Source organism: Hibiscus syriacus, unplaced genomic scaffold (assembly GCF_006381635.1).
Source record: "Hibiscus syriacus cultivar Baekdansim isolate YM2019G1 unplaced genomic scaffold, ASM638163v2 tig00110198_pilon, whole genome shotgun sequence".
NCBI classification, from domain to species: Eukaryota; Viridiplantae; Streptophyta; class Magnoliopsida; order Malvales; family Malvaceae; genus Hibiscus; species Hibiscus syriacus.
The window spans coordinates 1,661,040-1,721,987 of NW_024062623.1; the positions used below are offsets into that span (position 1 = coordinate 1,661,040).

General features: G+C 32.5%; 4 protein-coding genes and 1 pseudogene across 4 annotated transcripts; 3 read left to right on the forward strand and 2 right to left on the reverse strand.

Moving 5' to 3' along the window:
- The first annotated feature begins 3,104 nt into the window (after positions 1–3,104).
- LOC120218613 lies at positions 3,105–5,552 on the forward strand (annotated as a pseudogene).
- A 3,684-nt stretch (positions 5,553–9,236) lies between these two features.
- LOC120218648 lies at positions 9,237–10,693 on the reverse strand. The gene is made up of 3 exons (XM_039215576.1): positions 10,587–10,693; positions 10,408–10,504; positions 9,237–9,489 (listed from the first exon to the last, which is right to left on the reverse strand). The coding sequence occupies exons 1-3, from the start codon at positions 10,686–10,688 to the stop codon at positions 9,248–9,250; spliced, it is 441 nt and encodes a 146-aa protein (XP_039071507.1). The 5' UTR covers positions 10,689–10,693; the 3' UTR covers positions 9,237–9,247.
- Positions 10,694–34,471: 23,778 nt separating this feature from the next.
- On the forward strand, positions 34,472–36,695 carry LOC120218616 (cytochrome P450 81C13-like). The gene is made up of 3 exons (XM_039215550.1): positions 34,472–35,461; positions 35,576–36,214; positions 36,364–36,695. The coding sequence occupies exons 1-2, from the start codon at positions 34,586–34,588 to the stop codon at positions 36,197–36,199; spliced, it is 1,500 nt and encodes a 499-aa protein (XP_039071481.1). The 5' UTR covers positions 34,472–34,585; the 3' UTR covers positions 36,200–36,214; positions 36,364–36,695.
- A 3,154-nt stretch (positions 36,696–39,849) lies between these two features.
- On the forward strand, positions 39,850–41,295 carry LOC120218421. The gene is made up of 4 exons (XM_039215357.1): positions 39,850–39,883; positions 40,426–40,632; positions 40,867–41,139; positions 41,228–41,295. The coding sequence occupies exons 1-4, from the start codon at positions 39,850–39,852 to the stop codon at positions 41,293–41,295; spliced, it is 582 nt and encodes a 193-aa protein (XP_039071288.1).
- Positions 41,296–42,826: 1,531 nt separating this feature from the next.
- LOC120218617 (cyclin-D3-1-like) lies at positions 42,827–44,471 on the reverse strand. The gene is made up of 4 exons (XM_039215551.1): positions 43,892–44,471; positions 43,607–43,808; positions 43,387–43,517; positions 42,827–43,305 (listed from the first exon to the last, which is right to left on the reverse strand). The coding sequence occupies exons 1-4, from the start codon at positions 44,354–44,356 to the stop codon at positions 43,042–43,044; spliced, it is 1,062 nt and encodes a 353-aa protein (XP_039071482.1). The 5' UTR covers positions 44,357–44,471; the 3' UTR covers positions 42,827–43,041.
- Positions 44,472–60,948: the final 16,477 nt, after the last annotated feature.

Genomic DNA, 60,948 nt, shown 5'->3' on the forward strand with positions numbered 1-60,948 from the left:
CAATACACATGTCCTACAGATACAACTGCTCAAACTCAGAATTTTAAGAAGAAAACAACATTCTCTTTAACCATTAAGATCACTCAATAGATTCGTTATAAAAAATCTTACATATTATATATATAAAAGTAACTCATGATATATTAAAACAATGTATTATAAAAATATTATAATACTATATACATATTTAAAAGAAGTTTATGTCATATTGTACGAACTAAGCGACCTCAGTGATTAAATGATTGTTATTATCCCTTAAAGTCTGGGATTAGAACACCACATATACAAGAGTGTACGAATTTAATGTCAAATTATTGAGAGTATTTGAATAGATACTACCTTGTATTCACCCCATATTAATAAAAAAAAAGTTTTTCATATTATTGAATTATAATTTTTAATATCCATTAATTGATGGAATAGTAAAATAGATGCATATTATTCCATCTTGTAAAACTATATTAAAGCCTCGTGGACATGAATTATATGACTTAGGGGCCGTTTGTTTACTGCTGAATGGAACCATTCAGCGCTGAATGCTGAACCGTTCAACATTCAGCGTGTTTGATTCTCACCTCTGAATGAAGACTATGCTGAATGAAACAGCAAAACACTGCTGAATGATTCAACATTAAAGTACATTCTGAATCATTAAGCACCCGGTATTTTACCATAATACCTATTTTTTCACATGTTGTCTTATTAAACAATCATATCTTATAATATAATAAATCAATATGAAGGTAAAAATGAAAATATTCATAATTCAGATTGTACATTCAGAACCATTATCAAACAACATGTCACATTCATAGCTAATTCATACAGAGCCTTTGAATCATTTAGGTCATTGAATAATTGAGCGTTTAATCATTTTATTTTATCAAACAGCCCCTTAAATTACAAAAAATTCAGTATACATGAGTGGGGTCCATCTCCAGCTAAGTGCCACTAAACTAAGGTAATATAGTGTAAGATAAGATAAAGTGGGAGTAACAAACGTTTGGAGTGTGCTGTGATTAAGCATTTGCAATAATTCCATCATCAGATTAAGACCCTTTCTTTCTATTCATCTTTCTGATTAATTATGAGTCCATATCTTTCTTTCTTTCTTTTTTTGATTATGATTATTGTTTTACAGAAAGCAGCCGATATAGACGCAGTGCAATAACAAGTTAATTAGTTAATGAAAGTTGTTTTCACAGTATATGGACCATAAATGTTAGCCACGGATAGCACTTGCAGAAATGTAAAGTGGGGGCTTAGCCATTGAGTGCAGCAACCTCTTTCGTTCCATTTCAGAGCCTATTTTTACGAGGAATTTCATATGGTGGTCTGCTCAGCAACTCAAATCAACGTTAATGGCAACATTTTCCTAATAAGCAACAGAAAATCTCCTGTTTTCTGGCCATTAGTAGAATTAAAGAAACTTCCATTTTAGAAGAGAATAATAACTTTTATGTAAGAAATATAATACAAAGGATGAACTATATTGATAATCCATTTTATTTTCGGTTTGTCTTATTTTAGTTATTGGTTCTAAAAAATATTTTTTTGGCCATTTTACTCTATTGATTTACTATATTTCGATCATTGGATCGTTAACTTGCGATATTTTGATTACACGAAACGTTAGTAAAAATGATTAAATTTTAATTATCCCTTAATATTAGATAAAATACTAATTTGACCTTAAATTTCAGATAAAATGGTAATTTAACCCCTAAATCCAATCAAAGTCTCCACACTCGATCATCGCTCATCATCGTTACCGATCACCCAAGAAAAAAATTCATAATTTTGAAATGAAATAAATTTTAAATGATATGATTTGAAAAACTCGATTTGTGAATATGAAAAGACATGATTTGGAAACAAGCTGAACCCTAACTCGTTTAAACCTAAAACGATGAGTTTTAATTGAGTTTATATGCTTTTGTTCTATCAACTATCAACCCACTTAGTTGAACCTAAGCAACTATATATATAAGAAGCAGAAACTCAACACAGTTACAGTGACTCAATGCAATAAATGATAGAAAAACAAACTTGTAATATGATATATTGATATCACATATTCACCAATAAAAAAAAGAAAAAAAAATTACACCAACTCTATGCAGACCATCTATTTTACCTGTATTGATCAAGCAAAAAATAAAATCTTGTTATTTTATTTGTTTAAAAGGAAATCAAGATCCATTTAAAAAATATTTGAAAAAATTATACGTAACCATGCCAATCTTTTCGGTATATTTTTTTTATAAAATTTATATTATAATTATATTAAAATTAAAATATAAAAAATAATAATACATAATTTACCAAAATTTATATAAATTATTTATTATCATTATAATATAAATATATTATGATATATATCTAGATTTTTGAATATATATTTTTTCATTTTTAAATAAATATAATGATAAATTTTTATCATCGTTTATTTTTAAATGAATTTGAAGGGTTCTAGACTAGATTTGTGAAGTTAAGAAATTTTTCCGGTGAGATGAATATCATATTCAAATTCAGAAGGTAGAGAAAGAGTGAATTGGAGATTTTGAGGTCCAATGGTCGTTGGCAAAAACAATTGACGATGATCGGTGATAAAAACTGACGGTGATCAGTAAAAGTGACGAGCGGCGACCAATAAGTAGGACTTTGATTAGATTCGAGGTCAAATTAATATTTTATATAAAATTTAGAGGTTAAATTAATATTTTATCTAAAATTTAGGGTCAAATATATACTGTATAAATTTTAGGGTCAACTTAAATTTATCATCTTCACTAACTTGCCGCGTAGATCGAAAATAAAAGTGAACAAAACATAATTTTTTTCAAAATCAATAACTAAAATGAGATAGACTGAAAACAAAAGGGACAAACTTTATAGTTTACCCTAGTATAAAGTATGCTCATCATTATCCACTCGAGTAGTGTTCATCAGGTAATGTATATGCGTGCGTGTGTGTAACTCTGAACATTTATCATTGAAACAAGAAATGACTGAAATCATCACATAGTAGACCCCCACTGATGACCTAAGCAATCTTCACTCCAAGAGAATCTATTTCTTAACCCACACCTTTGCTTCTCCTCCCATTCTCATTCATCCGAAAACACAAGCGATGAAGCCATTGAAGATCAAAGTTGCAGAAATCTCTGTAGCTCTGATTTTGTTTTACGCATGCATCGTAGCAGAAGGGAAGATCAAAAAATCCAAGAGAATTTACATAATTCACATGGACAAGTCCAGCATGCCACACAATTTCACTCATCACTCCCAATGGTACGATTCATCTCTAAAATCCGTCTCCGAATCAGCATCCATGCTCTACACATACGAGAATGTCATCCATGGCTACTCGACGAGGCTGACACCGGTGGAAGCTGAGTTGCTTCTTAAACAACATGGAATCCTCTTTGTTCTACCCGAAGTTCGATATGAACTTCACACAACTCGAACACCGGAGTTTCTTGGATTAACACAGTACAGCGCTCGGATCCCCACATCTGCTTCAATGAGTGATGTGATCGTTGGGGTATTGGATACAGGTGTTTGGCCCGAGCTGAAAAGCTTCGATGATTCCGCGCTTGGACCAGTGCCGTCATGGTGGAAAGGCGGGTGTCAGGTGGGAAAAAACTTCAGTTCATCTGCAATAGGAAACTAATCGGTGCCAGGTTTTTTTCACAAGGGTATGAAGCTTCCTTTGGAGCTATTGATGAAACAATGGAATCGAAGTCTCCGAGAGATGATGAAGGACATGGAACTCACACGGCTACTACTGCTGCCGGCTCGGTTGTGCCTGATGCTAGCTTGCTAGGATATGCTAACGGGACTGCACGTGGGATGGCATCACATGCCCGACTGGCTATCTATAAGGCATGCTGGCTTGGTGGCTGTTTTAGCTCTGATATTACAGCAGCCATGGACAGAGCTGTTGCCGATGGAGTCAATATTCTGTCAATGTCGATCGGTGGTGGACCATCGGAGTACTATCTTGACAGTGTCGCTATTGGAGCATTCTCAGCAGTTGCACAAGGGGTTTTTGTATCTTGTTCAGCAGGAAATGGTGGACCTGTACCAGGCAGCTTGTCGAATGTTGCACCATGGATTGCGACCATAGGTGCCGGAACATTAGACCGGGAGTTTCCTACCCTTATTACTCTTGGAAATGGCGAGAAATACACCGGCGTGACACTTTATAATGGAAAACTAGTATCTAATTCCACTGTGCCACTAGTTTATGGCGCTAATGTGAGCAATTCAAGCGTTGGAGGTTTTTGCCTGGATGGAATTTTGATTCCGGAAAAGGTTTCGGGGAAAATTGTGGTATGCGATCGAGGGGGAAATGCGAGGGCGGAAAAAGGAGTGGTGGTTAAGGCTGCTGGTGGTGTAGGAATGGTTTTGGCGAACATTAATCCTTTCGGCGAAGAGCTAATCGCGGATGCGCATCTCTTACCTTCAGCAGCTGTTGGTGAGAAATCCGGAGATTCTATCAAGAAATATATATCTTCTGATCATAATCCAACAGCCACAATTGGTGCTGCAACCACAGAGTTAGGTGTTCAACCATCCCCCTTGGTTGCAGCATTCAGTTCGAGAGGTCCGAATCTGATCACTCCAGCTATACTTAAACCGGACCCGGAGTCGATATCCTTGCAGGGTGGACTGGTGAGGTTGGTCCAACCGGGTTAGAGATCGACAAAAGGCATGTAAACTTCAATATCATTTCGGGAACATCGATGTCATGCCCCCATGTTAGTGGTTTAGCTGCAATTGTCAAAGCTGCTCATCCCGAATGGAGTCCAGCAGCCATTAAATCCGCCCTCATGACCACTGCTTACACATCTTACAAAAATGGTGAAAAGATTAAAGATGTTGCCACAGGAGAGCCAGCAACACCGTTTGATTACGGTGCCGGCCATGTCGATCCAGTTGCAGCCCTCGACCCTGGCCTCGTCTATGATGCCACCACCGATGACTATCTCGGTTTTCTTTGTGCCGTGAACTACACACGAGAACAAATTAAGGGCACTACTCACATAGACTTTACTTGTGACACAAGCAAAAAGTACACCGTGGGAGATTTCAACTATCCATCCTTCTCCGTTCCCCTTGAAACTGCCTCGGGAACAAAGGGAGGCACCGGCGTCTCAAGCACCGTAAAGTATACAAGGATCCTTACGAATGTCGGTGCTCCTGCAACATACAAGGTTTCTTTGTATTCACAGACACAAGCAGTGAAAATCTCGGTCCAACCAGCAACACTAAGTTTCAGTGCACAATACGAGAAGAAGAGCTATACCGTGACATTCGGAGCTAGTTCTATGCCATCTGGTTCGACCAGCTTCGCACGTCTCGAATGGTCCGATGGAAAACACATTGTTGGTAGTCCAATAGCTTTCAGCTGGACATAATTGTATTAAAAAGTGCTTGGATTTAAAAGAAAAATCAAGAACAATGCTGGGAATAACTGTACAGTGAGCTACCTGTATAAGGAATTGTCATATGAAATCTGACTAGATTCGAAGATTCCTGTCTTTCATGTTTGTGTTTATGAAGTTCCCCTCCAGAGTTGCCTCCGGCAAACAAAGGGTATAATTTGAGGAATGGCTCCTAATTTTTTTATTAACTTATAATTACGTCCTTGTAGTGAACCATGACAAATGCTTGACATTTCTATGAAGTTCCAGCTTCGATCAATAAATTCTGCTATTCCTATGCCTATGAACTTGACCGTCCTTTCTTTCCTGCAGTTTTAAATAAATCGGTCTCCGCCTCTCTCGCTTTTAATTTCTCCTTCCTTTTTTCCTAATTCAGATCTTGATAGATTTCGTTTATCGGCGCCTTCTGTTGCTATAATATTTTACCAATTGACTATAGTAATCGATTATGATAAATTGGTAACTCATCCCTATAATCATCAACTGCAATAACCAAAAAGGACTATAAGTGAAGATAAAAAGGAACAATAATAGTGCTGAATACTTAATCGTCTTGCTATTTCCAGTATCGTCGAATTTATTCGTTGCATCCTTCCCTGCTGATTCCAACAACACCTCTTCTCCCCGTGGATCGTTTAGGATATGATCGGTCAGTTTGTGTGAAAAAGAAAGTAGGGTTACTCTGCCGCGGATAACAAGCTGATGATCGTTCGTGGATTTATGTTGAGCGACTTTTGGGAGGGTGAAAACTGTGGGTTCGGCCATTGTTGTGAGAAAAGACTTGACACAATACAGGTGAAGAGTGAAAGACCTACAAAAGGATTCCTTACTTGTCTATCTTAATAGTTGGTAGTGGGTTAAGTGAGTTGAAGGGGACCGAGACTAGAAGGTAGAAATTTAACAAAAGATGAGAACCTGGAAAGATAGGTTGGTAAGCCACTCACTCTCCTGACGTTCCCTGGAACAGGGTTACAAAACAAGCGCAAGTAAGCTTTTAAACTTTGTAATTTCTCACCTCAATCTCTTGTAACTAGAGATGAGACGAAATAGTTCGCGAGTTATTCAAGATCGATTCGGTTAAAGCTCGGTTGACTCTCGAATCGAATAGACTTGAGCTCGAACTCGACTTGAATTCTTAACGAGTCGAAGTGAGCTACTTAATAGCCGACCCGAAAAGCTCACGAGCACATCGAAAAAAATAAAATATTAAAATTTTAGATTTTTTAAACTAAATTATTATTAATATTAACATTTATATGTTATTCTTTTTAATATATATATATATATATATATATATATATAATGTAAAACTTTCATGCACTTAAGATTTAAGTTTGAGCTCGAATTTAAGTTTCAATTGAGCTAAGTCTGAGAATATTTCGAGTTCAAGTATTTTCGAGCTCGAGCTAAGCTCCAATTTTTTTTATTTCGATTCGAACTTACAAAATTTAAGCTCAGGAACTTTCGATTCGAAGCAAACTTTAATTTTTAATTTTAAGTTCGAGTCGAGTTTGATAATTTTTTATTTGAACATTAAAATGGGTAAGAAAGTGTAAGAGAATTTAAATTGATATAGACAACTTATAACGATTTGATATAAAAATCACATTAAAAATGTGTATGTAGTGACATTTTCTGAAAATTTTAGTAAAAGTTCAAAGTTTTATCATGTTGGTTAATTTTAATAAAAGGGTAAAGTGTATAAATAGTTCGGTGTTGATTTGTTGATTCTTTTTACTATTAAAAATTATAAAATGATCATTTGATTATAGAGCGTTGTTTTGTTGAGTCTCTCGGTTATTAAAATTACAAAATGGTCACTCGATTATTCATATTTTCCGAACTCGTTATTTTCCGTTAAAAAAAATTAGCGATCGTCTGTGCTGGACGTTAACTTGCTGACTGAGATAATGATAAAATTATATTTGAATGATGTCTATTGTGATCGTTGTTTCTTTCAAACACTCACGTGACGACATAATGTTTCAAACACTAGCTTGACGATACAATGTAAATAGAGACTTGATCTATAAAACACAACTCAAACAGTTATGGGATAAGATTTTATCATATTTCAGTGAGCATGTTAACGTCCGGCTCAGACGACTACCAATTTTTTACCAGAAAAGGACGAGCTTGGAACATATGAATAGTCTGATTACTATATTGTAACTTTTAATAGTTAATGGGCTCAATAAAACAATATCTTATAGTCGAGATATTATTTTATAGTTTTCAATAGTCGGAAGACTTATTAAAGTAGCACCATATAGTTGGATGATCATTTGTATATTTTATCCTTAATAAAGTAGCGTCATATATGTATGGGATAAGATCTTGTTATACAATGTAAAACTTTTTTAATTTTACACATATTTAAGACCGTTAAATGAGTGAATTTAGAGAGTCGTAAATCAAGTAAGAAAGCGAAGCTGTTAAGTGTGCGTCTTGCATAATCTAATAGCGGTTAGTGTTGGAAAGGATTTGTACTTCTAATTTATTCTCGTAATAATTATGTTTGTTTTATTAATATTGATATCAATTATTTTATCTTTTTTGTGATTTTTAAATATTTAAAATAATAAATACATTTATAAATTACAAAATATTGAAAATATAAAAATATAAATAAATATATTAAAATTTGTAAATTTATAAGAACTATTAAAAATTGTAAAAACCAAAAAATTAACGTCAACTTAATAAATTTGTTATTTTTTAGTTTGACATTGTTTTCAAAAAGTGATGTAGAAAATTACTTTTGGAAAATACTTTTAAGAAGTGGATAATTATTTTAACATGATATTATAAATTAAAAAAAATATACATTTAAATGATCTTTTAAAAAATTGAGGGTAAAATATGTTTTTTTTTAATTTGAGGATAAAAAAATCATGAGACCAAATATATATGAAGATAAAACTTATGATATTTATGCATAGTAAAACTCCATAAAGGCCAACATCATCAGATTATATAAGGAGTTTTATAAACCCACAAACACTGCAAAGCAACACATAGTTTAGCTTATGTCCACCAAGTGAACAAGTCTTTCTAAAGCAAACATGTTTATTCAAACTGGTTCAACCATTTTTTCCGATATTACATTTCTGCAAAGGCCTCCATCTCCGACCCGCTCCGTTCGCTCCTATGGAGTAAACAGTCTTTTTTGCTTTGCGAATCAGTTTACGACATATTGGACACATCTTGTTATCTTCCTCCATGACCCTGCAGATTTTATCTGTCAGTGAAAAGGTTTTACAAGAGTATGTAGTGGAGAAGAAGGTTTTCTTTTTCTTTAAGTTTGTACCTTTTAGCACACTCAAAGCATGTGGCAGAGTGTCCACATGGAATGAAGAAGCAGTTGCGTTCATCATCATAGCATATAATGCATAATTTCGCATCGTTTAAGTCCACCGAAGAGTTTCTCGATGATCCAGTTCCATCATCATTGTCTTCCTCTGCACTCGATTCGTTGGTATGCTAAGCTGGCTTCTTCGGCAAAATAGGGACGGTCGGCGTTCCTCAGTCGAACTCGGTATCGCACGACTCTTGGGATTTCACCAACAGCAACATGATAATGATGAAAATTCCTACAGATGACAGAACTATTAGCCCATCATAGCAGTTTAAAACTTAATCCGCAGGTCTTTAATATGTATACGGTACCTAAAAGAGCAATGTACGAGATATCTCGGTTATCGAAAGACAGCTCGACGTAACGTCCATCAATATCACTCTGAAAAAAGTTAGAATCTGAGTCGATATCTAACCGATAAAGTTAAACTGAATTATTAAAAGTGTTTAGACTTTACATTATCAGCTGTTGAAACTACAACATAATGTGTGTTGGGAAACTGAAGATCGAGATAGCATGATCCATTTAGTGCTGAACACACACTTGTGGCTTTTGATACATCATAAACCATGGCTGTAACAGTTAAGTTAAATGTCATCGTTATGCTTCTGGGGTTCGAGTTAGTCACACCTACATAGTAATGGCCATCTTCATCAATGGTGTACTCAGCTTCTTTACCTGAAATAAAAACTATTGAATAAACAACAGATAGTTTCCCTGAAAGAAAAAAAAAGGTAAAGGGATGGATTTTACCAGTCATTTGTTCATTCAAGAAAAGGGCATAGAAGGGAAACGTCAGTTCGGGCAGCAATGAGTCTTCTCCTATTCTTTCTACAAAAACACGAACTAATTCTGTAAGTTCTTCCAATCCACATTCCAGAGGGACTAAACCGGATAGAAGATTGTTGGTGGGAACGAATAAGATGCCTAGTTCGTTCACAGTTTCTCTTTTGATTTAGGTAGAGTCGAAGTTAGTATAACCATCAATGGGTCCAATTAAAAAATAAAGGTTCAAAAATTTTAATACTCATTTTTTTAACAAAATGGGTAGCAACAATTTTTATTTTTTCTTTTACCCTTAATATATTAAACTACATTTAATAATTTCTCCACCCCTAGGTGTAAAAACGACTGTTTAACTCGTGAATTTTTGTGAGAGATAGGAGGAAAAAAATAACGTGAGAGAAAAAATTCTTCTAAATTGAAGATCAAAGAGTTTGAGAGAGAGATCTTCTTTCAGATTTTCTGATTGGTTTTTATGTGTTAATCTTTCGCCGTTGGTGCAGTAGCGGATCCAGAAATTTATAAATAAGGTCTAAAATTTTAATTTTATTTTCTTAAAAATAATGGGGGTGCAAAAAAAATTTCTTCTATTTTTATTTAACATATTATACTAAATTTTATTTTTTTCCTAAATAATGAGGATGCACTTGATCCTTATGTACTTAGCTCTGTCAACGTTAAAAATCGAAGAGTATGACTTTGAAAATCGATCTGTGATTTTAGAGTTAGTGTGGTATCTCTAAAAGTTTTTTATTGACGAGGATTTGATAGGTTTTCGAAGGTATAATAAAGTTAAGATTAAGACAACTTTACCTTTAATCAAAAGGATTTCGATTTTGTCTGATCTACTGGTTTGAGTGGCCCATCTCATGCAGATCTTAGAACCCTTGTTTAACCACAAAGAGTATCCCTGAAATCCAATTTCAAATCTTATCTACACAGGCTTCAACCTCACGAAAACTCAAACCAGACATCTAATGTTACATACATACCTTCCGGTCATATGATCCAACAATCAAATAGCTTGAAGAGCTCCAATTTGCTTCCTTGTTCCGGCTCCTCTGAAAACCCATAAACAAGAGTCCTTGTACCATTTTCATCTCTTACTTTAACCTGTTCTGCAAAAACAGCACTGGCCTGCATCAATCGAGAAGAGTTCGGTCCAAGCATCAGATGGTGATCCCCATAGCACTCTAATCGGAGGATCACCGTCGCTGCAAAACCAGAAAAAAACAAAACAACTGAAGGGTCAATGGAACATAAAATTATTCACAAGGAAAAAACAGAGTGAAAGGATGACATGCCACATAACCAAAAGGACAGAGGAGGTAGGAATCGTGACCAAGTGCCCCGCCACCGAGGGAGTTGATCAGGGTGGGTGAAGGGTATCATGTCATGCCTGAACATGCTGGATGGGATTTGGAAAACAGAGAGAAATGCAGTGAAGATGGATGGAAAGGTAGGAGAAGATAGTGGCTTTTATGGATGCGAAGAAGTAACGGTTACGTTTGTGATTGGCGGGAGAATTAGTGACGAGTATTGTTGAACGTGACAAAGCTAAAAGCTGCTCTTTTTTCAATGTCGGCGGTTTCACGCACCCATTTACCATTGGCGTCGCCAGCAGCCGAAGGAATTCCGGGGTGAAACCAGTATAAACGAGGAAGGCATGAAGATAGCAGAATCACTCAAAAATTGGGGATTACAAAGTAATATTGATATGAAATATTTTCACTTACTTAACAATAAATGGTAAAAAACCTCTAAAGACGACGTACTCAAATTCAAAACATCTAGAGGTAAGGATTATCAATTTAATTGTTAAAGTCATTTGATTCATATTAAAAAAATAGTTTTGATAAATATATATGAGGTATGATCTCCTTACATAGTATAAATCTTTTTAATTTTACACAATTTTTAGTTTTATACGGATTTAACATTGCTAATGTGTGTAAATAAATTGTTGAAATTAACAGTAGAAAATAAAAAAAAATATTCACTAAAAAAGACAATTTAATCTCAACATTTTATTTTCACTTATCTAATAATCTTAAATCTATATAAAACTAAAAAGTTTTACATTATGTAAGTATATATAAACTCTATTAATACATATTTATTTTTTCAAAAATTATGAGAATAAAAACTTGAAATTATTAATTTCAATTATCTGTTATAATGGCAAAACTTAAATTTTATTATTTTCTATTATCTATTATAATGGCATGAATTATATACTAGTATGTTGCTAGCTTAGCGGTGCTTGATTCATCATTCTTTATTTAAAGTCTCTAAGAAAAAATATATATATATATGAGCGCGCGCGCAGCTCTTGGAGAATATATGTTATTTACTTTATATTTTATTTATTGATATCAAATATCTGAATTACATGCAATTTTTAGATCTTTAAAGAAAGAGGATATACTTCTAGAGTCTCGAAAGATATTTTTGTGGATAGTTTTGTTGTGCGACATCTTAATTTAAGATTAAAAAATGATGATTTTAGGATGCAACAAAAAATATGATAAAAATTATAATATTTTAGGTTGAGCGCAACATAAAATATTATATTTTTACTAATATTTTTTATTAAACCTAACGAAAATATAATATTTATGTTACACTCAACTTAAAATATAATAATTTTTATTACATTTTTAATTGTAACCTAAAATTATCAATTTTTAACCTTAAATTAAGCTGTCACTCTTTAAATTTCCTCAGCACTTGTTTATTTTTTACTTTATTATTTTATTTGACATGGACGTTGAATGTTGACTCACATGTAACTTTCACTTCTTTAAGAGACAAAAAAGACATTTCTCGATTTTTGGAGGACACGTGTTATACATCTCATGCTTTATTTGAAGTTGATATTAAATGTTTGACTTACATGAAGATTTCAGATATTTAAGGAAATAAGATCCACACTTCAATTCTAAGAGATACGTGTTACCTTTTTCAGAGGCGGACCCAGGAGCTTTGGGGTTGCAAGAGCCCCAGGCGTGGTATTTGAATTAGGGGTGACATTTGTGGAGGGGTTGCTTGGGATACCTCGGGCACTATGGAGGTCCACCCCTAGAAGAAGGGTTGCCTGGGATACCCCGGATTCCATGGAGGTCCGCCCCTGACCTTTTTCATATTTGTTCGAAATTATCATTGGTGCTTGACTCACATTCGATCTTCAAGTTTTTAAGGAAATAAGATACACTTATCATTTTCAGGGTGACACGTACTGTCTACTCCATACTTATTTGAAGTTAACATTAAGTGATTATCTCACATGCAACCTTCAAATCTTTAAGAAAAGAAGAAGATATGCTCCTTGATTTTTGAGGGAATTTGTGTAATCTATTCCACACTTATTTAAAGCTAGTGTTGAGTTCTTGACTCACAAGTTGTTGGAGAGCACGTGTTGTGCATTCCATTTTTTATTACATTATTTGAAGTTGGCATTGAATGTTTGACTCACATGCGACTTTCAGATCTTTAAGGAAAGAAGATACACTCTTCAATTATTGGGGATACGTCTTGCTTATTTCATATTTGTTCAAAAGTTATCATTGAGTGCTTGATTCGCACACGACCTTTAGGTTTTTAAGGAAAGTAGATACACTTCTCGATTTTCGGAGTGACATGTTTTGTCTATTCCATATTTATTTGAAATAACATTAAGTGCTTGTCTCATATGGGACCTTCAAATCATTAAGAAAAGAAGATATGTTCCTCGATTTTTGAGGGAATACATATTGTATGTTCCACACTTATTTGAAGTTACTATTGAGTGTTTGACTTACGTGAAACCTTCACGTCTTTAAGGGGAAAAAGACATTTTTCGATTCATGGAGAGCACGTGTTATGCATTCCATACTTTATTACTTTATTTGAAGTTGGCATTGAATGTGTGACTCACCTGCGACTTTCAGGTCTTTCAAGAAAAAAGATACACTCATCTATTCTCGGAGGATACAAGTTGTCTATTTCATGCTTATTTTAATCTAGTATTGAGTGCTTGATTCGCACATGACCTTCACGTTTTTAAGGAAATAATATACACTTCTCGATTTTCATAGCGACACGTGTTGTCTATTCCATATTTATTTAAAATTAACATTAAATGCTTATCTCATATACGACCTTTAGGTCTTTAAGAAAAGATTCTTTGATTTTTTAGGTAATACATATTGTCTATTTCACACTTATTCGAAGTTAGTATTGAGTGCTTGACTCACGGGTAACCTTCACATCTTTAAGAAAAAAAAGACATTTCTCGATTCACGGAGAGCACGTGTCGTGCATTCTATACTTTATTACTTTATTTGAAGTTGGCATTGAATGTGCGGCTCACATGCGACTTTCAAGAAAAAAAAGATATAATCCTAAATTCGCATGTGACCCTCATATTTTTAAGGAAAGAATATATAATTTTTTATTTTTGAGACGATACATGTTGTATGTTTCATACTTATTTGAAGTTAGCTTTAAGTGCCTGACTCATATGAGATCTACATGTCTTTAAGGAAAGAAGATACACTCCTTGATTTTCACAGAGATAAGTGTTATCTATTCCACACTTATTCGAAGCCAGTATTGAGTGCTTGACTTAGTGCAACCTTCAGGTCCCTAAAGAAAGACGATATGTAACACCCTCAACTTGATCTAGAAGAAAACCGAATTGAAGATAAAAAATCAGATTCACACAATCATATATTGGCAATGCTTTGACATACAATCATCTATATTGCATACAAATGGGTTATCATCAATCATCAATCATTTTCAAGATAATATCTTGATTTCGAACCAAATTGAAATTTTTCAAAAGTATTGAAATTAAAGTATAATTATTCAAAAGTTAAAGGATTAACTTAAAATCATTTAAATTCAACTTATTAGTACTAGTTAACCAATTTAATCACTAATCAAGCTAATGTATTCCTGAAAGCTCATGGAGGTCATTTTAATAATTGTTAAACATCATTGAAGATTAAAAAATATTTATAATGTACACTTTATAAATATAACTATTCAAATTTAAAATCTCTAAAGAAAATAATCACTCCTTAATCAATACACTGCTTGTTTCGCAAGGCTTCATTCATGATTCTATGTGTAATCAAATTGTTGACGTTAAATGTCGGACTTACAACACAACTTTCACGTTTTTAAGGAAAAAATATTTGTTGAGTTAATCGATCGACGGAATCAGCCAAGAGGGGGTGAATTGGCAATTAAAATTTTGGTGGAAGCTTTTGCAGAAAATTGAAAGAAATTGCACAGCGATTTAGAGTGGTTCGACTTTCTCAACCAAAGTCTACGTCCACTACCTTAGCTATCCACACTAAGGATTTTCCAACAAATTCACTAATTTGTTCTTTCTTTTGAGGCCAAAGAGATAACCTTACAACTCTCTCAAGAATATACCACAATTCTTGAGAACACTCTTTTCTCAAAGAGAAGATTACAAATTTGCAAACTTACAAGAAAACCTCACAAGGTAAGATGTTTGCACAATTCTAGAACAAAGAAAAGAACACTCAAAGATGAATACAATTGAGCACAAAAAGTGTTCTTGAAAGCAAAATAAATATTGAATGAAAATAGGCTTGAAATGCTCAAACTTGAGGTTTGATGCTTTCTCTTTGATTCTCTCTTGATTCTAGTTGCTTGATGTTTCTTATTTTTGATCAATGGCTACTAAGCTTGTTTAAATACACCTTGAATCACTTCTGAACGTTGGGGATCATTAATGAAGATAATATAGTCGTTTAAGTGTGAAAACAATTAATTTTTCTGGGTGGAGGGTCTCATGCATCGATGCATGATCAAGGATGCATCGGTGCATCCGTGTAAAATTCAAATATTTTGACCGTTGGGACACTTAGTGCATCGGTGCACTAAGGATGCATCGATGCATAAAATGCATTCGATGTTTGAAAAATAGCCTGGTGCATCGATGCATGGAGAATGCATCGGTGCATGAAATGCATTCGATGTTCAATTAAATCATAGGTGCATCGATGCATGGACTGATGCATCGGTGCATGCCTTTGAAAAATTGATTTAAGGCTTGATTTTGGTTCAAAATACTTTGTGAAAATTGTTTCAAAAATAGTTTAAGTACAAATCACAATTTTACACATTTAGTAAGGATTAAAATTGATCTTGAAAAACTTGGAGTAATAATTTGATATTCGATTAATTGAATCGAATATAATTTGTAAAATCATTTGTAAAATCTTAAAATTCATTTAACTTAATTTGTTATATCGAAATATCAAAAATGTTTTCAACAATCTCCCCCTTTTTGATATAACAAAACATTTTAGTAATTTTAAGATTTAAAATCAAGTTTTGAAATTACTCCCCCTTACTATAACACTTATCCCCTTTAAAAACGTTTCAACACACTTTTCTCCCCCTTTTTGTTAAATCAAAAAGACTCGTAAAAGATTTTAAACAAGGTTTTGAAATCATGTAGCCAATCGAATAAAGTTTAAGCTGCTAAGATCACAATCAAAAGAGAGATTAGCCATTAGTTTCATAAATCAATATTCATATAACATGCAATGGATAATTGGTCATATATGTCTAATGATGCAAAAAATAAGAAAATTTAACCAAACCAAATATATATATATATATATATTAAGTTCAAGCATTCATAAAATAAGTCCAAACATTCATCAACCAACAAAGTTAAAGTATCCAAAAACAAGCAAACCAGAAATATCAAAATCAATCCCAAGTTTTAAATTTAAGAAAGCATGACAAGAAATACAAATCTACTCCATCGGAGGATCGGGAGGAGGAGGATAATGAGCTCAAACTTCAAGAGTAAGAGCATCCATACGATCACGCATCTCCCTCTGAAACTCAGTAATCTGAGACTCCATGGAAGCAAATCGTAGATCAAACGCCTCTAAAAAGGATTGGAAATAAGGTGGTGTTTGATCTTCTTGCCGAGCGGGTTCCGGTGCATTAGTTGGATCGTCAATATCTTGAAATATCCCTTGAAGCTCGGGATCGTCATCCGCAGCCGGAGGAGGAACACGAGAAGAGCTAGGAGCAGCTCGTGAAGAACTAGCTCCCGAGGTTTGCTTACCGGGTCGAAAAGACCATAATCCGGTGTTCTCATCCAATTTCCAATCCGATTTCTTTAAGGATGTGATATTGATTGGGTTTTGGAGCGGGATAGGATTGTCGAGGGAGACATCTAGGCCGAGTTTGATAAACAAATTGCTTAGTAGACAACCATAAGGTAGGGTTTCTACATGCTTTGAGGGAATGATGTTTATGATATCGACAAGCGCGCTAAAGACAATATGTGGAAAATTGATTTTCTTTTTGTTCTTTATACAGTGCATCCACCATAAGTCTCTAGTACGTAGTGTGGAGTACCGACCTGCGGATGGTCTAAACCACCAAGAGATCATTAAGTGAAGAAATCGATCGTGATAAGACCTAAAGGTACTGACACTAGCATTAGGGAGATATGGATATTCCACATCTTCCTTCTCATTAAATAAACCCTCGTCATCTAAACCAAAATGAGAAGCGATAAATTCAGAAGTAATAGTGATATATTGTCCTAAAAGATAGGATCTAATCGCTATAGTACCGCACTGAGTTGTGTTCTGAATACAAACCGTATTGGAATAAAAAATGCGAACAAGTTGGTGAAAGACGATGGGTTGAAGAGAAAAGAGTTTATCAAACTTCCATCGGCGAAAAATTGAGAGGTATTCAAATTCAAGTTTTATCATAGCTTGTAGAGAAGGAATACGCTCTTCCCTAATACGATAGGATTGGAAGGAGTTCATGTACCTAGAGTACAATTCATCCCTACGGTTTTCAGGCATGTTAAAACAAGTACTAATGAGGGATGAAGGAATATTGGATGGATTTTGGGGTCTAGGAGCGGGAGGACGGTTTTGGTGAGACCGACTCGAGGATGACCTAGGACGTTTGGGATTAGACATGGTTAGGGAAATCGGAAAAGAAATATCACCTGCAATTTAAAAAAAAATGTATGCACAAAAATCAATCCCAAAACTCAAATGAGTCCTCAATAATTCAAGGTTCTCTAACATAATCCTAATGGGCAAAGTTTTGAAAAACTATTTTAAAATAATATCATAATATGTATAGTTTTCATGAAAACAACACAATTAAATCAAAACTATCACTTAATTTTCGAGAAAAAAAAAATTTAAATTCGAAATTTAAAAATACTTTTGAAAAATTATATGTTTTTGATGAAATTCGTTGTAGAAACTAGTTTAGAATCATCATATAACCAATGCCCGATAATTATTTCAAACTAGAACTAATCTAAACTAGTCCTAAGTTCAAAAATTAATAAAATAGAGTTTTTGTAAAAAATACCTTGAAAAATTCGGATTGAGGGGAATGAGGAGTTGTTTTGCGCGATTTAATGATTGTAGCAGGTTTGTAGGATGAAAATCTTGAAGAATCCGATGATTTCCCGAAGATTTTGAGCAAAAATAGAGATTTGAGGGAGAGAGGGGTCGAATGGCTGGTTTGGAGAGTTTTGGGTTATAGAAAAACGAAGAAGATGAAGCAATTTAACCTAAAACCCGACGGATGCATCGGTGCATGGTCTTATGCATCGATGCATATTCAAGGAATGCATCGGTGCATCATGCGGATGCATCGATGCACATTCAAAGGGATGCATCGATGCATTGTTAAGTGCATCGGTGCATTAAACACAAAAATGTCAAAAATCCGTTTTAAAAAACGCTTAAAAATGCTAAATTAATAGGCTCTAGTGGTATTGGCAACTCATATATCAAAAATTAATTATGTTCAATCAATTAAATTAATCTTTAAACATTTTTTTTTTGAACATAAAATTAATTTTCACTAAGAATCATAAACTCCCCCTAACTAATAGCAAGAATGCAATCAAAGATTATTATTATAAGCATTTTTCAATATTTATTAAAAGTGCTAAAATTATTTTAAACACTAAGTGAAGATAGGTCAGTTAAACCTAATTCTCTCCTAAGTGTCCAAAATCTTTCCTTATCTAAGGGTTTTGTAAAAATATCCGCTAATTGGTGCAAAGTATCAACAAATTCTAGAACTACATCTTCCTTAGTGACATGGTCTCTAATGAAGTGATGTCTTATTTCAATGTGCTTAGTTCTAGAGTGTTGGATGGGATTTTTAGTGAGACAAATAGCACTAGTATTATCACACTTGATAGGAATGGTACCTACTTCAATTCCATAATCAAAAAGTTGTTGTTTCATCCATAAAACTTGTGCACAACAACTACCGGTTGAAATGTATTCCGCTTCAGTGGTAGATAATGCAACACAATTTTGTTTCTTTGAAAACCAAGAAATCAGCATATTTCCAAGGAATTGACAACTACCGGAGGTGCTTTTTCTATCTAATTTGCATCCTCCATAATCCGCATCAGAAAAGGCATGCAAGCTAAAGCTAGAGTCTCTAGGATACCAAAGTCCTATACTAGGAGTGTCCTTAAGGTATCTAAAGATTCTCTTAACGGCTAGTAAATGTGATTCTTTAGGACATGATTGAAACCTAGCACACAAGCAAACACTAAACATAATATTCGGTCTACTTGCAGTTAGATAAAGCAATGAGCCAATCATGGATCTATATAATTTAACATCTACACATTTACCTCCTTCATCTAAGTCAAGCTTTGTTGAAGAGCTCATTGGAGTATCATGAGGTTTGCCATTTTCCATTCTAAACTTCTTGAGCATATCTTTGATGTACTTAGCTTGATTGATGAAGATGCCATCTTTTCTTTGCTTGATTTGGAGTCCCAAGAAATATGAGAGCTCCCCCATCATGCTCATCTCGAACTCACTTTGCATTAGCTTAGAAAATTCTTGGCAAAGAGCATCATTAGTAGAACCAAATATTATATCATCAACATAAATTTGAACTATTAATAAATATTTACCTTTATGCTTTAAAAACAATGTAGTGTCAACCTTCCCTTTTGAAAAACCTTTTTCAATTAAAAAATTTGACAATCTTTCATACCAAGCTCTAGGAGCTTGTTTTAAACTATAAAGAGCTTTTGTCAATTTAAAAATATGATCCAAAAATTTTGAATCTTCAAAACCTGGAGGTTGTTCCACATACACTTCTTCTTTTATAAAACCATTTAAAAATGCACTTTTAACATCCATTTGATATAATTTAAATTCATGAAAACATGCAAATGCTAATAACATTCTAATTGCTTCAATCTTAGCTACGGGAGCATATGTTTCATCATAGTCTATGCCCTCTTCTTGAGTATACCCTTGAGCAACAAGTCTAGCCTTGTTTCTCACTATATTATCACTCTCATCAAGCTTATTCCTAAACACACATCTAGTACCTACAGTAGATTTATTACTAGGCCTTTCAACTAATGTCCATACTTTACTTCTCTCAAATTGATTTAATTCTTCTTGCATAGCCATAATCCAATGTTCATCATTTAATGCTTCTTTAATATTCTTAGGCTCTATGCATGAAATGAATGCAACATGATTACAAATATTTCTAAAATAAGATCGAGTTGTTACCCCTTTGGATGGATCACCTATAATCTCACCACCCTTGACATAGTTGTACTCTCTTGGATAAGATACTTCCCTTTCTTCAATGGTTGGATTCTCAAGAGGATCATGAGTTTCCTCATTTTTTGTTTCTTCCTTTGATGATGATTCTCCAACTTCATGTCTAACGTCATTTGTATTTATAACACCTACATCATCATTCACACAAGAATCCTTCCTCGGAAGGGGATTATCATCGAAAACAACATGTATAGACTCTTCTACAACTAAAGTTCTTTTATTAAATACTCGATAAGCTTTAGAATTTAAGGAATAACCTAGAAAAATTCCTTCATCGCTTTTAGCATCAAATTTGCCAAGGTTTTCTTTACCGTTGTTTAAAACAAAACATTTACATCCAAAAGGATGAAAATAACTAATGTTAGGCTTTTTATTTTTGAAAATTTCATATGGAGTTTTCTTTAAAATTGGCCTAATCATTACTCGATTTATAACATAACAAGCGGTATTTGTGGCTTCCGCCCAAAAATATTTTGGCAAATTATTTTCACAAAGCATGGTTCTAGCCATTTCTTCTAAAGTTCGATTTTTCCTCTCAACAACTCTATTTTGTTGAGGGGTTCTAGGTGTTGAAAAATTGTGGCTAATACCATTAGAATTACAAAAATCAATAAATCCAAGATTTTCAAATTCAGTATCATGATCACTCCTAACACTAGTTATAGAGTAACTTTTTTCATTTTGGATTATTTTTGAAAATGTGATGAACTGTTCTAATGCTTCATCTTTAGTACTTAAAAATAGAACCCAAGTATATCTAGAATAGTCATCTACCAAGACAAATGCATATTGTTTTCCACCCAAGCTAGTAGTCCTAGTTGGCCCAAAAAGATCTACATGGATCAATTGTAATACTCTACTAGTTGATACGTCATTAATGGATTTAAAAGAAACTCGCTTTTATTTTCCTTTAGCACAAGCATCACAGATTTTATCATTATCAAATTTAAGCTTAGGCAACCCTCGAACTAAATCACCTTGAATTAGGCGTTGCAAAACACTCATACTAGCATGTCCTAGTCTCCTATGCCATAACCAACTATCATGTTCATCCTTAGCAACTAGGCACAAATTAGTCATATCAATAGAATCTAAATGCACCATGTATATGTTTCCTATTCTATGACCAACAAGCATAATTTGATTAGATGCAATGTCAATGACTTTACAACCATTAATATCAAACATGACATTGAATCCCTTATCACAAAATTGACTAATACTTAATAGATTATGCTTTAATCCATTCACATATAAAACATTTTTATATGGAAGAGGTATTACCAATAGTACCAATACCTTCAATGTGACACTTCTCCTCCATTTTTGGCGTTAAGCTTAATGAACCGGCTTTTGTCTCCGGTCATGTGTCTTGAGCATCCACTATCAAGGTACCAAGAGTTTGAATTTGTTTCCCGTGCCTTGTAGCAATGCTCTTTTTCCTACAAACATAGATTAATTTCTAATTTTTGGTACCCAAATTCTTTTGGGTCCATATTCATTAGTTTCCAAAATTCTAGTCCCCTTAGGTATCCATTTGTGTAGGATATCCTTATCTTTAGTAGTAATGAGTTCTTTAGGAACCCATATACTTCTAACGATTTTTCCATTAGAGGCTCTTTGGGGATCTCTATGATTGTAGTTTTTAAAACTTTTTCTAACAAAGTTGAATTTCGAATTTTCTCCAATTTCAAAACGTTTGATTCCAACTTTATCAAAAGAAGTTTTAAGATCATCAATTTTCTTTTGATGATCATCATTGACATTTGAAAGTAAATTTTGCAAATCTAAATTTTTCTTTTCAAACTCTTCTAGTTTGATTTGCAAATCTTTGATTTTACTTTCAAGATCGTTGTTGGTTTTGGATATGAGTTTATTTTCATTTTTCAATTTTGAAACATCATTTTTATATTTTAAAAACAATTTCTCATAATCCGAAGCCAACCCATTATATTCCTCTAATAGCTCATCATAAGATAAATCATCAAAATCAGATGAGTTAGAGGTTACCTTAGAATCTTCCCCGAATGCCATCAAGCACAAGTTTGCTACTTCTTGTTCCTCTTCATCGGAACCTTCTTCATCACTCCATGTAGCCACATGAGCCGTGTGCTTATTCTTTGATTGACCCTTCCTCTTCAATTGTGGGCAATCATATTTGACATGCCCTGGCTTTTTTCATTCATAGCAAATGATTGGGTCTTTCTCTTTTGGTTCATTTTTGAGGCCTTCATTTCGTTTGAATTTTCTTCCTCGGTAAGGTCTCATCATTTTTCTGAACCGTTTGGCAAACAATGTCATTTCCTCGTCATCGTCATCTTCATCCGAATCACTCTCATCTTTTGTGGATTTGAGAGCAACTCCAATGTTTTTCTTCTTCTCCTTTTCCTTTGGTGTCTCTTCAATCTTATCAAGGTCCACCTCATCTTCAAGCATCATTTCATGGGTGAGGAGTGAACCGATTAGCTCTTTAAGAGTTAAGGATGTTAGGTCCTTAGACTCGATGATTGTCGTCTTCTTTGATTGCCATGATTTTGGGAGAGAGTAGACTAACTTCCTCACAAGCTTTTCATTTAAAATGATCTCTCCATATGATTTGAGACCATTGACAATCGTTGAAAATCTATCCGTCATAGCTTTGATATCTTCATTTGGTTTCATCTTGAAATTTTCATAGCTATGCGTTAGAATACTAATTTTAGATTTCTTTACCTCATCTGTACCTTCATGAGTGACTTGAAGTTTGTCCCATATTTCTTTGGCAGTTGTACAAGAAGAAACTCTTCCATATTCTTCTGGTCCAAGAGCACAAAAAATGATATGGATGGCTTTGGAGTTGAGCTGAAACATTTTTTGTCTCTCCTTCACTCCACAATCTTGGATGAGTGAGAGGCTTGATGTATCATTCTACTACGACATTCCATGTTCCCATATCACTTGCTTGAATGAAATACATCATTCTATTCTTCCAATAGGCATAGTTAGCCCCATTGAAGAAAGGAGGCTTGTTGACGGGCATCGAATCGAGACCGGAGTCGAAGTTTGAAGCGGAGGCCATTGATGACTTTGATTATCGATATAACTCTTCCCGAATCGACTCAAGAGGCGATTAAACCTTCAAATGAGTTAGGCTCTGATACCAATTGTTGAGTTAATCGATCGACGGAATCAGCCAAGAGGGGGTGAATTGGCAATTAAAATTTTGGTGGAAGCTTTTGCAGAAAATTGAAAGAAATTGCACAGCGATTTAGAGTGGTTCGACTTTCTCAACCAAAGTCTACGTCCACTACCTTAGCTATCCACACTAAGGATTTTCCAACAAATTCACTAATTTGTTCTTTCTTTTGAGGCCAAAGAGATAACCTTACAACTCTCTCAAGAATATACCCCAATTCTTGAGAACACTCTTTTCTCAAAGAGAAGATTACAAATTTGCAAACTTACAAGAAAACCTCACAAGGTAAGATGTTTGCACAATTCTAGAACAAAGAAAAGAACACTCAAAGATGAATACAATTGAGCACAAAAAGTGTTCTTGAAAGCAAAATAAATATTGAATGAAAATAGGCTTGAAATGCTCAAACTTGAGGTTTGATGCTTTCTCTTTGATTCTCTCTTGATTTTAGTTGCTTGATGTTTCTTATTTTTGATCAATGGCTACTAAGCTTGTTTAAATACACCTTGAATCACTTCTGAACGTTGGGGATCATTAATGAAGATAATATAGTCGTTTAAGTGTGAAAACAATTAATTTTTCTGGGTGGAGCGTCTCATGCATCGATGCATGATCAAGGATGCATCGGTGCATCCGTGTAAAATTCAAATATTTTGACCGTTGGGACACTTAGTGCATCGGTGCACTAAGAATGCATCGATGCATAAAATGCATTCGATGTTTGAAAAATAGCCTGGTGCATTGATGCATGGAGAATGCATCGGTGCATGAAATGCATTCGATGTTCAATTAAATCATAGGTGCATCGATGCATGGACTGATGCATCGGTGCATGCCTTTGAAAAATTGATTTAAGGCTTGATTTTGGTTCAAAATACTTTGTGAAAATTGTTTCAAAAATAGTTTAAGTACAAATCACAATTTTACACATTTAGTAAGGATTAAAATTGATCTTGAAAAACTTGGAGTAATAATTTTATATTCGATTAATTGAATCGAATATAATTTGTAAAATCATTTGTAAAATCTTAAAATTCATTTAACTTAATTTGTTATATCGAAATATCAAAAATGTTTTCAACAATATTTCTTAATTCTCGGAGTAACGTGTTGTATATCTCATATTTTATTACTTTATTTGAAGTTAATATTGAATATGTGACTCACATGCAACTTTTAGATCTTTAAGGAAAGAAGATACACTCTTCAATTTCTGAAGGAGCTGTTTTCAATTCCATATTTGTTCGAAGTTATCATTGAGTGCTTAACTCACATACGACCTTCAGGTTTTTAAGAAAAGAAAATACACTCCTCGATTTTCGAGACAACACATGTTATTCCATACTTATTTGAAGCTAGCATTTAGTGCTTGTCTCACATGCGATCTTTCAGGTCTTTAAGGAAAGAAGATACACTCCTTGATTTTTGACAGGATACACATTATCGATTTTACAATTATTCGAAGCTAGTATTGAGTGCTTGACTCGCGTGCGTCCTTCACATCTTTAAGGAAACAATACGTTTCTCGATTCTTGGAGAGCACGTGTTGTGCATTCCATATTTTATTACTTTATTTGAAGCTGACAATGAATGTGTAACTTACATACGACTTTCAGGCCTTCAAGGAAATAATATATACTCTTCAATTCTCGAATGATACATGTTGTCTATTTCACACTTATTTGAAGTTGCCATTGGATGCTTGACTCACATGCGACCTTCAGGTCTTTAAGGAAAGAATATACACTCCTCGATTTTTGAGAGGATACACGTTATCAATTTTATAATTATTCGGAACTAGTATTGAGTGCTTGACTCACGTGCGTCCTTCACGTCTTTAAGGAAAACAATACATTTCTCGATTCTTGGAGAGCACGTGTTGTGCATTCCATATTTTATTACTTTATTTGAACCTGACACTGAATGGGTAATGCACATACGACTTTCAAGTCTTTAAGGAAAGAAGATATACTCTTCAATTCTCGAATGATACATGTTGTCTATTCCACACTTATTTGAAGCTACCATTGATACTTGACTCACATGCGACCTTCAGGTCTTTAAGGAAAGAAGATACACTCCTCGATTTTTGAGAGGATACACGTTATCGATTTTACAATTATTCGGAGTTAGTATTGAGTGCTTGACTCACATGTGTCCTTCACGTCTTTAAGGAAAACAATACGTTTCTATATTCTTGGAGAGCACGTTTTGTGCATTCCATATTTTATTACTTTATTTGAAGCTGACACTGAATGTGTAACTCACATGCGACTTTCAGACCTTTAAGGAAAGAAGATATACTCTTCAATTCTCGAATGATGCATGTTGTCTTTTTCACACTTATTTGAAGTTGCCATTGGATGCTTGACTCCTCTGTTCTCTTCTCTGGCATTAAAAGGTCTGCTACCTCCACATATATATCTCCTCCATTCCCTTTTATTACTATTTCATCATAGTTGATCACATATATCCTTGAAGCATCGAGGAGATTCTGGAACGGTATGTCAATCTTCCAGAGCATGAACGAGGAAGGTAATGAAAGCTGTTTTTTTTATTTTAATTTGTTTATATTTGTATGGTGTTCGTTTCTGCTTCATTGACATGGCCTCGTTGGCTTTTTACCTTGCACCGGCTGGTTCAGACTGCGTAATCAAGAGGTAAAGAACACATTCCACCTACAAACATTTAAATCCCAGTCTTCGGAATTTGCTTAAGATCGATGTGTTTATATATATATATACATATTTTCAGTTGCTAGTAAAGACAGTTGGGAAGCTAAGAGATGAAGCTGCCTGGTAATTCAGATTCCTTTGGCTACCTCTGGTTTTCTCATTGTATCTCCATGTTTAACGTTCTTGCCCTTTGTGGTGCTATAAAGCAGCACAGTGAGCAGCGATTCCAAACTCGAGGTGTTTGGCAATGTTTAGCTTTGAGTTTCGTTGTCTTTATATTAAGCAGTCATCTTCTTTCAATTAAAAATATGTTTAGGAATTGCAACAGGAGATTGTTGAATGCAAGTCCCGGTTGCAGATATGCTGAAAAGACTACGGTATACTCTTCGATTATGGCACCTATTTGATGGAATCAATACTTAAACTAAACATGAAACTTATTGCAGCATCTTCGAAGGTGAACCTACAAGAATCACAACATTGAGTCAGGCTGAGTTCCACGAGCAGATCTTAGAGGAAACACTGAAACAAGTGCGATTGCACAAGGTGAGTATATATGTATGAGTAATTCTTTAGCAAACGATGCATGAGTTATTCTGAAATTTATAATGATTCGTACAGCAAGTTTTACAGGAAAAATACACTAGTTTTGGAGCCCCAGAGGCTGCAGATGTAAGTGGTTTCGTTACAGAAAGTACTTCAGATTGGATACCCAAAAAAGATCCACAAGTTCAGATCTTGAACTTTTTGGATTCAAATGGTCTTCTTCTTCCTCAATGGTGCTGATGGCGAAAACATGTTCAGATTTTAATTATCATAAGATGGTTAGTTTTGCTTAATTTGATCTTCAATTCAGTATTTGCAGAGATGAATGTCAGTCTGTTGCTGAAAATATCTTACTACCGCAATCTACGACTCAGCTTGATGGAGAAGAAACATTACATGTTGGCCATAATATGCAACGTCCCGAGTTCGAACAAGTCATTGATGTCAACTTGTCCCCTTGGACTGAACTTTATCCTACAGGTATTTGTGGACCTGCAGGGTTTCTTTGAGATTTGATGCTAGTGATCATATGAAATGAAAAGTGACCCTAATGTAAATTTTTGAATTTGGTGAACAAAAGTGTATAAATAAAAAAAATAAGTGATCAATCCTGTATTTTACTCTTCTTTTAATTGTCTTTTTTTAAAACTTTAATCCTAACAAATTAATATATCTATGAGTTAATTGCTTCATATGTACCCAAACTATAATCTTTATTTTAAATTGATTCTTAAACTTTTGAATATTCTAATTTCATTCTTAAACTATGGCTCTCATTCTACATTAGTCCTTAAACTTTTGAACATTCTAATTTCACCCCTAAACTATTACTCTCTTTCTAAATTTGTCCCCAAACTTTTGAATATTTCAATTTCATCCCCAAATTTATCCAAATATGCAATTAGTTTCAACCATAATTTAACCTAAATTTTGTTTTTTCCTTCAAACATATTATAATATAATTTGGTCTAACGATTTTCTTAACAAGAGATGTGATTAGCATATACGTAAAACTTGGGATGAAATTAGAATGTAAAAAAGTTTCGGAACTAATTTAGAATGAGCGTCATATTTTGAGGATATATGATTCAATTAACTCTATATCTGTTGACTATTATATATGCACTGTAGTAAGATACACCGGCACTTTAAAAAACAATCATATGTGGAGAGCTTGGAATATTAACACGTGGCAGTTTCAAATTTCACCATGTGTAATGTGGTTATATTTTTATTATCTAAAAATATTTTAATTGGTTATATTTATTTATTTATCTAAAAACATTTTATATAACAAATATTTCATATTTTTAATTTTTGTTTTACAGTTTCATATGTTTTTGAACTTGATAATTAAAAAGAATAGATTAAAATAATAAAATTATGTATCAACTGACACGCCACGCCGTTATATATTGATATTAATCTAAATATATCAGAACACTCGGAACCATCAAAACATATCTAAATTTTAACTGAAAAAATTTAAACTATTTGACATTAATTTAAAATTAATATGACTGAAACATGTACTAAATGAAATTCAAATTCAAATTCAAATCTCCATCTCCAAAACTAAAGAAATGATGTTCATAGTTTAGTTCCTTGGTATTATCCTTTCTACTGTTATAATTATATAATTGGGATGATGCGGTTATAGAAGATAGGGACATATATAAAATTTTATATTAAGGGGCAAATTTTTAAATTTTTATGTGGGATTGGATTTATAAAATTACAAGAGAGAAAATAGCTTTTAAGTAGTGTTATAATATTAAAACGATTTTCGACAAATAAATAAACACAATCGAAAAGAAAAACAAATAATGATAAGATTTACGTTAAAAATCCTTTTTGAGAAAATTCACGGGTAGAAGAATATAATTTCACTAATAACAATACAATAAGATATTGGGAAAAGAAAAAAATTGATATCTAACATTTACCAGTATCTATTTATAGGGATAAATACTTGATTACAGAGGAAATTAAATAAAGTAAAAAATTACTTTAATAAAATTATTTATTTTTAATCAAACTAGGTTTATTAATTTTCTAATTAAATTATGTCACTTTAAATTTGAGTAAAACTTTAACAAAAAATATATATATTTATTTAAAATATATAATAACTTTAAATTTTTAAGAATAACGACTTTCCTTCACCTCCCAAAATCCATCTCCGGTGGGAGAGTTCATTTTTCATATACTTGTCGGTTGAGTATATCAATGTTGTGAATTTAGAGTGGCCATCTATTGCCGCGAAAACTTTGGCCAAGTTTTTCAAACAAAACTCTGTGATCTTATCAAAATCAATCTACCTGTTAAGGAACTAATGGAGCAAGTTAGGTCTATATCTGCCATGTTAATACTTCTTAAACAAGTATAGCTTTCCACACACTTTGAAAACTGGTACGTATTGGGATTTGGGAAGAAGTGTTAGCTGCATGAATGTAATTGTTTAATTATTGTATGGTTCAATTCGATTTGAAAAGTTTAAAGTTAAATTTAAATGGATAAAACGTTCGCGAGCTTAAAATTATTAAGTTCAACTCGAACTTAAAATAAAAACTTAAGCTCGAGTTAAACTCAAAAAAAAAAAACTTGAACTCAAAATATTCTTAGATTTAGCTCGCGTGAAGCTTGAAGCCGAGCTCAAACATGAACTTAAATACATTAAAATCTTATATTAATTTTCAAAATTACTTAGGAGTTTTTTGAGTCTAATATTAAGTAGTTCACTTTTAACTCGTTAAAAATTTGAAGAGAGTATATTTGAATTAAGTGTTGATTGAATTTCATATAACTTCAAATCTGACTCGACTAATTTGCTGCCCTAGTTAGTTGTTTGAGTTTGCACATGTCAGAGACCATTAACCTGCACTTTAAGCAAATATGTGTCATACGGATGACAGATAATTTGTATATATAATCTTTGGCTCTTGCTTTGCTTGGACATGAAATATTGAAACGAGCTTGGGAAAAGTAACCTGACTAGTCTAATGGCGGTAATGAGTTCAATCCAGTTCAGATTTCAGGCACTCAAAGGCTTTTTTGAGCCATCTGAACTCTGAGATGAAACAGACGAATATAACCCAGATAAAGTTAGAGGACAAGAGCCAAAATATATATATTCTATAGTACCTTTCTTTGCTTCTCCTCTTTCTTACGTTTTAAAAGCAAAACCACTTAGCTTTTCTCCTTTCTGGACTCATTTATATGTAAACTTTTTCATTGATTCATTGAGGTCTAAGTAAGTGGAACATCTCTTTGTTTCTTCGTTCCCCACCAAGAAGAAAAGCCAAAATTTTCTCTTCGGGTGCAAAAGCATGCACTTCCAAACGTATCTGCAAGTACGGATGTTGCAGAAACTAATGGTAATAATGTTGTTGCTCTCTCTGTTAGTCTTTGGAGATCAAACGGGAGAGTCGACGCTCGTTGGCATCAGTCATTCGCCTGGCGTTAAAGAACAGGAACGTGGGAAGAAGAAGAATCAACAGCATCGACGTTTGGGACATTCCTTTGATGTGTTCTTTTCGAGCAAGAGGAAAGTTCCACACTCCTCAGATCCATTACACAACCGTTGAATGCTTATTGTGATAACTCTTTGCTGTTTCTTTAAGGTTCTGCTAGTTTTTTTTTAGTGTTCTTGTGCGGGGATTGGGATCCTCATCATCAGCATGAATTGCGATTGCATCATGGGTGTTTTCAAAGTTTTTCTGCAATTTGAGAACTTTATGAATTATCATCCATATCTTGGTATGTGTGAATGAAATATATCAAGTAATGGATAAAAACTTGGTCCGGAATTATTTGACTATTTCCGTTGCTTAGATTCCATTTTTACACAATAAATTGTCCTTTTCATGACTTCATAATACAGAGACCGTGACGTTGCTTTTTAGTAGGTTATACTTTTTAGGGTTTATAGGTTTGGTGGCATCAGAGAATAATCTCTGTAATCCCATTGAAATTCTTATCCCATTGAAATTGTCATCGTCTGATTGTTTTATAGTTCCTAGTATAGTTCATTGTATCATGAATGCACTGCAGCGTCAATTAAATTGCAGAATAGCTAGATGAGTTCTACACGTGAGCCAGAAATTGAATTCATTTTGAACTGTTTTATCCTATATTCACTGAAAGCAAGTACGGACGCAGAGATAATAAGATGAGAATCAGAGGGGGGAAGCTTTTGAGATTCCCCAATTGCAGCAATCATTTCAGCAAATCCTACAACTTTACAGATATATAACATAATTTTTAAAGCCAGCTTCTTCATGTCTGCTGAAAGCAATGCACATTTTATTATGAAAACTAATAAACACGGTTTGTAAGTGTCTTCTTTTTAATTTGTTTTTTGCTTAAACGGGGGTTTAGAGGGATGTTGTATGTGAGCATTACCATCATTTCGTATCACAATCAAGAAGACCCAAACAGGTGTCCAAACTTTGACCGATCGCCTAAGCTACAACAGTTCCATCCATCATTAATTAAAAGGACTACCTCAACTTGTTTCCCATAATCTATTTGAGATTTATCAATGTTAACATGTTTAGCATATCAAACTCATTAGCCACCTCAATAATAAAAATATATTAATTTTCTTCGTGATTTCAGATTAATGTAATGATGTCTATATGACATGTATATGTTTCAATTATTAAATAAATTTTGAACAGATATTATTTATAATCAATTATTTTGATAAAAAGATATTTATTGTACCAAGGAGCGAATTTACAAAATAATGTAGTCATTATCCCCTTGACGTCAGTAAAATTATTAATTGTCGATAGACCAACCAAAATCACCCAAAAAATTAAAGAGCTTATTTGCAAAATAATAATAATAATGTTAAACTTTTTTTAGATAAATTTATTTTAAAAAAATATTAGAAATTTTTATTGTGTGACGGGTTAAGATGTGCCTAAAATATGGTAGAAATAAACGCAACCTAAATTGTTACAAAAAAATATAAAATTTTCGGTTAAGTGCAACCTAAAATGTTACTTTCTTCGTAACATTTTCGGTTGATAATAAAAAATGTTATATTTTTCAAAACATTTTAAGTTACAATTAAAAATGTTATTAAGAAAATAATATTTTAAGTTACGTACGACCTAAAGTGTTATATTTTTGTGACATTTTAATATTTTAAGTTGCAATTAAAAATGTTATTAAGAAAGTAATATTTTAAGTTACGTTCGACCTAAAGTGTGATATTTTTGTGACATTTTAGATTATATTTATTTTTATTATTTTTTATCCTTGAATTAAGGTGCCTTGTGTTAAATTTTCTCTATGTTTTGGTCTACTGTTAGGTATTTATTTCATTAATAAATATATGTGAATTTAGATAAAATAAATAAATAAAAACCATTTAATTGTCAAAGACCAATTAATGCCGATAATGTAAAAGAGAACACCGCGTATCAGACCTCTGGAGGAAACCGAACGGTCTCAAATGGCAACTTATACAGCGAGGCAATTGGCTAAATGGTCCAATCAACCATGAACCTATTTAATACTATGGCGAGTGGAGTTTGTTTTCGCATCATTCTGTCTTGGACAGAGACGTTGCAGTTACTGTGAAAAGCCAACTTGAAGAAGAGGAAAGTGACGACATAACATTTTATGAGTTTATAATATTTTAGGTTTTATAACGATATGTTCTTTTATAATATTTTAGATTATGCTTATATCTATTGTTTTTTAACTACATCCTAATTCGTCGTACAACACAACTCCCCCAGAACACGGGTTTGGTCAAAACCCAATAAGAGGATAATAAAAGAGTGGTCAATAAATCAAAAATTGGCCTAAGAAACCTTAAGAAATTGAAATTATTTTTGATTCTTCTCACTATCTTATCTATAATTTCTATCTAATTAGAAAATTTTAAATGATTTAGAGTGATTATAAGGTGATATATGTTCATAATCTTTCTTAATCATTGATAACGTACATACACCATACAAATACAATTGTTCAAATTTAAGACTTCAAATTGAAATAACACTCCTTTTAACTATTAAAGTCACTTAATAAATTCAATTTCTATCTAATTAAATGAACCCATACTACCTTTATTTTTCACATTTTATTTTTGTATGAATTAAATGAACTCATCAAGTGACCTAGTTGTAAAAAATAATGTTGTTTTCCTTAGAAGTCTTAGGTTCAAGTAAATGTGTCTGTATAATATGTAAAATGTCAAAAAAAAAATTAAAAAAATCTAAGCAAATATTACTTTATAATCACCACTAAATTATTAAAAAAAAATCCAAACCATCGCCCCTTATCTATCCATCCTTAACTCTTTAATCTCCGTGTATTAAATCTTCACTTTTTTTTTCTACCATCCTTTATTTTTTTTAAAGATGAATACTTTGTATTAATAAATATACAAGGTACAACCACCCCATGAACTTCATTAAAAAAACCTCCCTAAACCTATTTGGAGGAAAAGGAGTGAAACATGAGGTGGAACGAACAAGAAGCTCCTGAGAAAGCAAACACTGCCTGAGACACATGCTACTACAAAAACACATCTAAACTGTTGCTATACACACAGCTACAAACAGAGATGGGAACCAACGGAAAAGACCACAAAGTGAAGAGCAACAAAACAACTTAGCACAAACCTCCTGCGGAGAAGCACCAAAACTTCGAACTAAAACCTGAAAATCAATGGGACAACACATGTCACGAATAGAAAGACCCACGCTCCAAAAAGCTATCCCAAACATCTCCATAACGAAACACAATCAATCCAAACCCCCTTTACCAATCAGACGAACCTAAGAAAATCTCCAAGATCAAATCTTCATTTTCCCCCATCATTCATTGTTTATCAAACTCCATAAAATATCAAATTAACCATTACAATGAGATTCGTTATATCTTTTCAAACATTATAGCAGATTCTTCCGATAACCAAAGTCTTAAGAATAAGAGGAGACTTCAATCAAAATTTAATAGAAATCGTGATTCTAAGCTTAAGACTAACGCTAATATTACTATAAAACCCTTCAATCAAGAGTGAGAAGGGAGTTTTTCTTCTCGAGTTATCTCACACGCTCTTCAGATCTTTTAGACCAGACTACGTTGATTGTATATAGCAACACCTCCATGACCACCAGTTGTGACTCTTCATTTAAATTAAAAGGAGTGAACCATCTATAACCATTATAATTCAAATGTTATCATCAATAATATTTAAAATCAACACAAACTTTTAAATTATTTTCAAATACATTTTTATCCTTACCGTCAAAAAAATTATATTTGTTATTCTTTCAAAAATCGTATATTATAATATAAGGTAAGATACCTATTTAGCATCATCTATAATTATATTTTTATTTTGATCACTTAATTATTTTTATTTTTGATAAAATTGTATCCAACATCATGTTTTATTTACAATAATTGCTGCAAATGATGACCAAGCACTTGAAAAAGATTTTTTTATATGGTGTTTAAATAATTTAAATCTTTTCATCTTTATAAATTAAAAGATATTATATACTTGAGATTTATATTCTTATGCCTTTAAACAACAAAACCAATTAAATTAAACTCAATCCACAAACACTCACAAACAATTGAAATCATTAAATTTGTGAAAAGAAAGTCATTGACTTCATCATCAGAGGTGAAGAAAAAATGTGTGGTATAGAAAGCTTAGATATTGATAAGAGGACACAATAAAGGCTAGAGTACTTGATGGAGCTATGAGTTTGCACCATGGCTGAACATAAATACATATGATCATAACCCATAAGCATCAACCTTGGTGAATGAGAGTTCCAGTAAAAATTTGCATACTTCGTTTGTCCAATACATTCAATGCAACAATTTGAAGCTATAAATTTTCAGGGCCTCGGTCAGCGTTTCTGCAGTGTCTGTAATCTAAACGTTCTTCATATGATTTTCTGTTTGTTTCCATGGAAAACCTGTACCAGTACCTTGGAATCATCATCTTCATTCTTCTCACAATCAAGCTTTTGCCTCGCAACAAAACGCAAAATTTGCCTCCGAGTCCCTTTCCTCTGCCAATTATTGGCCACCTTCACCTCATCAAAAACCCACTTTACCAATCAATGGCCACGTTATTATCCAAATATGGCCCTGTTTTATATCTCAGAATCGGTTGTAGGAATGTCCTTGTTCTTTCTTCTCCTTCTGTTGTTGAAGAATGCTTGACAAATAGCGATATATTTGCAAACCGGCCTCGGACTATGGCTGGGGATCTTTTAACCTATAACTACACTACTTTCGTATGGGCTCCTTACAGTCCTCTTTGGCGGAACCTTCGCCGTCTCAGCGTAGTCGAAATTTTCTCCTCAAACAGTGTTAAAAAGTTTTCTTCCACACGCGAAGATGAAGTTGCCAACTTTGTTCGTCGCTTGTTTGAAGTGTCGGCACGAAACGACACGCAGAAGCTGGACATGAAGTACCTGTTTTGTCTCTTGACAACGAATGTCATGTCGCAGATGGTGGCCGGAAAGCGTGGTGTCGAGGATCCTAGGGACACGGAGGCCGAGAAGAAGTTCTTCAGGGAATTTAAGGATATATTTTTTCCAAGCTTGGGAACCAACATATGTGATTTCTTCCCAGTTTTGAGATGGATTGGTTTCCTGGGGATTGAAAAGAATTTGAAAAAATTGCATAGGATCAGAGATGAATACATTCAGAATTTAGTAGACGGAATTAGATTAAAGAAAACTAAGAAGAATTCTTCGTTGATTGAAAAGCTTCTGTCTCTTCAAGAGGAAGACCCTAACTTCTGCTCCGATGAAATCATCAAGGGCATGATTTTGGTAAGTAATAACTTGCTTGTGTTAATGGTTTTACACTGAACTTTTTTTTTATAAATTTGGTCGCGTTTGAAACCATTATCTAATTTTGTCATTGGCATACAACATCTGTATCAGATGATGTTCATTGCAGGAACTGAAACAACTGCGGTTACAATGGAATGGGCAATGTCACTCCTTTTGAATCATCCCGAGGCTTTGCATAAGGCTAGAACCGAGATCGATGGCCAAGTCGGACACGACCGCCTGCTGAATGACTCGGATCTTTCGAAGCTTCCTTATCTTCGTTGCATCGTAAACGAGACACTCCGGCTATATCCCCCGGCACCAATGTTGCTGCCTCATTGCTCATCTGAAGATTGCGTGGTTGACGGATACGAGATACCTAAAGGCACACTGCTGTTGGTCCATTCTTGGGCCATCCATAGGGATCCTGGTCTATGGGAGGACCCAACCGAGTTCAAGCCTGAAAGATTTGACGAGGGAACTTTGGATGACAAAAAAGGATTGAAATATCTTCCATTTGGACTTGGAAAGAGAGCTTGTCCAGGCAATACCATGGGTTTAAGGTTAGTTTTATTGGCACTTGGTGCAGCTATACAGTGCTTTGAATGGGAAAAGGTAGGATCGGGCAAGGTTGATATGACCCCAGGCAAAGGACTAACTATCTCCAAGGCTAAGCCATTGGAGGCTTTGTGCCGTCCACGGCCTGATTTGGTTAAACTGCTCTCCCAGTTTTAACCTTCCATTTGAAGCCAATCTTTTTGCTGAAAATAAATTTACATCAGAAACATGGATGCATCAAGAGGACAGCTGGGGCATTTCCCTTAAAATCTTTGAAACATCGATATTTTCTTTGTATTTTCTATAAATAATTTATTTTAACATATCTGGTACGAAGAAACTTTGAATTATAGATAAAATTAGGCTCGAGTTTTTACTCCCAATATATTGGTGGCGTGATTCCACATTAGCCTTAAACCGTTCTGATAATTTCATTTTGATACTTGGATTGATGCTTGTATCATAAAGTTATTGTACGTCCCAGAAATGGCATCAACCTCTAGGCGACATCTCCAAGATAATGTTCAAAGCAGAGACAGAAAACGACAGCTTTTTGTAATGAAGTGGACAATCAGGAAAAACTGTATTTGCTTACCGTAACTTTTAGGGTGTGTTTGATTTATGTAATGTAATATCATCAGTGGAAATATAAGATTATCAGTGTGAATGTAAAATTATCAGGGAATAGAATTATTGGAAATGTTGTATTTTGTGTTTGGTTGGTTTAGTAGGAATGTAAGATTACCGTATTTGGTTAAAGGAATAAAAGATTATTATAATGTATATTTGACAAAATTATCTTTATTATATATTTGTTTTTTAACAAGTTGAAAAATATTTATATATATTTTTTAAAAATTTTAAATTCATAAAATTTATATTTTTTTACAAAATTAAAAATATAAAAAGATTTAACGAAAGTGTAAAGTTTTATTTTAACCCCTGAATTTCATATAAAATTTTAATTATAGATTTTTTTTGTAAATCTAAAATAGTTTAAGGATAAATTTATAATTTAACATTCGTAGAATTTTTATTATTCGATGACAAAAGAAGGATATTTTTGAAAAAAATTAAGAGTATTTTAGTCCAAAACTCCGGTAATCCAACAATAAATAAGAAAAGGGAGGTAATGACATTCCCGGTAATATACCCCAAAAAATCTACTATTAATAATAAAACATTACCGGAAATGAGATTCTCGACCAACTAGGGTAGAAAATCAACTTGAGTTTTGCAGGTAAAGAAGCTATCAGTATGACCACTGTACCTCCAATAATGTAGAACCCATTGGCTTTTCTTTTGATTTTTTCCTCACTTCTTAACATGCTGATTAATTCCTGCATTTTAAGTGATGGTTTCATTATAATTCGACATATATGGTGAATTATTTGACTTTGCAGCAATGAAACACGAAAAGGGTAAAAAAACAGAGAGCCAAGCCATGCCTAGACTAGACTATAATTGCCAAACCCATTAGAGATGGGTGGCTGCATATTTACAGTTTGGTATAATAACAAAATTATTTCCCGACGTTTTATTTTTTTTATTAAAACAACTTCTATTAGAAGAAAACCGTTAATTAATTATCAATACATATTGATGATGTGTTATTTTGATATTTATTTAATTATTGACATGATATGTGTCATTTCATTAACTTGTGTCTATTATCATTTGTTTTTCTTTCAACTTATGAAATTTGAATAAAAAGTAAAACGTTAAGATATTAAAATATTTTAATAAAAAATTAAAAATATAATAATAAATTATATAAATGTTAGAAAATAATTATATCATTACGTCTTATCCGGCGTTGTTGAATAACATCATCCCAATGTCACATATTATGTTATAATTGCATGAGCAAATTAATGGTTTGGAAGAAAATAGAAAGGGATAATTAAATGGGTGGGACTTACAACAACTAATATGCATGGCCCAGGAAATGACTGTATAATCTTCGATGCAGGCGATCGACAGATTTAGGAGAGTGATGAGTCAATTTCTTAAGATTTTTAAATTAAACTCATTAATGTTCAACGATGAAATACGGGGAAAATGGCTGAGATGATGTTGTGGGGAAAAAAATTCAATATAAGTTATATTTGGAATTATTTCTTTAACTAGAGTCTAGGGTTTAGAGTTTGAACACTCGTACTTAACAAACAAAGATGAAAAAAATAAGTATAAATGATGAGAATACCAAGTTTATTCCTTCCTAAAGTTATCAATTGATCTTAGTAGTTGAGAGTTGTTTTATTTTTTTTAAAGTTTTTGGTTTAAGTAGTTGTATTTTTAGATTTTGAATTCAAGCAATTACGTATGTAAATATATGTATGTTGACAATAACTAATTTTTTTAAACAGATACTAACTTATAATCATCGTATACAGTTAAAAAATAATATATTATCGTTGTCTTCTTTTCTTTTCTTTTCTTTTTAAATCTCTTTTTCCTTTTTTTTAATTGAAATACTATATTAGTATTTCTCCACCATCTTCTTCCAAAAGCAAAGATCAAAGGATCAACAAAGATACAACGGAACCAAATCAAAAGATGTTGTCTTCCTAATTTATTATATTTTTAATTTTTTTTACCATTTTATAACTTTTTATAATTAGATGATTCAATAAAAAAGTAACTTAGAATTAAATATTTTTTAAAACCCTATCATCATTGAAATTAAGTAAACAAATCTCGATCCCCTCCTTGTATAAATATCTTTTTTTATAAAAAAAATAACAGTTTTGGCATTAAATAAATTAAATCAAAACCATTAAATTGATAATTTAATAATTTGATTTTGACTTTTTACTAATTATATTTGACACTCTCGTTATTCCATTTTAATCTATAATTGGAAATATGTATAGTCCGACGTATGATTTTATGTTAAGAGATGTACTTTTAAAATTTTAGGAGAATATGAACTTACAAAATTCTTAGGACCAAAATAGATTACCAATAAAAAAAGTTAAAAAGAAAAAATATAAAAAATATGTGATAATTTAAAATTATTAAAATAATATTGTTCCCGTCTATTAAGGTTATCTTTTAAGAAAAAAAGGAAAAAGAAAAAGGTAGTTTTAATCAATTTGGGGGTCTTCATTTATTATGAATGGATTTTGATGGGATAACAAGTTGGAGAAAAATGCCAAGCCAAGAATCTCCTTTAGTTTAAAGGGGTATTGCTTGCTGCTGCCTTTCCTGCATCTTCAACCACTTTAAAGTATGACCATTTATTAATAAAGAGGATATTGTTGACTAATAAAATCAATGACTTTAGGTGGTGCGAAATTCTTAAACCAAAATATATTTTTATATGAAGTAAATGCTCTGCTTGTTTACTCATTTTTCTCCAAGGTTACAAATAAGAGATAAGTGGCAGACAGAAATATTTTTGAAGGATAATAGACATATAGATTAACAACATAATTTTTTATATGGAGTAAATATAAATGAAATTTTAGAGTTAATATCATCAATAAAATAGATAATTATCCGGGGGGAAATAGATTTGATACAAAAGTATATGAGGTCCTTATACTTTAAAAAAACCTCAATGTAACCCTCAAATTACTTTTACACTCAATATAACCCTCAAACTCAAAAAAATACAAATTCAATGTGACTCTTTGACCAACGTTTTCCACCACGTCAACATCTTGAATTATCACGTCAGCGGCGTAAAAGGGCCACACTGGATTTGTTTTTTTTAGTTGGAGGACTATATTGAGTGTAAAAATAATTCGAGGACTACATTAATTCTTTTAAAAAGTATAAAAACTCTAAATATCATTTTACTTATAGATTTTAAGGTGAACATGTACTCACTCTCACACAAGTATATTCGTCACCGTAAGGGATTATGTATAAATTTTAAGGGTTGGAGACCTTATCTTCCTCAGCTTTCAGATTTGGCAATTGAAATTTTATGCAGGAAGTGTGCGGGAGAGTTCCTAAACGTCACACTATGCCAATCACTTCAACCATCCGACGCTACAATTAGAGATGACTCAATAGACCGGATATTTATAATTTGTAAAAATTAGGAATAAATATTAATTTTGTATATGAATTTTGATTGAATATGTGATGTGATATATAAATTTTGATTTAATATGTAATATAATATATAAATTTTAATTTGTAAAATTATATACATAAATTTTAATTCTAGTTTAATTATGCAGTTTGATTTTTCATTCTGACCCAATGTGCACATTTAAAAAAAAATAAACATCAATTTATTTTTATACTAGATTAATATAACTATTTTATATTTACGATATATAATCCTAAAATGATGTTATATTAATAATTGTGATAGAAATTTGTGAAAATTAAGTCAGATTAACTTCTGTATATCATCTCTCTCAATCAATCTGCTTTTGTAAAAGGAAGGAACATTGTTGATAACACTCTTCTGGCTCAGGAGCTTGTTAAAGGATATGGTAGGAAATCTATCTCTCCTAGGTGCTCATTGAAAATTGACATCCACAAGGCTTTTGACTCTCTGCATTGGGGATTTGTATTGGTTGTTCTTAAAGCTATTGGTCTTCCTACTACTTTCATCAAGTGGGTAGAAGCTTGTTTCACTGGAGCTTGTTAGTTCAATGGAAGTCTCATAGGATATTTCAAAGGAGCCAAAGGCTTACGACAAGGTGATCCAATCTCACCTTTACTGTTCGTTCTGTCAATGAACGTCTTATCACAAATCCTGAACAAGGCTGCTCTTCGAGGTATTTTTGGCTTTCATCCTAGATGCAAAAAAAATGATTTAACACACCTCACTTTTGTTGATGACCTGCTTATTTTTTGTAAGGCGAATGTTGAATCAGATGTGGGAATTATTAATGTTTTTGAACACTTTTATGCCATTTCTGGCCTTAAAATCAATGCGCAGAAATGTAAATTCTACACTGCTGGAATATCACCTAGGCAAATTGATGAAATCAAGCGAATTACAGGGTTCAATCAAGGTTATCTACCTGTTAGATACCCGGGAGTTCCTCTAGTTACTAGGAAACTCTCGAACAAGGACTGTATTGCTCTTATTGATAATATCATGGAACATCTTCATCAATGGTCACGAAGACACTTGAGCTACGCTGGTAGATTAGAGCTTATAAAAACTGTTCTGTTAAGCATCACTAATTTATGGTGTAGGTAGTTAATCCTACCCCAATCTGTTCTAAACAGAATTAAGCAGCTATGTTCACGTTTCTTTTGGAAAGGTTCGGACAAGGCAGCTTTGGGAGCTAGAGTGAGCTGGAAAAAACTATGTATTCTTAAATCAGAAGGGGGTTTAGGACTTAAAGATATAAAATCATGGAACAAAGCTCGTACGATGCATTTAATTCGGAATGTGCTTGCGGGTGAAGGTTCTTTATGGATAGCCTGGATTAATAGTTATATCATTAAAAATTCTGATTTCTGGGACATGGAAATTGGTCTTAATATGAGCTGGAGCTTCCGAAGCTTGCTTAAAATGAGGCATCAAACTTCGACTATTCTGTCCATGGGAGCTGCTACTATAAAAGATATTTGGCTTCAAATCAGACACAGGGAGGAAAAAATAAAATGGCACAAGTTAATATGGTTCCCACTCCATATCCCAAAATTTAGCATTATTACTCTGATGGCTTTGTTAAATAGACTTCCAACTAAAGATAGATTGCTTGGAATGTGATTTGAAATTGATAATACATGTGTGCTTTGCAATGTCTCTTTGAAATCTAGGGTTCACTTATTTCTCCATTGTCCTTTGTCTAGCTCACTGTGGGATGCGATTTTGCACCTAAATGGCATTAGAATAAGACCATGCTCTTGGGAAGAACACATATCTTGGGCATGTGCTATCTCTACTAGTTACTATCTTGAAGCTTGCTTGGACATCTTTTACCTATACTATATGGGAAGAGAGGAACAAAAGGTTATTTACAGGTTGCTCAAGATCTTTTGAAGCTATGTTCAACTACATTAAAGATACCATTTCAATCAAATTACGGGGTAGAAGCATCAATAGGATTGATAGTATCAATATCACACTTTGTAATAAATGGGGTATTGCTTATTGCAGTTGTTTTACTGTAACTTTGATTGTAATTCCTGGATACTCTTGTAAGTACTCTGTTCTTTTGAGCAGATTTCTGCTCTTGGATAATAAAAATGAATTTATCAAAAAAAAAAAACTTATGTATATGTGATTACACATTTAATAAAAGAAAGAGTTAATTACAAAGTATGATCTATATTCTAAAATGGATCTTTAAATTTTTTAATATTCTAATTTTGTCGTTAAACTATGATACTCATTTTAGATTAGTCTTTAAACTTCTGAACGTTCTAATTTCATTCTTAAATTATGACTCTTATTCTAAATTAGTCACCAAACTTTTAAATCTTTCAATTTTATTCTTGAATTTATTCAAATATATAATTAATTTTAACCATAATTTAACTTAAATTTTATTTTTTTTATAAAAAACATTAAAATTTATTTTTTAAATTTTATAATAATAAAATTTGACCGTAATGGGACGTGAATAGTATTTTAATACACTGTGGCTCTTCAAACGAGGTCAAAACCCCACCAAATTTAGTCACCGCCAGTGGCTGACAACATGTTTCTTCCCTCACATGCAAACACAAATTCTTCTTCTTCTTATATCCACTTTCATTACTCCCGCTCTTCTTTTTCATTCCCCTTTCTATGCATTTCAATAATGTCTAAGAACAAGGAAATAATAATCTTTTACACTGAAATTAACATTTATGTTCGTAGAACAAAAATGTCTTAAGCATCAATGCATGCATGGACTCTGCATTTTTCATACTTGTTTCTTCCACTTGATTTCTTCCGGATAAAATGCAAACCATCTCCAATTCCTGATTCCCACACCAATGATATTACTGTGTTTGCTTGGAAAGTGCAGAGATGGCAAGCAATTTACCGTCCATAGTAATATTATTACATATTACACTATTTATAGCCCGAAATTGACGATGGAAACTCAGTGAGTTCTTAGCATTTCCAGAAGCTGGTCTTGCTGAGTTCTGCTCTTCTTCGACACAGGCTCAGGTGAGGAAGACACAGAGGATAATGATGATGATGCCAATGCCCACGAATCGTTCGAGCTGTTGGAACTAAATGAGACGTCGATCACACCGTTCGGGCTTCCCGGGACGGAGCTAAACCTGCGCTTCTTCGATTCGTTGCCTTCGACTCTTGTTGTTGCCGATTCCATGATCAACTCACAGCATTCATTTACCTTGTCCTGGTTCAATACTTGAATCCAGATTTAAGATAAAACTGCGGATTAAACATCGGAAAAGAAAAAGTTAGTGATAAACAATACCTTATCAATTCCCATGATGCTTGATAGCTGGTTTTGGTATTCTACTCTAAGACTAGGCTCTACACTATCCAGAACGTGCAGCATTGTAGCAGTGGCCATTACAGAAGGAAGGTAGCACAAAAACCTAGAATCTGCCGATGATTTTAACAAATAATTAATAAATATTAAATTACATATAGATTACAGAGTGAATCCACTTTAATAAAGGGTACTAATGAACCTGAAATGACAGAGAGCAGAATGTGGTCGCATCTCCTGAGAAATTCCCAACAAAGATAGTCCTTTAATCCACGCCTCCTTGTTATGTAATCGAGAAATGAAAGTGGTGTTACAGGGTTCATCTTCCATTGAAGGGAAGAGAGTACCAAAATCTCCATTCTTTGTATAGTTTTGGCCTCGAACACATATCTGGTCTCCTCCACCTGAACAGATCAGCACATTGATAAGCCAAACCGAGTGACGGATGAATTAAACTACAGAAAAGTTTTGTAACAAATAGATTTACTTGTAAATCCAGTAGCAGAGGTACTTGCGTTTCCTCAACTTTGGCTGCAAGAGAGAGACAAGCAACGGCAGCTAGTTGAGTCGTCCATGGCTTCTCGCTTTGGAACCGGAAGCTAAACAAGAATCTATCGAGATAATTTACTGCAAGAACGGCGGTGAGAGTAGAGAAGGAATAGTGAGCATTAACTTTCAATACCCATTCCACAGCTTCCCGGCGAGCCTTAGCTAGATTCCCATCGGCTTGAACGCTATCGAAGAGTTGATTCAGCTCCTCCTTCGAAAGTAAAGAGGAAAGTTCATCGTCTTCCCAGAACAAGTCATGCTCTAACAAAACTGGAAAAGGGTTAGATTTATTAACAATCCCATTATCGAAACAACGCTTTTGTTCTTCTTCAACATCCCAATTCTCTTCCGGACAATAAAGAGCATCGAAAATAAAGGAAGAGTCATGATGATTCAAAGCCATTCTGTTCCACCAAAAACCCCAAAATTTGTTCAGATCTTTGTTTCCATTACAAAGAGAGGCCTTGAGGCATCTCTCTTGCGAGCAATGATCGAAGGATGTGTGTTTGTTGGGTGAGTTGGCTCAGTTGTATGGGTGCTGCATCAAGCAATGGGGATTTAGTACTTGGAGGAGAAGAAAAGTTTTGTTTTATAAGAAGGGAAAGTGTCGTGTCTATGGAGCAACATAGCTGAATCATGGCCCATGCAACGCATTTACTGGACACGTGACATTCTTTGTCTTCAAATCTCTGGACCCCACCTTCCCCTTCCTTTCATTCGTAGATTCAGATTATCAGATTATGAGCTGGATTCATTTTATGTTTTGAAACTCTCAATAAGTATGGACATTTTGCTTATTTAATCCTGGATTCATTTCTTTTTTTCAAATTCTTAAAAAAAATTATAGATTTTTTTTAGTATGCAATTATAAGATAGTATTTTTTTTAAATTTTTTAATTATTAATAATGCATATACACTCTATTGACGTAGTTGTTCGAACCAATAATTTCAAGAGATAACAACATTCACTTTTCCACCAGGTCCATTAAAATCATTCAATGAATTTATTTAATTGTAGGGTTCTTGTGGTTCTAGTTTAGTTATCCAATTATTTTAATTTATAATGTATACATAAAGTTATGTTTTAGTTTTATTTTGATCATACGTCATCAAAAAATTAACAGTGGTATTGATGTGTTACCCCATAAGATAATGTCACAATATCATTAAAACAATTACCAAATCAATAGTTCTATTTTTTAATAATTTGTGGTCAAAATAAAACTAAAATATAACTTTGAGTATAGTTTTTTTAAAAAAATAATTGAATTATTAAAATAAAATTATAGAAATAATTAGGTAACTAAATACATAGTTTACCTTTAATTATAATATACGTGGGGTAGATAGAAGAATGTGATTAATGGTAGGTCTGAGAAAAGGCTGCCAAACTGTTTTGTGTTTGCAGAGGGAAAGTTCGTAAAAACTGACAACCGGAGAGAAACAAATTTTTTATCACAAAAAACAAGTGAATTATTAATTTACAGCAATAAATAATATTAAATGAGATATTAATTTTATATAAGAAAAGAATAGAATAAATCATTGTTGCATCATTAACCATGGAGCCACAGTTTTATGCTTGAAATATTATAGCCTATACACATCTACTCTGCCGACAATTCTATATTTCTATCGAAAATCCAAAGACTTCGATCATCTGTTTATTATATTTCATCGAGTGATGGAGATACTTATGGTCCTTACTTTCGTATAAGATTTTAATATAAGGGCTTCAACACTGTTTTATTATATTTATATAAAAAAATAAAGCACACATGTTCCATCTTTGCAAGTAAATTAATCGTTCCTTTTTCATAATGTCATGGAGAAAACCCAAACACACAAAATCTAAAGCAACCACAGAGGTGTCACCTTCTGTTTTCCCAAAAATTTTAACCGCTTTATGGCCACATTAATCATGAATTCACCCCATCTTTTTGGTACAAATTGGTAAAAAAATCTCTCCCCCCAAAGGCATCTGCATCTGCATCTGCATGCTTATGGAGTATGGACTCCAATCTAGTACAACCTTATATTAGTGTTCTTTTTCTTTCTGCTTCTTCAACAGTAAGAAATTCAAACACATATTGGGGCATGAATGATACTTTGATACTTTGCTTCTGAATCAATTTTAGCTTTTTATCTGATAAAGTCCCATACTTTTTATCAACTCCCATGGCTTAAATTTTCATGTGGGGGATCGATTGGTGGTGGTGATGAATATGGAGATGAATATGTAGGTTTTCTTTTCTTTGTTTTCCCACCACGATACGTTGCTTTCTTTGTTTTGCTTTTGTTTTACTACTACGACTTCCTTTCATTTTCCAGGGGCTCGAACCCCAAGAAATGAAGGTATTGAGAGAAATGTAAAAATGGGTGGAAGTCGGTGAAGAAGGTAAGACAGAGATGACTGCTTTGTGGAAGATAATTGTGGAGCTTTGTGTTGGTCTCCAGCTCACCCCTAACACAAGCCTACGTATCAAAACTGGCCAAGTGGCTGGTATACCTAATAAAAAAAATAGTGTGTGCGTGCGTGCGTGTGTGTATATATACATATATTAGATCAGGTTAGATAGAGTTTTGATATAAAAAATTGAGCCGAGTTTAAAATCGGATGAAACTCTTATAAATTTGAGTTAAATCAAGTACGGATTTTAATTTTTGGGTAAGATTCAACTCATGGCCATCTCGTTACCAAATCTTCATCACTTTAAGTAGAGTTGATTTGAATATTAATATTTGAATAATTTGTAAATTTAAAAATTACGATTGTTCATATCAAACTAAAGTTAACATGTGATTAATCAAATTAAAGAATATTCAAAAAAATTAACAAACCATATAATTGAACCATTAAGTGATCTTAGTAGTTAAAGTGAGTATTATTCTCCCTAAAAATCTTGAGTTTGAGCATCTATTTTGCATGTTGTATGTACATTGTCTGATCAAAAAAATTCTAAACAAATACTACATTTTAATTATCTCATACTATTAAAAAAAAGTAAATGACAATTATTCGGTTTGATTATACCCCATCTCCTTCTCTTTTGTATTTTTAAGATTTTCTTTCCATTTTTTTTAAATTTAATCCCTTGTATACATGTGAGAATTACAGTAGTGTTGATAGAATTTTATTAAATCCAAATACATGGCATTTTAATATTATAAAGTATGCTATAAAATTTGAAGTCAAATTAATAACTCATATTTAAATTTACCAAAAAAATAATTAAAATTCATGTGATTTAAAGTAGAGGGGTTAAATTTTAAATTTTTGAAGTGTACAAGGATTAAAAGCTTTATTAAACCTAATTGTTTCATTCCCACTAGAAGTTAATAATTTTGTTTTTATATATACAAAAAGTTAGAATAAACTTTTGTATAATACTTAAATTTTCTCTAAGTGTCCATTTCTAATAGAAGGCCAATCAGTATATTACAATTCTCAACTTCTAAAATATTATAAAAACAATTATATCAATCAAATTAAAATGAAAATAAAAAGAAAATAATTATATTACGTTTAATTTTAATTTGCCTATTACAAAACTAAACCAAATTCATATCAAATACCATATATAATTAAATTAATTCAAATAAAACGTATAATCCTACTTACATTATTATTATTATATGTATTTTTAAATAATTCCTATTTAAAAAATAAAGATTTTTTTTACGCATAATAAATATTAAATCCATAATTAAAAAAATATCATCGGAGAATTTTTAAGACATACATGATTAAATCAAAACCGAACCATGATTCTAAAAGATTTTTTTTTCGAGATACAAATTTCCGGTGGCAAGGTCAAAGTCTGACAAGCCCACACCAACTCAAATCAAACACAAAAGGGTACCCCAAATGCACTAGCATGCACTTTAAGACCAACGCATTATTAGGCTCAAACCGTACCGAAATGCCAGGCTGAGTATCACATAATTTACGGCTCTGCCAGAAAAAAAAATCTTTGATTTTCTTCCTCCAGCAAATTATACAGAAGGAGGGAGCAATGAGCAAAGGCCCCACATGGGTTATCTTCATCCAGCTATGTCAATCCACAGACCATAGAGTAGTCCGAGTCTAGTCATCATGCTTGTCTCCTAATCATGATTCAACCCCATTAGTACTTACTATAACCCAACAACTTCACATTACAAATCCACCACCATACCATTTCTCGGGTATCAATCTGTAAAAGACAGAAAAATCATGGGGTTATTTCACAATTCCCACCAGCATATGATTTTCTCGGGTATAGTTCAATAAAAGAAAGAAATATATTTTACAGTGATAGATATATAACTTTGCAAAAATGCCTAGATAATGAAGTGGAAAAGTTTATTTCCTAAAATAATGCATTTAGACTATTATTTCTTAAAATAAGGTGAATGCTACCGGTTTACATGTATTGTTTGGAATTTCTCGACGTCTTTAGGGTGTTGCATTCGTTCAAGGAATCTTTCGACGTCTTCAGTTTTGATGCGAAACTGAAACTACCCCTGCTGCATGTGAATGTTGTGACACTGCTGCACCCTGTTAACTAAAGACGCCGAGCAATCCCACCCAGGCATTATTGCTTCACATTTCTAAACACGTTCAAAGCATCTCTGCATGCATGCAGAGATTCCCATCCCGGCCCCCATGCAGACGATAGAGGTGAAGACGTCGAGTATTCCCTCAAGCTTTCCCTAAACGAGTTGCATGGAAGACGCCAAGAGATCCACGTTTGCATGGAAATTTTTGTGTTGAAGACGTCGAGAGATCCCAAACAATGCATGTAACCCTATAGCATTCACCCCTCTTGGAGAAATAATCGTCTGACTACATTATTTTGGGAAAAAAATATTTTCACATGCATTATCCGGACACTTTTAACATATAATTTTATATTAGGAGATGATCTCATTGCTTTCATTGACATAAAGTTCAGTTTCAGGCCTTCAACCACTGAAGGAAGTTTGGTGATTGTGCAATCATATACAGTAAGAAGGCTATCGAACCTCTAAAATTCTAGTATTGGATTCCTATTCAATATGACCTATATAACAGTGGGTAGAAGTCTGAATTCTGTTATTTACCAACTAATAGTTCTTGAGACAAGTTCCAAACCAGGGTTACCTAATTCGCCTCTGCCCCGCTGGTTTAGTTTGAATTCGGAGTTCATTCGCTTGCCAAATTGTTAAGGAACGTGTACTAAAACGTTTAAATTGGCGTACTGAAAATCTAAAACACCAAAAGCAAACAAAGTTGATAACGAGGGATGAGAAAGAAGCATCTAGATTAGTAACCACAATCTATGTACTAGCATCAGGAAGAAGATAAATTTAAGTTTCAGTGGTGCACAGCTCTACTTTCAATTAAGCCATGGAAGGACAAACGTTCATTTTTAAGATGTATTATGAATTAGTCATCACCAAATTATCTCACCCAATAAATCATTATCCCAAAATCCCTCAACAAAATGCAAACGATCAAACTAATAAACTGTGATTATGTATTCGTTCTGCCAACTAAAACGAACCACAAAGTAAATAACATTGTTCCGAACCTGAAACCTACAATAAAGTGCTTTGAAAATATTAGTAAGCTTTTCAGTAAGATAATCATAATATACAAAACCAACAGCAGAGGACATAGATGCAAGTCAACAAAGTGAGGTTCAATTCAATCATTTTTTTCGTCCTTATTTATAACAAACATGGAGCACTAGTCCAGATTCATCAATTACATAGATTTTTATTTATTTATTTTTTTGACTTTGAGTTCATGCGGCTAAGTTTACTTTGAGTCTATCTCCAAGATATAATAACAACCGTTCAGTGACAGCAACATCACTCCAATAAACAAATTGAACTTAACCATATCTTTTTCTATTATCAGAACAAAAATTAAATTTTTGAGAAGAAAAAAAATTCAAGTGAAATTTTTCTGTCAATTTACTTCTAAAGAGAGGAGAGTTAAAATGAGAAGAAATGAGATTATATGATTTCAAAGGCATTGAACATTCAACCTTGCATGAAGCTTAGTTTGAGATTATCAATCTTGTAAGATGAAATTATTTTAGGATATTAAAATTTTCTAATAATATATGTACATAGTTTACTTTGAATACCAGTTTTTCATTATCACTCTACCGATTTGAATATATTATATATTGTTTTAAAGGTCTCATAAAATAAAATATTTTAACATATTATATATTGTTTTAGAGGTCTCATAAAATAAAATATAAAATCAATAATTTTTTTCTTCATTTGGGAGCTGCAATGGCTCAGTCTAACTTTTTTGAAATTGTAAGCACCTGGTCCATTGCTGTTTTGTTGAAAGACCCCACCAGTTTCATTTTTCTACTACCCTTGCTCTTACCCTTACCATCCAATGTTAATCATACATGGAGTAGTTAGTGAAAAGTCAGGCGGACATATATTTCCAAACAAAAGTATAAGATTAGGTGCAGAATCATGGATGCCTATGAACGTAGGGGGGGTTAATGTAGGAGAAATTTTCGTCTTTTCCCCTTGAATGTTTGTCGTGATTGAAGGAGAATGGCGAAAATGAGCTGCGGGGGAGCAGCTTTTGCGTGTTATGTATACTAGTATAATGTATGGGTGTTTATCGAGCGAGAGTTAGACTCATGCTCGTTAATTTTTTTTTTCTTAACTCGTTGTTGATAAGCTCGTTGAGATTTTGCTCAGTTCGTGCAAGCCCTTAAACCCTTCATCTGATGGCCGTACCCTCCCTTCTTTCCACCTAAACACCTTCATTACACCCAAAACTAACCCCACAAAGCCACATTCTCTTCAGGTAACATTAAGTACATGAACCCTTCACTCTTATATATTGCTTCACAAACCTTTAATATTTTACATTATTTCATGTAGGTGGATATGCAAGTAGGAGGCACGTGATGGAATCCAACCCAAGAGCAGATTGGGATTCCGGAGATGATGTATAGAGGAGGGATGCGAACACCAAATGCACGACAGATTGGACAAATCATCGCGCTGCGAGGGAAGTACGGAAGGATCCAAGGCAAGAACATTTTCTACTGGTTGCAAAACCACAAAGCACGCGATAGACAAAAGCAGAAGCGCAACAGCCATTTCACTAGAAACTCAGATCCCATTACCACCATAACTCTTGAAAAGATGGAAAGAGACGAGGATAGTCCATGCAAGAGAAAATGCAGGAGGTGGTCATTTGTGCGCATGGAAGAAGAAACCAGATCGTCATTCAAAGAGGAGGAAACCAGAACTCGAGAGCTATTCCCATTACACCCGGAAGGCAGATGACCAAACCTGAAGCTGTTTGAAAAAAAATTGGAAAAGAAAAGGGCAAAACTGTGTCCCCATTACGATCTGCTTTGACAATGATGTGGTATATACTATCTAGCTTTTGTTTTCTTTTCTTTTGTTTCGTGAAAAGAAGAGAGATAAAGTTGTCTTCTTGCACTCCAAAGATTCATTGGTGCTGCCGAAATATCATAACTTTGTACAAAATTGACGGGGAAAGTTTGGGTGTGGTTAGAAAAAATGCATCATCTGAATTATCTTACGATTCTATTGCTGGGAAGACTTTCATAAAGTTGTATTTGTCTACTTCTGGTGAGTTAATTGAGGGGCATTTGATTTACCAATTTAAAGTTTGATAGTTGTTTCGTGGGCCAGATATTTGATATATACCCAACCTAGGCTTGGGAATTGGGAGGGAAAATTCATGGTAATGTGCAGAGTCTAATTTTAAATGGGAATGGAGGTGAATGTCGCTGAAATAATATTTTATTGGTAAAAACAATCTTCAACATTTGTTAATTTTACAATTCTGTCTTTAAAGATATCATATATGCATAAGAACTATTGTCTATCAAACACGGCTTTCAACCGATCATGGATCAATTTGATCTTTCTTGAGTTTCACATATCACAACGAGGCCAAAAACTTTATTATCACTCAATTTTGACCAGCATTGATGTTCTACACCTCCAATTATACAAGGCCTCAAACAGATTCATTTCAATCAAAGATTGACAACCATTATTGTAGGAGAACTCAATTTGGGGTAAGAATTTCTCTCATCCACCCTTGAAATCGATATGTAGGCTCAAAGCACATCCTTTAGAGTTTATAAAGATAAAATAATTATCGGAAACAAATTTTAAGGGTTCAGAGAAGTTATGCAATTTACAAACAATTTACATGAATAACTCTTTTGAATTGTCCATCAGTTCAAGGATGAAAAGCAATATCAAACTGAACTCGGATGCCTAAAACTTATTGCAAAGATTTCCAAAATGGAGATACAAATTGAGTATCTTGATAAAAAAAACAATAGAGACATGGATACCATGCATGAAATCTCACAGTTTTTCGAATATACAACTCTATGAGCTTTACTGAATTTGTACTTTTGATCGCAATGAAGTGAGCTAATTTGGTGAATCGACCGATGATTACCCTGGTTGAATCATTATTCTTTATGGATACGAGCATACCAAAAATAAAATCCATCACGATTTTTCCCATTTTTACTGAGTCTATTCAGTATGTTAGAGCAGTTTAGTGAGGACTTAATGATCGATCTATACTAACTGATAAGTCAAACACTAGAAAACGAATTCAGCTATAACTTTCTTCATCTCAAGTCACTAGTACTGCTCTCAGAGATCTGTGTACATCCCAACCAAACCAGGATAGTCAGAAAAGGAGTCACGATGAGCTTCACGAAAAATATTATATTTTAAATTAGAATTGTTAGGAACACATAGTCGATCTTGAAAACAAAGGAGCCCCTCGAAGTTAACAAAGAACTGTGACTCAAAATTATTTTCAATTCGATCGCGAATGATCTTTATGGAACATCCAAAACTGGGTTAGTAGAAATGTGTAGTCCAACTTGATTTTCAGATCTAGTTCCTAAAATATAAATTTTCAAAATTTTATTTTTGAAAGATTAATGGAAATATTTTCATCAGGTAAATCGAGAATTGATGAATTTTAAAATAAGGATTAGTGAAATAAAAAAAAAATTAGAGACTCGGACTAAAAAGAATTTTATTAAAATTTACTAATTTGATTTGTAAAGCTAAATACTGACTAAATTAAACGAGGATCAATTGAATGAGCTCCTAAAGGAGAATTTACTATTTTATTGTAAGTTACTTATTTTTTATTTATTTTAAGTTATATTTTAATAAATAATATTAAATACTCTAATTTCTAAACTAATTTTATATACCCTTTTATTAAAACAAATCAACACTACTTTGTTTTCATTCTCTAATATTCCCAAAGACTTTTTAACTTATCTCTCATCTTTTCCTCTCAATTTCTATCTAAATTTTCATTCAAACAGTTTTATTTTCGTTATTTTCTCAAGGTTGAGATAAATATCATTTTTATATCATCTTAGTGGTTGTCATTATAAACACAATGCATTACATGTCATTATTTTTTATTCCCCTGTCAATTATATTTTTAAATATTAATTAATATGAAATATATATATTTTCAAAATATAAATAAAGAAAAATTTAGTCTCAATTAAAAGAAAATTATATTTATGGAAAATGAAAATTAGTTTAACCCCATTTTAATAAATTTTTAATTCCATTTCTGATCCCAAAACATTTTTCCCCTTGCTCTCTCTCTCTCATCTCTCAATAGCCAAATCCTCTTAAAGTTGGGTGTTCATTATTTCTTATTATCTTATTTAGTGCTTAGTATAAGTATTTGTTAAATCTTAGAGAATGCATGTAAAATATCTTTAAGGACAATATCTGTCGTAAACCTCAAACAAGTCCAATTATTGATCATCTTTCACTTCGTACTTTGTTATTATATGTGAATCTCTAATTATGCAAATTTCAGACATGCAAACATAATACTTATTATGCAAACTTTCATTCATGTAGATCGTACCCTACAAATAATCAATAATGATCACGTGTAGATCATTTACTATCTGTGCAAGAACACCTCACATATGATCACCAACGACCACGTGTTGATATATGTGATCTTCTAGTCTAAGTCAACACTCCCTAGAATATCCAATCAATATTAATTACATGACAACTACTAATTAACACTAGTCCAAAGTATTATGAACAGCAATACAACAAAGAGTAAAATGATGAATACTTCTTCACCACAAAAACCATACTAGCACACTAGAACCATCGGAGTCATCACTAGAACCACCCTTTATAGTTATTGATCACTTTACCAGAACATACCTATATCTCACCACGAAGAATGTCTAATAAGGAGATCCTTAGTCGCTCATATGGATTATATCTACACCCAAAGAAACATTTGACCATGGTGTTTTCTTCTTTTTCTTTCCACGTGTAATGTTAATTTACAACGGAGAGGAGTAATCAAACATGTTTTTGAACCAGTGGTAGCATTGCCATGATCACTTCGTTGAAGGAAATAGTTGCCGTAGATAATACCCGAAAATTGAATTGTACATGTACTGCAAATACCTGTTATTCCTTAACATTTAAACTTTCCATAGGGTTAATAGATTACCGAAAGTTCTCCAAGTAAACCAAAAAAAATTCTCATTAACTCCCAACAACAAACCCAAACAAAGAGAAATCTGAAAGCAAACGAAACACAGTCGAACCAGTCAAAATCACTTTCCTTTTTCATTGATTGTTACGACTTGGGAGTTAGGATTCGGGCCTCTTACAAGGTCAATTAAGTTTGGATTCCAAGTAAAATTGACCCATTGTTGGGTTTGGATTGATTTTTTATTATTAATCGTTAATTAATTAATAAAAAAGATAATATGGTATCTTGAAATTTGATATAATAATAAATTCAATTATCAATGTTTATATATTGTATAATTTGATTTAAATTTTAAAAACTATTATGTTTATCCAATTTTTAATTTAGTTTTAATTTTAAAAAAGATTAAAATAAAATATAAAAAGTAGAAATAACAATTTTAAAGTTAAAAAATTATAAAAAAATAATATCAAGATTTATTTTTAATATTCATAAAATTAATTGTGGTTAATTTCTTTCTTATATTATTTTATATCTTTTTAAGATCTATTAGTTTTAATCCTTCTTCTTCTCTCTCTCAACGGACCTTTATAACATAATCATTGATCACACGACAGAGGTAGGCCTGGGCCTACATAGGCCATGGCCCCCTCCATGCTAAGAGAAAAAATATATAATTTTATAATTTATTAAATTTAAATTTAACTATAATTCTATTTAATCAAAATTAAATTAATTAGAGTCCTATTTAACTATAATTTTATCTCTTAAAAATTATACTAATAGAAAAATAATTTTATTAAATTTAGTTTTAATTAAATTATATTTAATCAAAATTAAATTAATTCGAGTCTTATTTAATTATAAATTTAACTACAATTTTATCTCTTCAAAATTTTATAACTTATATAATGTGACGCTCTCTCTTTCTTGTTTATTTATATTCATTCCATGATTTTTAAATTCAAAGAATTCTTTTTAAAACAGGAATGTAATCAAGTATTTTAACTAAAATTTTAAGTTTTTGATATTCTTCTGCAGGTTTTTTATTACTTTTTTTCCTGAATTTTCATACTTTATTTTTATTTTTGTTCTTTAATTAATTATGAATTTTTGGTGTTATTAGCGTTTGTTTAGTAATTTTTCAACATTACCTACAAAATTATAATAAAAATTTAAAAGATACTCCTCATATCTTATTTTATTCAATCAAAATTATTCATTATTTCTTTTTTCTCGATTATAGATGATTTTGGTTATATGAAAAAGAGAGTTCAACTTGATCAATGAAAATATTATATTTCGAATTATGTATTTTGTTAACATAAATTTTAAAGTTCTTTTAGAACATATAATTATACTGGTTTTAGTCATTACATTTTTAAATTGAAAGATTATATATATGAGAAATATTAGATAAACTTTTTATTATGTTTATATTGATCCACTCAATAATATTTTTCTGGATTTGCCGCTAATTGATCCACCCAACCACCACTAATCTAAGACTGATTTTTATTACTCATTCACTATTATCCCCCTATTTCGAGTTGGGGTTTAAATGAACATAGTGTTCGGAGAATTATTCGTATAACGTTTATTTATGTTCGTTTGTTCAGTTATATAAACGAGTTTGTTTCTTCAGCTAAATAAAGGAGTATGAACAAAATTATTATATTCATTTAATAACTAAACAAAAACAAACAAATATGTGTATGATTCATTTATGTTAATGAACAAGCTCGTTTAATGGCTCATTTACTTTTTTTATTTTTTATATTTAAAATATTGATGAATATACGGAGTAAGTTGCACACATGGTAAATTTTGGAGTTTAGATATTGTATTTTGTCATGGATGTTATATTCGATTTATTTAATTGGTTTTGTTTAATTTCTAATATATATATATATATATAAATATGTTCACAAACGCTAAACAAACGTGTTTGTAAACATATAAATATAAATGAAGACTAAACGAAAAATTTTAATTAGGTTACAAAATATTCACTTAGTGGAAAGTACCCACATCGGGATGGCTTAAACTGAACACTAATGGATCATCTTTGGGTGATCCTGGAGCGGCTGGGGTGGGGTTGATGGTCTCCTTGCTGAAACCAAAATTGATGCAGTTACCGTCATTAGTGCTTGCTGAAGTGGTCTTCCCTTGTTGAATACTATTTGGATAAACTTTGGTCCTCGGTCATTTCCTCCATCAAAATTATGCTCTGGACCCAACATTTAACCTTTCCTCTGGTCGTCTGGCATGCCTCATCTTTTCCTTATTTTTTTTAATGTTCCGGAATCAAGTACGTGTTCGTTTCACGGTACAAAGAAAAACGACTTCATTTGCAAGTTCCTTCACATTTTCCCAACATCCATGTAACCATGTTCTAATTCTGCCTCCTGGCTTCAGTATCTTGCCTAAGGGGGCGTTAAGTTGGCATTATATTAGATTATCGGGAGAATGAAATGTCATTCCTCCGTTTGGTTAGCAAACATTCTCAATCCCGGTAATCCTTTATTCCTAACAGTGATATTTTTGGAGTATATTATCGGGAATGTGATTACCCCTTCCCTTAGGTATTGTTGGATTACCAGCGTTTTGGATTAAACTGCCCTTAAATTTGTTTCTCTCCAAAAATATCATTCTTTTGTCGTTGAATAATAAAAAATTTAAGATGGTTAAATTATAAAATTATCCTTAAACTATTTTAGATTTACAAAAAAATCAATAATTATAATTTTATATGAAGTTCAGAGGTTAAAATAAAATTTACCATTTCATTAAACCTATTTATCTTTTCAATTTTGTAAAAAAAACAATTATATAAATTTTTAAAGAAAATATATAAATTAATTATAGTAAAATTTAACTTGTTAAAAAATAAATATATAATAAGGACAATTTGGTAAAATATATATTCCAATAATCTTTTATTCCTTTAATCAAACACTGTAATCTTATATTCATGCTAAATAAACCAAATACAACATTCTCAGTAATCTTATTCCTGTCGATAATCCTATTTCTATTGATAATCTTACATTACATGAACCGAACGCAGTCTAAAAATTTCTTATCCCTCCCTTTCCCCCTCAAAACCAGTAAAAAAATATAGGAAAGATGAGCCATGAAGTTGGCATTTCCATGTGAATAATCATTATCACTGCATCCAACATCCAACCTTTCCCATATGCCAACACATGGGGAGAGAGGAGGTGGGTCAGTTTGACAAAACTTGAGTCATAGACCCGTGGTTCATGAGCATTGCTCTCTTGTTAATGTCACATGGTCTTGGGTTAAATCACATAATTGGTATCAGGCACAGCTCTACCTCTGCCCCCCAACTGATTAACCTTTCCACTAGAAATTTATAACCATACAATTCCAACTTGCAAGCATTGCCCCTTTCAACAAAAGTCAATCATCTTTCTCTCATATTTTTGAGTTAATTGGATCAATTGTCCCTAAATTATGATTTTCATTATAAATTAGTCCTCAAACTTGTAAACAATTCAATTTTATTCTCAAACTATCATATGTTTGTTGGAATGGACCCCTATTATTTTTTTAGAGTACTTTAACCCTCAACGTTTCAATTTTGACAATGAACGCTCATACCTTTAATATATGCTGTGTTCGGACTCAGGACCTCAAGGAATAACAACAAATCCCTTACACACTGAAATCACTTGATTCGTGCATAATGTCCAAACTCTGTATATTTTTTCTCATGTTTATCTTTTGGAATTAGTGCTTAATGTCCAAAGTCCTATATATTTTTTTGGCAATACATGATCAAATACGTAGGTAATATGCATTTTTTTTATCGCTAATATTCGCATTGGAAGATGGGGGAATCATGAAATATTCAATACTTATTTTATTAATCAATTGTCAAAGCAAGATCTTTCACAATCTAGTTGTGTAAGCAGAACCCATATGTCCAAAAGGAAATTCAAAGCAAAACAACCTTTTAAGAAAATAAAAATGAATAGAAAAAAAGAAGAGGAGAGAGGTGCCCCCACCCCCACGATTGAGATGTGAAAGTCAAGAGACGAAACCATATTAAGCACTCTCCATTTCACATATTCTACCTAAAATTATATCCACTGAGAAATCAAGTTACTGCCCCTCATCTCAAGATAGTGAATAATTTTTTTTATATAATCATCGATATTTCAATTATTAATCAGTTAATCTATATCAAGAAATTACAAAGGTCCAATATGAGGGCAATCTCCCAACTCAATTTGCTCGATGGTGCAATTTAATCCGAAATTGATAGATTCCGACTAGATCCAACTTGAAAGGGTCGGATTTTTTCTCAAAAAGAATTGGGTTCGGGTCTGTTCGGGTCGATTTTATATATGGGTGAGATCGGGTTCGGGTGGAGAGTGAAAATTTTATGACTCGGCAGACTTGAGGTAATAGTGTAATTTTTTTCATACAAAACTTATGGATAATTGCTATAATACCCCTATCTTTATAATTTTTTAGTTAGGTCCTTATTTTACACCGGATCGGATCAGGTCGATTCGGATTTATACTCTAAAAATTTAGGTTGGTTTAGGTTCGAGTGAGCAAATATGCTCTTTAGATATGGTCAATTTAGGTGGAAGTTATATATTTTTGGGTCGGGCCGGGTCGGATTCAGATGGAGAATATATATATTTCAGGACGGATTGACAAAAAACCAGATCCAACCCGACTTGTTACCATCTCTAATCCCATAAATCATCTTGCTGTTGATTTATTTTATTTAATCTCGTTTTTGTCTTAGTGATAATATCTTCCCAGATCGTGGAAACGTTGATTCTTTCTTTCTCCTTTTTTTTCCCTGAGAAAATAGAAACATATTCCATTTTTTATGTTCAAAATTCATTAACTCACAATTCACAAAACAGTCGTCCTGGGTGTTTAGGAATAAAAAGAAAAAAAACAAGGTAATAAAATAGAAAGTCATTTAAGTAGACATGAATTAACAAAATTCGATTCAACTTAAAACATTATTATTTTTGATTTCGAGTTATTCAATTCAAGTTGTTCAAAACAACACGTACTAATAATTCAAATTTCAAGTTTGAGACGTGTTTGAATTTTAGAAGTTTGAATAACGGATAAACATAATATTAAAACTATGTGGTCTTTTGTTTTAGCTAAGTAATTTGATTGTTTTGTGATTTATTCCCTGATTTCCATGGTTCTTCAATTCTTCTTCATTTTAAATATATTTTTTATCAAATTTGAACTACATATTTGTTAGCCACGTCAGAATTCATGTGAACTTCAATTAATATTTTTGAAAATAAATTTTCTATCCTTTTAAATTTATCTTCTCAACCGTGTTTTATTCAATTTGGTCCTATGATTAGTATTCTTTGCAAATTTTGACTTCTTTGCACTACCTAGGGGCGAGTATTCGATCTATTGGAGTAAAACAAATTGAGTTAGTCTAGTATACGATTCATATTTTATCATTCAAATTTTATTTGAATTTTTTAGAATCGAGTTTATAAAATTAGAGTCAAATCGAGTTGAGTCGAACTGTTTAAATTTTTGTTAAAATTTAATTGTACTTGTTTATAATATAGTAGTACAATTTGGTTATAATTTATTTGATTTGTCTAATCATATAAGATATACATTTAATTTTTCTTCATATTAGTTTTACATTGTAATATTTATAAATTAAATTTATCTTATTATTTTTTAAGGAGGTATTTTGATATTAAAGTATTAATGAGAATATAAAGGAGTCAATGAACTGATGAGAAGAAATAATTTGTAAAAAAATTGTAGTTAAAAGACCAAGTTGAATAAAATGTAAAGTTAAGAGACTAGATTTAAAAAATATTAAAATTATTTTTAAAAATAATAATTGAAGATACATAAGTATTTTATAGTGCTACATGAGCATGTAGTTAAAATTTGCCCAAAATTGACTCAAAATGAAGGAGAAATTAAAGAAATCATGAAAAAAATGAGGGACTAAATTGTAAAAAGATGATTTTTTTTGTCAAAAAGAGAAACTAAAGGTACATATGTATTCTGAAATGGTTTAGGAGCATGTAGTTCAAATTTGGTTAAAAAATGAATTAAAATAAAAGATTAATTGAATGAATAAGGAAATCAAAGACCAAATTGTAAACCTGTAAAATTACTTGTCTAAATTTTTAATTTTTCAGTTATTCAAACTTTAGGAATTCAAACTTCACTCGAATTTGAAATCCAAACTCAAAATTTGAGTTGACTCCAATATCACGAACAACTTGAATAACTCAATTTGAATTACTAGAATAACTCATTACTCTCGTGTAATACTCTTCATCAATATTTTATCCTTAAATTTTATTATTTTATAAAATAAATTATAATAATATTATATATTTTCATATGACATTTGATTTATTAAATAACATTATAAATCTTGCTTACACGTAAAATATAATATGAATTTGAC

What these genes read in the sequence shown, in the direction of transcription:
- LOC120218617 (XM_039215551.1), bottom strand. Translation starts at nt 44,356, where the DNA reads ATGGCTTTGAATCATCATGACTCTTCCTTTATTTTCGATGCTCTTTAT. An exon ending in TCTGCTCTCTGTCATTTCAG is followed by an intron (nt 43,518 to 43,606) that starts GTTCATTAGTAC and finishes AATCATCGGCAG; the next exon opens with ATTCTAGGTTTTTGTGCTAC. An exon ending in GCATCATGGGAATTGATAAG is followed by an intron (nt 43,306 to 43,386) that starts GTATTGTTTATC and finishes GTATTGAACCAG; the next exon opens with GACAAGGTAAATGAATGCTG.
- LOC120218421 (XM_039215357.1), top strand. Translation starts at nt 39,850, where the DNA reads ATGTACTCACTCTCACACAAGTATATTCGTCACC. An exon ending in ACACAAGTATATTCGTCACC is followed by an intron (nt 39,884 to 40,425) that starts GTAAGGGATTAT and finishes CTTTTGTAAAAG; the next exon opens with GAAGGAACATTGTTGATAAC. An exon ending in AAGACACTTGAGCTACGCTG is followed by an intron (nt 41,140 to 41,227) that starts GTAGATTAGAGC and finishes TGTTCTAAACAG; the next exon opens with AATTAAGCAGCTATGTTCAC.
- LOC120218648 (XM_039215576.1), bottom strand. Translation starts at nt 10,688, where the DNA reads ATGGTACAAGGACTCTTGTTTATGGGTTTTCAGAGGAGCCGGAACAAG. An exon ending in TTGGATCATATGACCGGAAG is followed by an intron (nt 10,505 to 10,586) that starts GTATGTATGTAA and finishes ATTGGATTTCAG; the next exon opens with GGATACTCTTTGTGGTTAAA. An exon ending in CGAAATCCTTTTGATTAAAG is followed by an intron (nt 9,490 to 10,407) that starts GTAAAGTTGTCT and finishes TTTTTATTTCAG; the next exon opens with GTAAAGAAGCTGAGTACACC.
- LOC120218616 (XM_039215550.1), top strand. Translation starts at nt 34,586, where the DNA reads ATGGAAAACCTGTACCAGTACCTTGGAATCATCATCTTCATTCTTCTC. An exon ending in TCATCAAGGGCATGATTTTG is followed by an intron (nt 35,462 to 35,575) that starts GTAAGTAATAAC and finishes CATCTGTATCAG; the next exon opens with ATGATGTTCATTGCAGGAAC.